This window comes from Rhinopithecus roxellana, chromosome 10, assembly GCF_007565055.1.
Source record: "Rhinopithecus roxellana isolate Shanxi Qingling chromosome 10, ASM756505v1, whole genome shotgun sequence".
NCBI lineage: Eukaryota > Metazoa > Chordata > Mammalia > Primates > Cercopithecidae > Rhinopithecus > Rhinopithecus roxellana.
The window spans coordinates 78,603,974-78,676,062 of NC_044558.1; the positions used below are offsets into that span (position 1 = coordinate 78,603,974).

Below are 72,089 nucleotides of genomic sequence, written 5' to 3' on the forward strand. Positions count from 1 at the left end.
AAGATTTCTTCCTCAAAGGTTGTTTATAAAAAGCAAATTTGCACATGTGAAACCTGTTACGAAAAAGCACACTGAGAGCGACAAAAAGTGACAGCATGCATCAGTAAGACTGGACATTAAAACACCAAGACAAAAACCCCAGACACGTGCTTGTCTGACAGCAGTATCTAAAGCAACAAACGGGATGAGTCAGGCAGCTTCCGAGGCCTCGCTGCATCCAAAGCTGGTACCCGACAAACAACCAATGCTCATGGTGATGATATTCAGTCAGATGCATAAACACACACACATGCACACACAGTGATACACACACACAGACACACACACACAGACACACAGTCACACATACAGACACAGAGTCCCACATACGAACACACACAGGTACGTACACACACAGACACACAGTGATGCACACACACACAGACTCAGATGCACACACATAGACACAGTCACACACACACACATGCACACACATAGACACAGTCATATACATAGTCACATGCGCATACACAGTCACACACAGAGACACAGTCACACACACAGACACACACATGCACACACATGCACACACACAGTCTCACACACACACACAGTCACATACCCACAAACATACACATAGACACATGCACACAGACACACAGGCACACATAGACATACAGACAGACACAAGACACACAGTCGCACACACAGACACATACACACGCAGAGTCATGCACACACAGACACCCACACACAGAGTCACACAAGCACTCAGATACATTATCATATATTCCTCATCTTCTGCTTAAAGGACAAGAAAGCACAAGACATTAAGGATACTCCAAAATATGGTTGTACTAAAGTTTTGCTGCTTTAAGAATATATATGTCAGAGGCGTTTGAAGCAATGCAACTCCCATGTTGAACAGGGGCGGGTCAAATAAGGCTGAGACCTACTGGGCCGCATTCCCAGAGGTGAAGGCGTTCTAAGTCACAGGATGAGATCACAGGTCGGCACAAGATACAGGTCACAAAGACCTTGGGGATAAAAGGATGCAGTAAAGAAGTCAACCAAATTCCACCAAAACCAAGATGGTGACAAGGGTGAGCTCTGGTGAGCCTCACTGCTCATTATATGCTAATTAGAATGCATTAGCATGCTAAAAGACACTCCCACCAGAGCTATGACAGTTCACAAATGCAATGGCAACATCAGGAAGTTACCCTATATGTTATAAAAAGGTGAGGAACTCTCAGTTCCAGGAATTGACTACTCCTTTCCCGGAAAATTCACGAATAATCCACCCCTTGTTTAGCATGTAATCAAGAAATAACCACTCAAAATGGGCAACCAGCAGCCCCTGGGGCTGCTCTGTCTCTGAAGTAGCCATTCTTTCATTTCTTTACTTTCCTAATAAACTTGCCTTCGCTTTACTCTGTGGACTCACCCCAAATTCTTTCTTGCGTGAGATCCAAGAACCTTCTCTTGAGGTCTGGATCAGGACCTTTCCAGTAACATGCATATTTGGTGCATATTAGAATCACATGTTGTTAACAACATCAGATACATGGGTTTTCCGAGCTGTGATCTGATATCTGTTTTGCCTTATTTGTTGCCAAGCATTACACATAAAAGTTACTCAGGCCAAGATGGTGAAACCCTGTCTCTACTAAAAATACAAAAATTAGCTGGGTGTGGTGGTGGGTACCTCTAATCCCAGCTACTCAGGAGGCTGAGGCAGGGAATTGCTTGAACCCGGGAGCTGGAGGTTGCAGTGAGCCAAGATCGCGCCGTTGCACTCCAGCCTGGGCAACAGAGTGAGACTCTCAAAAAAAAAAAAAAAAAAAAAAATTATTCAGGGCCAGTGTGTCTCACACCTGTATTCTCAGCACTTTGGAAGGCTGAGGTAGGAGGATCCCTTGAGCCCAGGAGTTCAAGCCCAGCCTGGACAACACAGGAAGACCCCATCTCCACCAAAAAATAAAATAAAAACGATAGCCAGGCATGGTGGTGTGTGCCTGCAGTCCCAGCTATTCAGGAGGCTGAGGCAGGAGGATTCCTTAAGCCAGGGAGGTGGAGGCTGAAGTGAATCATGATCACACCACTGCACTCCAGCCTGGGCAACAGAGCAAGACCCTGTTTCAACAACAACAAGTTGTTTGTTGTTTAACCCAGGATTTCTTTCTCCATCTGATGTGGTCAGTGACTCAGGTGTATGAAGATATTGAGCAGGAGTCACCAGTTCAGTAGGGGCTACTCAGTAAGTCAGAAATAAGATTCAGAGAGGGAGTGAGCAGAACTAACCCATGACCTCAAGTTCATTTGTAGGATAGATTTTAGGAGACACAACTGCAAGGATAAAAGCTACCACACCAAGAAGGGTTAACCCAGTCATCAGTTCTTGACACCCAAAGTCATTCCTGATGTTCCTGAAGCTCACCTGGGCCCAGCGGGCATGCATTTGGAAGGGTGGCACAAGGGTCTAATATCTTGTCAGAGCATACTTCAAAATGAAAAAACTGATTTTGATCACTGAAGGTCTCATTTACAGAAATAGATTTCCAATAAGGAGGCATTGGTAACTTTATTCAGAGCTGTGCGGAGAGATGCCTTCCAGAATTTGAAGTCGCTAAACAGCTTTCTAAAACCAGAACTATTAATGTACTATTTGGAAGCTTTGGAAGAAACTTTTCAGCCTGGTTCAGTTAAATACCAAAGTTGAAATTCAGAAAGGTGCTATTAAATTATAAACTTAATGCAGGTAAAGGGTAGAACAAGCTCCCCTTCACTCTACTGCAGATTGTAAAATACCACCTAATATTCTGTATCATTTTGTACGGCTCCAAAAATCTAGAAGAGTGAACAGGGCTGACAACTCTCTCCATGAGACTCTGAGCATCCACGTGGGGAGTGCATTTGTCAGAGACATTTGAACCTGAGCAACTCCATCTGAAACAGAAACTGGGTCAAATGAGGCTGAGACCTACTATTCTGCATTCCCAGGAGGTTAAGGCATTCTAAGTGACAGGATGAGATATGAGGTTGTCACAAGATACAGGTCACAAAGACCTTGCTGATGAAGCAAGTTGCAGTAAAGAAGCCATTGGAGGCCGGGCACAGTGGCTCACACCTGTAATCCCAGCACTTTGGGAGGTTGAGGCGGGCAGATCATGAGGTCAGGAGTTCGAGACCATCCTGGCTACAGTGAAACCCTGTCTCCACTACAAAAAAAAAAAAAAAATACAAAAAATTAGCCGGGCGTGGTGGCGGGCGCCTATAGTCCCAGTTACTCGGGAGGCTGAGGCAGGAGAATGGCGTGAACCTGGGAGGCAGAGCTGAGCGCAGATAACGCCACTGCACTCCAGCCTGGGTGACAGAGCGAGACTTGTCTCAAAAAAAAAAAAAAAAAAAAAGAAGCCAGCGGAAACCCAGCAAAACCAAGATGGCGATGAGCATGACCTTGGTCGTCCTCACTGCTACACTCCCACCAGCACCATGACAGTTCACAAATGCCATGGCAACATCAGGAAGTCACCCTATCTGGTCTAAAAAGGGGAGACGTGAATAATCCAACTCTTGTTTAGCATATCATCAAGAAATAACCATAAAAATGGGCATTTAGCAGCCCTCAGGGCTCCTCTGTCTGTGAAGTGGCCATTCTTTTGTTCCTTTTCTTTCCTAACGAAATTGTTTTCACTTTTCTCCATGGACTCTCCCTGAATTCTTTCCTGCGCGAGATCCAGGAACCCTCTCTGGGGGTCTGGATCAGAACCCTTTCCTGTAACACTGTGATCCTCCCCAGTGTCAGGACCTGTGCCAGTGCCCAGAGGCTGGAGTTCTCAAGAGGTTGCCTCCTCTGGTTTTTCTGAGAATTGCTAGGCCAACTCCTGCAGGAAGGTGGAATTCCTCTCCTTTGCAATTACATCAACGTCTCTTAATTCTTGTCATCAGAGAAGGAGAGAGTAATCATCTTAAAACTAAAGCTGTGAGTTCCCAGTAAATTATAAAAGGTGACTCTTAGTAAAGGAAAATAAAGCGTTAGGGGAAGGGAAAAGCAGATGGAGTGAAACAAAGTATGATTAGGAATGTCAAATACAGAATACAAAATGAAAATAGTGGCTGGTTTATAATATGCACGGGTGAATTAACTACAGATCACTGAACACATTTCCTCTCTGAGGACGTTTCTCTCCCTCTTTGTTCATAAAGGATATACTAATGTGTATGAAGGAAGGAAAAAAGGAAGGGAATGAGAACGAGGGAGGAAGAGAGGAAAGGAGAGACACAGAAAGAAAGGAAGATTTTCCCTATATACTCTTCAATGTTGTCAATAAAAAGCACATACTTCTTTAATCCTTTAATACGAATCTTGCTAATTGCAACAAACTGTTATTTCTTATAAGGGATGCATCATTTTCTGTGATACGAGTGACAGGTAACAGGATAAAAATAGTAATAAAGAGAAAAAATGTGATGAGAAGCAAGATGTACAGCAGTTATTTTAACTTTAAAAGTCAAATAATTCGCTCACTCATAGGGTTAACTAAATGTGGAAAGCACTCTCTTATTCCTCTGCTGGGTGGATGGTGTATAGAAAATGCAAACATCACTTATTTTTACAGAATCATTAATCATGGTGCAAGGTTAACATATGAAGACCTAGGGATTACGTCTAATTATTACTTGGCATAAAATCCATTCAAGAAATATGTTTTCATAAGAAAAAATGTACATTATGAAAATATTTTGACCTTTTGCCTCTGCTCCATAGGACTTTAGGGAGCGAAGTTATCTAAATGTCCTGGTTAAAATGGGTTTTTTTTTTGAGGGTCAAGACATCGAGGGTACAAAGAATCATGTATCCTAGGAGGTTAAGGCAAAAAAAAAAAAGGAAGTTAGCAGGTTTTTATGTTCTTGTTTTTCCCCCTTCATTTCCATAAAAGCTTGATTTACAAACAAACTATTCCTACCAGGGAAAAAACAAAGAAAGAAAAGGAGCTGATTTTGTCTTCTCGAACCCTTGGTGCTGAATTTTTGTCTGTTTTACTGGCAGTTAGAAGACACTAAAAGCTGAGAAAGCATCATAATGGAATAATCAAGAAATTGATAATCATATGGGATGAAATAAATTAAAAGCTTACATTTCATAGTCCATTACACTGTGGTCTACATAACATTAAATTATCCAAATGAAATTGTAAAAAAGATTGGTTAATCAGCATTTAGTAAAGATGTCAAATTGTACCCCCCCACACTCCTTCCCAAACACCACTAACATACAAATAATGATTCTGTTTGTAAGTCATAAACCCAACAGACAAAGGGAAAAGAAGAGGATGTAATAAAAAACAAACAAGAAACGGAAGTTGGCAAACAGTGAGGGCCCCAGCCAGTTAAATCCTATACCAATGGGGAGGGAGCGGGAGTCAAACAGCAATCACATTTATTCCACAGAGTTCGGCCCCCTCCCCAGTTCCATGCACCTGGATACTGTGGAGGAAAAGGTAAAAACTGAATTTGAACTCAGTTGAACGTGGACACAAACAATGGTCACCAAGGCCCGGAACAGGTTGTGTGAGCCCCTTGAGGTGTTCATCCAGCCTTGTTCCAGAGAAATCTCTATTTCAATCTATTCCTATACGTTAGTTATTCAAAACAATAGACAACAGCAAAAACGAGTTGACCTTTTTGTGTTCCTGGAGCCAAGTCGCGAAGGGCCCTCGTGACTGGGCCTCATGCCAAACCACTCGTTACAAAAAGAGCTCAGGTTCCAGACCACGCCAAAGCTTCATGAGACCTCTCCTCGGCTGGGCTCTGCAGGGACGAGTGGCCGACTCTGGAACCCAGGCTGTTGCTTCCCGGTCTGGTGGTGAATCCTCTAAAGGCTGGTGAGTGTAAATACGTACATCTTTTCCCTTCTCCCCTTCCCAGTGTAATTTATTATATCATTTGCTTATTCTATGATTTGCTTACTATATCTGTATTGCCGTATACTTGGGATAAAGGCTGTTTACCCTTAAAGGTATCGTGTGTGTGTCTTTTCTTCTCCCCTCGCACGCTTCCTGCACAGAACAGATACCTGCCTTCACTGATGTTGGATTCTTCTCTGCAGACTGCGAAAGAGGAAGTCTCCGGCATGGTTGGTAATGAGCGTCCATACCGAGCAGATGCCAGGGTGCGCTGAACACTGGGACGCACAGTCTTTCCTCAGCCGTGCTCCAGGGTGATGACGGCAGATCAACACCCTCCTCACAGGAGACCGGAACACCCTCCTCACAGGAGACCGGAACACCCTCCTCACAGGAGACCGGAACACCCTCCTCACAGGAGACCGGAACACCCTCCTCACAGGAGACCGGATGCTCCTTCTCTGAAGATATTGACCAAGGCAAGAAGAAATGCCTAAAGCAACCCGCATGAGGGCTTCGGGAGTGAAACAGCCTAGCAGACCGCCCCACAGGGATCCGCCCCCGCAACTAGCCACCGACTCCACTGCGCAGTTCCCACTTTCTGATGTGGACGAGCAACAAAGACCACCACACACGAGGACACCCTTCAACATAAATGACACCAAACAAAAAATAAAACAAGCAGACACACATTGGGAGTCCAAGGCAGGAGGACAGCTTTGAGCTCAGGAGTTTGAGACCAGCCTGGGCAACATAGCAAGACCTCATCTCTACTAAAAATAATAACAATAGAATAATCAGCTGGGCATAGTGGCATGCATCTATGCATTCTTAAGAAAATCACAGAAGTTTGTTTTCTCAGCCTCTCTAGCAGTCACAGGTAGCCATGTTGACCTTGCTTTTGGTGAATGAGATGTAAGATGTCTGCCAGAAGCTTCTGGGGGCGGGGGTTGGGGGGGGTGGGGAATTCCCTGATAAAAAGAAAGATGCGATGTGAAAATTTTGTCTTCACCCACCCCGCTCCTTTATGGTATGTGAGATGTGCTTCTGTTTGGAGCTGCAGCAGCCTCTTGTCCATGGGGAGAAAACCTGAAAATGCAGCCATAGACTGATAAAAATAAAATAAAAAGAAAGACCTTAAATGCCTAAGGACATAGCTGAGCAACTAAAAGTTCCAATAAATCCCCTTTCCCGACTTGTTCTCATGGACATCATTGGTATTGCTGTTTAATCCACTTCCTGTTATGTTTTCTGTCTCTCCAAGCTCAGTGCAAATATCTGAAAGAAATGCCTTTTCCCACAGGCTTCCCCTCCCTTCCCTGGCCACTCCTAGTCATCCATCCAGACTCAACTCATCCGTTCCTTTTTGGGAAGCTTTCCTCGATGTCACAGAGAAATTGCTCCCTCTGCCATTTTTGTAAATGATTTAGATTTTATTATTTATTTTTTTGAGATGGAGTTGTGCTCTGTCACCCAGGCTGGAGTGCAGTGGCGTGATCTCGGTTCCGTTCAACCTCTGCCTCCCAGGTTCAAGTGATTCTCCTGCCTCAGCCTCCCAAGTAGCTAGGATTATAGGCATGCACCACCACACCCTGCTAATGTTTGTATTTTTAGTAGAGGCAGGGTTTCACCATGTTGGCCAGGCTAGTCTCGAACTCATTACCTCAGGTGATCTGCCTGCCTTGGCCTTCCAAAGTGCTGGGATTACAGGCATGAGCCAGTGCTGCTGGCCAATAAATGATTTAGAATCTTTAATTGCAACATTTATGAGGTTGGTATTACAGTTATTCATTTACTATCTATATAGATAAAAGATGGGCTCCATACAAGTCAACATGCATTATGATTTTGACACCTCATCTCCCATCCTCCTTTGTAACCTCACAGCCCCTTGAATATGTTTAGATAAATCAGATGCCCACCCCAGTCTCAGGCCACATGCTCTGGAGGGTGACATCACCCCAGGCTTCATGTGGATCATGTGACTCAGGCCTAGCCAATCAGTGCACAGAATCCCTTTGAGGGTTTCCCTTATGTCTGGCCATAGAAATGTGTTCATGAATGCACATGTGATTGTGGACACCTCAGAGTAGAAGGTTGGTGGCCTGGGGAGAGTAACGCCCTGACATAAATCTCGGAGCATTGTCAGGGCCTCACACAATATACACATATTTCAGAAGATATCCAGGTATGTGTGTTTGGTGGGGGAAGTTTATTGACAATCTCATGTCCTCAGGGTTAATGAAGACGGGACTCTTTCTGTCCAGGATGAGGTCCTGTCAGTTATAAGCACATGCCAAGTGGAATTTACCAAGATTCTGATTTCCCCAACCTAAGCACCCGAACATACATGAAAACATAATTAATCACCTGACATATTTGCAACCACTGCCCTCAGCCAACCACTTTTCCTGGACCTCATGCCCAGCAACATCTCACCATACCACCTGTATCAGCCTGAGGACAATTACACATCAATAACCTATCAAAGTGCTCAGCTGATATGCAACTATGCACAATTCCTACTCTGGGGGCACAGGCCGTCATCTGAGGGCCTAAGGAATGTAGAGCCTGTTAGACCTGTCCAGGATCTGTTTGCAATTAGAGTGAATCCCAGTGTGGCAGGGTCCCCAGGACCACTACCAGGTTCAGTAATTGATAAGGATAATTCACAGGACTCAGCATAGAATCAACCCCGACTATGACTTATTATTGAAAAAGCAAAGCATAATTAGCAAAAGGAAAATGTGCATGAGATGAAGTCAGGAGGAAGCGAGGTACAAACTTTCAGAGTCCTCTTCCAGTGAAGCCGACGGGAAGCACTCAGTTCCTTCTGTAACGTGTCTCAGCATGTCTGAAATGTTGTCTTTCAGAGAAGCCCATCAGAGAAGCAGCACCTGGAGTGTCTATTGAGAGCTGGTCACATTGGCAGTCTCTGCCTGGCACATACCAAAATTCTAGACTTCGCCCCAAAACACAGGAGGTCACCATAAACCACATTGTTTGCATAAATAATCCTGATGCAGTGAGCCATTCTTATTAGGAAACGGTGGGAACTCTCTTGAAATCCAAGTTCCAAGATGGCAACCAAGTGCCAACCTTGTCAACAGGCCGTTCCAAGGGCAGCAGTCTTAGGGCAGTTACGTTCACTCTCTTCTGCCCACCCCAGATGTCTGGGACCTCTGGGGGTAATAATAACGTTCATTTTTGCTAGACTGAAAATTAGAGGAACTACAGGTGGCCCTTATTGCCTTCACAAAAGGAGTGTGACTTGGATTTGACACAAAAGAAGACTAAACTTAGAGATGAAAAAAGATAAACCATGTCCTTCTGAGCTCCTGAATACAGCCGCAACTGAAACTCAAATGTACCTTGGATGTTTGTGTTGTGAACCAATAAATTCCCTCTCTTCTATATGTAAATAATGTCATTTTTTTCACTTACTAAAGAAAGAGACCTAATTTTAAAATTTTATACAGTTAGAACCACGTATTGTTTACCATAGAACAATGTAGTTCTTAGGAAACACCATAAGCTATTGAAAAAAGGTTTGAAGAAAGTAAAGAAGGAAGGCAGGAGTAAAATAATGGCCAGGGTAAGAGGGAGAGTGAAATAGAAGTTTTGTTTGTTTTGTTTTGAGATGGAGCCTCACTCTGTTGCCCAGGGTGGAGTGCAGTGGCACAATCTCAGCCCACTGCAACCTTCACCTCCTGGGTTCACACAGTTCTCTTGCCTCAGCCTCCTGAGTAGCTGGGATTACATGCACGCGCCACCAATGCCCAGCTAATTTTTGAAATTTTAGTAGAGATGGGGTTTCACCATGCCTAGGCTGGTCTCGAACTCCTGAGCTCAAGCGATCCACCCACCTTGGCCTCCCAAAGTGCTGTGATTACAGGCATGAGCCATCTAGGCTGGCCAAATGTAGGTTTTAATTAAATAGCCAATCTGAGAAACCAGGAGAGCCTATATAAAGAGCCTGAAAATTTCCATAGAAATCTTATTCTTCTGCCCCCAAAGGATGCCACCCATGAAATAAAATACACTGTGGATTACACTGCTATCTCTGAACGGAAAACACAACCTTTAAAAGATCATTAGTGTGAAAAGAAAGTAATTGGATTGTTGAATGATACAAAGAAGTAGGTTTTGATAAGGAAAATTGTTCTAAGTTGACACCCTAGGGAAATCATTTCTAAAAACAGTTAATAATGAGATAGATTTCATGCTTCAAGAGAACCCTTAATAGAGGTTTCATTGGATGAGAGACAGAATATTTATAACCTTAATACAAATGATCCATTTGTTAGATACTGGCCCTGGATAGTTTTTTGTTGATTTGTTTGTTTTTTCTATCTTGGCACATGGGAGAAAAAGGAAAGAAGTGCTATAGGCCTGTATTTCAGTGAAACATCTCTTAGAAAAATAATTTGAACAGTGGAGCCACTCATTGCTTTTGAACAAGCCAGTGTTCAGATATGCAGACTTGCAAAAGAGATGAATAAAGAATGAAATCCATATTTCCTAAACTTGACAAATATGGACATCTTCTAAAAGGTACAATAATATTTTGATATACCAGTAATGTTTCTCGAGTTGCTAGTGTGGAAGGAAAATCCTGAATTGGTAGTTATTCACCATCAGTCTGTGGTGGATGTCACACAGTCGGAAGGGAATGAAGGTAACACCAGTGAGTGAGGGTGGCCTGGTGGAGCAGATGGGAAATTTAGTGTTTTAGAGACTACCTATTAATCTCCTTCAGTCCTTTCATAAGAGAGGAATATGAGCTCAACAGTGCCATTTTTTTTTTTTTTTACCAGAATACTGGAAGTCCAGATTTTTAATAAAATTTCTGGATTTTATAAATTTTGTAACTAATTTGAAATCTTTATCACATTGACAGATGAAAGAGAATTCTACTGAGGTTCAGCCTGGCTGCTGAGAGATTGCTTTAGGACATCTTCAACACTATTGGGATTCCGAATAAAAATGCCAATCTGGACACTGAAACCATGTAACATTACTCAGTCACAGAGGTCTGTATTATCTCATTGCCTTAAATCAAGAAGGTTTTGATTCTTGTTACATTATGGCTCAATAAGGGTGAATGGGAGTTTCTGCTCCATGCAGTCATGCAGGAATCCAGGCCTTTTCCATAATGTGACTACTTCATTTCTTGGGCTTCATCCTCTGTAATCAACTGATGGAAGAAAAAGGAGAAAGAATACGTACTGGATTCAACTTTAGCCTCTTAAAGGTGATAAAATTTGATGTCAAACCATTATTATAATTTCTATTTTGTCAATTACTGAGCTTAAATATTAAAAAATAACTGTATTGGACATTTGCAGTTCATCTTTTATCAATTGCTTACTCAGTGTACTTTGTAATTTGTATAAAATTTTTAATTTTAATGTGAAATTTATCTTTTTTTTTAACATGTAAAATCTACCAGATTGATTGCCTTCAAATTCTCACACACAACCACATGAATCGGACTGTTTTTACAGATGATGAAAGAGAAACTGAGATCTGTCATGCCAAGATGATGCCACTGAATGGGAAAGAGGGGGGACTTGAAACTAGGACCATAAATCCTATGATATTTTCTGTGTCTCCTTTTCCTTTCTCCCTCTGCAAGATCCATCACAGAAACTAGGTCAGCCTGTAGGAAAGAGAGAGGAAAAGACGTAAAACAAACCGTCCTTCTGCCCCTGAAGTGTGGGAGCTGGGAGAGTGTGTGAAAAGCCAGCATGGTGTATTGGGACTGTCTTTGATCAGGGATCGCATGGCTTTCATTCTTTGTTCTCTCTCTGGGACTGGGACTTCACACTTATAACCCCTCTGGGCCTCAGTTTCCTCATAATCAATACAGAGGTGATGGCACCTTCCCAGCCTGCTCTACTAGGATGCTATCAAATGGGGGACGTCACTGTAAAAATGCCGATAGTGCCAAATAAGGTGTTATGTTAACAGTTATAAGGACTAGTAGTTGAGGGACAAAAGGTCTACTATTACTGTTTTAGTAAATAATTGACATGAAGTTTTGATTATTTACAAGAAAACATTTTGTAAACTATATAGAGTTTAAAACAAGTTAATAAATTACATTTGAATGATTACTTGGACTAGAGTTTAAAACAAGTTAATAAATTATGTTTGAATGATTACTTGGACTAGAGTTTAAAACAAGTTAATAAATTATGTTTGAATGATTACTTGGACTGAATGATCATTCTAAGTGTTCAGTTTATTGTTTCAAGTGAATTTGCAAAGTATAGGGACACTTCAGAAACAACAGATTCATCTTTATAGGCAAAATACCTCCAAATAATTGAAGAGTATGTGATTTCTCAGCTCTAGAAGATCATCATCAAAAGAGTATCACTCCAACAAAACAAAACTCCCTCAGTTCCTAAGGCAGTGGCCCTCAGTGAGGGGGCAGCTTTCCTCCCAGGAGAATCGGGGATGGTCTGGAGTTGTTTTGGTTGTCATAACTGGGAAGGGAGTGCTTCTTACATCTAGTGGGTATTGGGCAGGGATAACTGTAAACATTTTACGATGCACAGAACCACCACCCACGAAAAAGAATTATGCCACCCAAAATGTCAACAGTGTTGAGACTGAAAAACTGTACTATATGCCAAATGGCAAGACCCAGAACCTGTGTACTTTGAAAGCTGATATATCTGAATTTCCTTTTTTTTTTCAAAAAACTTTACTACTTTTATTTTTGCTCTGAGTCGTACATTTTTTTGTTTTGTACTTTAAGTTCTGAGATACATATGCAGAACGTGCAGGTTTGTTCCGTAGGTATCCATTTGCCGTGATGGTTTGCTGCACCTATCAACTTGTCATCTAGGTTTTAAGTCCCACATGCATTAGGTATTTGTCCTAATGCTCTCCCTCCTCTTGCTCCCCACCCCCACCGGCCCTGATGTGTGATGTTTCCCTCCCTGTGTCCATGTGTTCTCATCGTTCAACTCCCATTTATGAGTGAGAACATGCAAACACATTCCCTTAACACCAGGAGATACCCCTTCTAAAGAGGAAAATGGGGCTCCTGTCACCTGGAACTTCTGTTACCCAGTGATCCCCCTACCCCATCCCCCAGTGGTTAAGATTGTTGAGACTCTATTTCAAAAGACAAGAGCATTCAATTACTATCAAGTCATTTCATGGAGCTCTATAAAATAGCCCACTGAAAATGACCAAAAGTGAAATGCACAAATCTGAATGCTGCTGATTCAGTTTCAGAAAGGAAAATGATGCATCTGTATTTCCAAACCACAGTCTCTCCTTGGGAAACCTATTTTGTCTTTAAGGCTCAGGAATCCCTGAATTGATACCCATTTCCATCAAGACATTATTGATTATCTCACAAGAAGAGCAAACACTCATGCCTGTATCAGATAATTGTTGGGAATAGGCCCCTAAAATCTGGCCATAAACTAGCCCCAAAACTGGCCATAAACAAAATCTCTGCAGCACTGTGACATGCTCATGATGGCCATAATGCCCACACTGGAAGGCTATGGGTTTATCAAATGAGGGCAAGGAACACCTGGCCCATCCAGGGCAGAAAACCGCTTAAAGGCGTTCTTAAACCACAAACAATAGCATAAGCGATCTGTGCCTTAAGGACATGCTCCTGCTGCAGTTAACTAGCCCAACCCATCCCTTTATTTTGGCCCATCCCATAAGGGATACTGTTAGTTAATCTAATATCTATAGAAACAATGCTAATGACTGGCTTGCTGTTAAAAAACACGTGGGTAAATCTCTGTTCGAGGCTCTCAGCTCTGAAGGGTGTGAGACCCTTGATTTTCCCCTTCACACCTCTATATTTCTGTGTGTCTTTAATTCCTCTAGTGCTGCTGGGTTAGGGTCTCCCCGACCGAGCTGGTCTTGGCAGATAATAAAACCTGACCAAAAGAAAATACCCTAGAAGTTGTTTTCTGTCTTTTACAAAGATTTAGTAAATCATAAGCATTCAGAAAATGTTGGCTGCATTAATGAGTGAAGATTTCCCTATATCTATTCTCAAATACATCAAATCTTTCCACTAACTAAAAAAATCAGATATCATAGTTTAGAGATAAAATCCTATAATTTGTAAATGTTAGCAGTAGTATATTGTGTGGTTTAAACAGAACTCTCTTGCTTGTCAAGGGAAGCCAGAGTGAAACCTCAGAATTAAAGATTGTATGTTTTTTTGTCTTTGTTTTTCTGTTTTTCCAAAACAAAGGGCTATCACATTCAGCATCTTTAACTTCAGGAAACAAGATCCACTCTTGTTAATTTTAGCAGGAAAGGGCATATTAAGAAATGCTAGGAAGCTCATGCATTGTCAAAGCAAGGGTAGCAGAGGTTTGCTTGCGATTCCAGAAACAACTCCAAGAGACACTTCAACAGCCAGCCAGCATGGTAAAGAGAAATTAAAAGTGGGAAGAAAAGGAAACCAGAGCAGCCACAGGATGGAAGGAGCCACGGAGCTGAGGGACTGTGGAATGGGAGGGGCCAGTAGTGGGAGGGGTCATGGATGGGAGGAGCCCTGAAGGACAGGGACTATGAAATGGGAGGGGACATGGATGGGAGGAGCCATTAATGGGAGGAGCCTTGAAGTAGGAGAAGTCATAATGGCTCTAACACTTGAGAAGATGCCACCACCACTTTTGATCCAGGAATCATGCTACCACATTTGTGACTGTCTTTCACAATATTGATGCCCTGTGTCACAGTTATTTCCTAATGTAGCTTCCATGTCAAAATCTCACGCAAAAGCGTCTAATTGGCAGAGCTCAAGTCTCATTCTTTCCCAACTGTGACAATGAGGTTAAAAAATACAGCTTTTGGTGTTTGTATTCTATGTTTGGAAGCTAGATTCACAATTAAAGAGGGCTATCAAAATATAATGAGTGTATGTTAGGGCTTGCTATATGTCCACAATCTCTGATTCCCTTTCTTCCTGGACATACAGGTAAATTTCCTGGCCTCTATTGCAGCGAGCAGAGTATGTGATTTGTGATTTGGTCCCTGCTAATGAACTATCTGGCACATTCCTATGTGGCAGTTTCAGGTGTGTCCCTAATATCCTCCCATGTAATCTTTCTAATAGTCTTTCTTCATCCGTTGGCCCAAGACACAAGGAAGCCAGACAATGCCTTTGAGATCTTAGGGGCTTCCACCGTCACTGGAAGGGAGAAGCCTGGATCCCTAAGTGACTATGGAGCAGAGCCTCTCATATTCCAGCAGCCAACTGGACTCTAAAGACACTTTAGCGGACTGACTGATAGTACAAGTTTATCTGTTACTATTGCTAGGTTTGCTTTAATTGATACAGAGTACAATGGTTAAAAATAGTAATACACAAAGCTATAACCTTCAAAGAAGAAGGACAAATTCTGACATCATTGAAAGGGTAATCTCAAGTTGAATTATTAAGGTTTCATGAAGCCTTTGGGGTTTATTTTCTGCCAACATACCCTGTAACATTTGTGATAATGTTATTACTGAAGTCGTGAGAATCATCAGAAACACAGATTACAAGATCTAATAGAACAAAATGTTAACCATTTTGAATAATCAGTCTGACTATGAAAGCTTTGGAAAACTTCCATCAAGAAAATGCAGCTAACTCCTTTTTATACATGCTCTGCTATGGATAATATTGTTTGCATATTTAAAATCTTATGATTGGAAAGTTACTTCTTTTCTTCTTTATGGGCCATTTACTCTACTGTATTATATCAAGAAGATGCAAAACAAATGTCTAAGATGCAATTTACTCTAATATGTTACTTAATGCAAGTATGTATGAACTGCAAATGGTTTTCTTATAAGTGCAGTAGGTGTGAACTCAAACATATTTTTGCCTTAAGGTCCAAAAAATGTTCTTAGAATATTTTGATAGCTGACCTTTTCCTGTGATTGGCATTTCTAGTTCAATTGTCCTATTGTTCTCTAGATAGCAATCACTCATCACTTTTTTTGCACTGAGGAAATGTCACAAGAGGTTGCAGAAAATATTAAATGTCACCCATGCAGATGATAATGATGTTTTCTAGAATGGGAGCCTCTACGGCCAGAAAGAAAGAAAGAAAGAAAAAACTGTGAATGCTGCTTGGCCCTTAATTTTGATTCCCTGACCCTTCTGTCTTTGTTGTAAGAGTGATAAAAGGTGACATTCTGGAATTATTTTAATTGATATCACAATTAACATATTCTTCGGGTAAAGAGCCAAGTTCTGGACATAGATGGCTTGGGTATGATTGGAAGCTTCAACTCTTGCTTATTTCATAAACATTGTCTGTAGGTAAATGAATCATAAACCTGGCCCACATGTGAGGAAATACAACTTAGATCTCATCTCTCCATGGAAGTTGTGGGGGAAAAAAAAAAGTAGTTGTCCTTAATCTAACACAGAGGGGGAGGGCTAAATGTCACCCCTGACTTACTCTCTCTCCATGGGGCCCTTATTCAGTGACCAACCTGAACAACTGCACAGAGCAGCCCCGCCCATAGGAGTCCCAAAAGAGAACATTTGATCTTCTTCTCAAAGTAGTTATTCTTTGCAAGTGATTTCTCCCTGACTGACCAGGAAAGAGAACTGCATATCTTCATTTTCTGATTCCAAGTGTAGCAAGGTTACAAGATATTTGTTAATATTATAGTTTCACATTCAAATAATTCTTCTGTGCTCTAGTAAATCATTTCAGAAAATGGCATCTAACGAAGCTAGTAAAAGTCTCCGGTTACTGGCCACTCCATTTTATCTTCCCCCACGAGTTAATGCCAATTTTGACTTTAAATCAGTCAGGTGAGATGAACAAGCAAAGCCTACTTAGATCAAACTATCCAATAGATACTATTTGATGGCTGTACTTAAGGGCAGGAGTATCAATCCAACACTAACAGATGCAGTGCCTGTAAGTGGTCTGGGTCTCTGCTCCCTCATTCTGAACTACTGGGAACTTTGTAGTTCTTAATATTCTTTCTTCACCTAAAATAGGAACCATGTCTTTTCACCAGTAAGTGACAAACACATTAGATTTCTGAGGAAGGTGCAGTGCAAAATCAGAATTGCCTTAGAATGAATTGCCTTTGGACGACAGTCACGGAAGGGGTGGAGCAAGTCCGTGTGTAAAGTTCCTGTAGCTGAACCTGATGTTTAGCCTGGAGGTCGTGGCTCGGAATATAAACATCCATTTGGGCATCACAGTGTCTCTGAGCTGTGTGAAATTCTCAAGCAAGCCTGGAATCTATTGCTTCAGGGAACGGATGACCCTCTCAAGGTTCTTTGTGGCATAAACATCCAATGTCACCTCCTTCACATACATATCCTTGGAAAGAAAACCTCGGGGCAGACAGCACAGAAGCTATCAGGCGTGAATGGGTAGAGCTGACCCCTGGTATCAAGTCTGAAGCTGAATCAACTATCATTCTCACCTAATGTCCACGACTGGTTAAGGTGATAATCCAAGACAACCAGCGCGTAGCATTGCATAACATCTCCCTAACCACAGAGACAAATTCAAGGGTGCAAATAACCTAAACTAAGTCCATCAGTGAAATCAAAACTTTCCCGTGCCAGGAGAGGGAATTTCAAGAGAGTGTGTTGGAAGGAGGACTGAAATTGCAGCAGCCATGAGGATCAAGGTGACATAAGGAGGAGAGAGCTCAGAGAATCAGCTAAGAGCATTACATTAAACCAGACTTCTGATCAACCATCATCTCTGCAATCCTCATTTTTCCTCATCTGAAAAATAGGTAGAATAATTGTGTCAGCCGAAATAGGAAAACTTGTACAACACGTAACCACGAAACTCAGTGGCTTAACACAAAGGAGGTTTATTTTTCAGTCACAGTCTAACATGGGTCAATGATGAGGTTCTTCTCCATGCAGTCACTCAAGGGCCCAGGATTCTCTCACTGTGGAGATTCTTCTTCTCCTGTGGGCTTCTCAGGGTCCTGCACTGGGTCATCTGTGGCCATCCAATGGAGGGAGTAAGGGAGAGAATAGGAAGAGCTGAGCAGGAAGTTTTGTAAACCCAAAATAGAGGTGACAACAACACTTTCACCCACTTCCCACCGACCAGAAATCAGTTTTATCAGTAGGAGATGTTGGCGAGGTGGAGGTTCAAGAAGAGAGAAAGAGTTTGGTGGACCTGATGCCTCTCCGTGCTACAATAACATCCCCTACCCCATGGGGTGGATGAGAAGATCAAAGGGGAGAATGCAAGGCCGGAGTCCTTAGCCACAGCACGACATTTAGGGCCAGCTAATTCTTTGTCAGGGAGAGCTGTGCTGTGCGTTGTAGCATGTTAACAGCATCCCTGGGCTCTACCCACTAGAGTCCAGTAGCGTCTCTCCCGTTGTGCCAACAAAAGTTGTCTTCAGACAATGCCAAATATCCTCTTAGGGTAGAAATGGACCTTCGGTGAGAACCACTGACATATGGCCTAATAAATATGTTTACTTTTTATTGTGTTATCTGTATTAAGTGTGAGAATTAGATTTGAACATTTTTGTAGTACTACTTGCCACCAAATTGATGCTTATCAATATTAGCTATTACCATGACAATGTTGTTTTTGCTGCTGACATCACCATAGTGGTTTCTACACCAGGCCATTTATTTAGAAACCTTTCTATAAGCCACTTATTGAAGTGTCAGGAAGGTATAAGTAACATGTACATATCTCTACATTGACTTCGTTATTTTGTAAATTCGGTAGTTTATTCACTTGGTGTTGATTCAAAGCTGTTTGATATTATTTTCTGCAGAGATTATTTAGCACAGATAATAAAATATCTCATGGCAATAAAGATTCTTCCTTTACAGTGATATCTGCTCTCTCATCGTGTAACAGAGTCCAGTGCTGTAATATTCTATTTTCCCCAAATCCCTAAATTATTCCTGTAGGGTTAATGTATAGATAGATAATAGGCAAATAGCAGATAGTTATATAAGAGACAAATAGATGTTTATTTTTAAGGGTAACTAACAGATCCGATACCTCAAAACAAAGAGGGTTCATTTCAAATACTGTAGAATATACATATTTTTATTAATTTTTGGCAGCACAACTCCCCTGTCTTCAACACTAGCTGATATTAGGATATAATCTTTGGAATTGTTTATGCAAGACTTGGACTTCGAAACCAAAGACCAGTATTCTAGCAGTTGCAATAGAAAAACACAGATGATCCCACCCAGCCTTTAAGGACCCCCTGTATATACCAATAGAAGCCAAATCAATCAAAGGTGAGCCAGCGCATCCCAAAGCCATCAAAAAACCTCCCCTGCTTCAGCACACTCTAGGAGAAAAATTCATCCCCAAAGGATACTCACCAATCCGGGACTGTCTTAAAACTTAAGACTCCTTTGATTCCATAAAACTCTTTTAAAACCCCTGGGAGTCTCTGCCAAAATGAAAAGCGTGCTAAGTCCCTTATTGGTAAGAGCTGAATAAACAACCTTTGATGATCTTTACAGGTGGTCCTCATTCTGTGGGTGGATTTTACAGAATAAAACATCACAAAAGCCAAAGAAAGGTTGGTGGGGTGGGCAGAGTAAGTAGGAAATTTTCTTCAGATCCCAAAGGAGAAAAAAAAAAAAAAAATGCCTAAATGTGCGGCGTTATTTTCAAAAGAGATTTTTGTTCTTAAAGAGTTTCAACTTATCAGCTTCGGCCCTAAAGCTTCAATATAACAAATGGTGTTTATTAGGTAAAGATGCCTCATGTATCTCTCCTGATAAAAGCAGCGACTCTTTCATTGCATTTCATCTAGCTGAGTTGCCTAGAGATTAAATGCCTTTTAATAATATCTGCTGAACTTTTTCTATACCCCTGTGCAGCCTTAGCCACAAAATCTATTTAGCCATTATTTGCTGCCAGACTAGAAAGAGGTTTCCCTGAGAAGAAGAAATTCTACCTGTGGGCCACAGCCTGGCAGAACCACAGGACCACAGCTCCTGGCTCTTAGAAGTTTCTTGCCTGTCCTTTCTGACAGCCTGCCCTACAGATTTCACATTTGCTTAGCTAGCCCCTAGCACGTGAGCCAATTCCTTGGAACCTTTCTCTCACTTTTTCTTTCTCTCTCTCTTTTCCCTACCCCGTGTCCTACTGCTTCTGTTTCTCTGAAGAACCTTGACTACCTACGGATAGGTCTGTTAGTTAGAGTCACGAGGCTCTGATCAAATTCTCATTCTGCTAAAATCTTCCTTCAAATTTATTAAGTCACCAATTCCTGCTTAGACAGGTATATGGGGAATAAAAAGGGTAGGTGCCTGCTGAGCAAGGTGTCAGATCTCCGGCAACAAAAAGTGGTTTACTCACGGGTAGTAAGAAGAATTTACCAACAACAGTATAGGTTTGAAAAGGAAAGTGTTTTTTAAAACTTTTGTTTTAAGTTCTGGGGTACAAGTGCAGGTTTGTTACACAGGTTCGTTAGTTTGCTAAGGATAATGGCCTCCAGCTCCATCCATGTCCCTGCAAAGTACATGCTATCTTTCTTTTTTATGGCTATATAGTATTCCATGGTGGCGATTCCTCAAAGACCTAAAGACAGAAATACCATTTGACTCAGCAATCCCATTACTGGGTATATACCCAAAGGAATATAAATAATTCAATTATAAACACATATGCGTGCATATGTTCATTGCAGTACTATTCACAATAGCAAAGACATGGAATCAACCTAAATGCCCATCAGTGATAGACTGAATGAAAAGGAAAGTTTTATTAGAAAGAAAGAATGGTGCAGAGGAGTTCAGCGGGAGCCTCAGCAAGAGAGAACTGAGCCCACCACAGTGGATGTTCCTTACGGGTGTGTATGGACCTTAAAGCAGGAGCTTAAGGGTAAGTTTGGACCATATTAACCATGTAGGTCATGATAGCTGATTACATTTGTAGACATTCTGGTGCCTTGATGTCATCAAGGGTTGCAAAATGAGGTTTGACACATATGCATTGTGGAACATGTAGAAATTCTAGTTACTTATACATTTTTGGGAAAGAAGGCTGGTACCAGATGCCTGCTTTGGATAATAGGGAAGTCTAATTACTTCTGAATTCCACAGGTAAGGAGCTTTGCCTCTGAGTGTCCTGCTTCATGAGTACCAGGTGATCTTTGTTCTCCTCAGTGTCTGCTCCTGGTCAAAACTCTCACTCTGAAACAAACAAGCAAACTAACTAATAAAATCCTGAAAACTGTGCCGCTAGAGCTTTTCCAAAGTTCGCCATTCGTTAAAATTCTTCCAACAAAATTACAAACCTCATGCATTGCGATAAAAATGTAATGTATATAAATGAATTATTGTGGGGTGATGTGTATGTGATAAAATTATAAATTCACTCTTCCTTCTCAAGCAATGTATTTCATTGATTAGAGGATGTTGTGTGTGTGTGTGTGTGTGTGTTTTCCCTCAGGAAAGATTAACCTACTATTGGAAGTACGAAAACTGATTTTAAAGATTCCCACTGCCCTTCATAATTCATCATTGTATATAGCAAGGTGAAATTTATGTTACCTAACTGGATTTGGTAGTGCAATTTGGCAGTTAATTATTGTAAAATTGTGTTTGTAACCAACAGTGACTGTAATCGGATGTCAAGTTTAATTGTGGCTTGAAACCTAAATGGCATGTCCTGGGAGACGCCACGTCCTAGACAAGGTGCCTCAACGTCAGCCAAATACCTCCTCATATGGGCTGTGTTTTTGTTCGCAAGATTGGGAAAACATATGCTATGGTTGATATCATCAATATATCATGAAAACATATGCTATGGTTGATACCATCAATATGTAATCAACACAAAACAAGGCAGCTCCCAAAAGAAAGGCGTGACCCGGCCAGACCATAACATTCCAACGTGGAAATGAAAGACATCATTTTTTTGCCTGCCATGAAAAGAAATTAGATCTACAGAAAGAGGGGGGAATGCAGGGGGCAGAGAAAAATAAATCTCAGAAAAATAAAGCCTCAGAGCTTTTTGGTTCCCTGTTATGGAGACCCGATTCCAACTTAACTTTTGTATTCCATGGGACATCTTGCTTCTCATAATAAATTGTCCTTTTAAGCTCTGCTGACTTGAGAAGATCTCTTTTACATATAGCTGTAGGATGCTAACTTAAGTAAGTATCTGGTGGGTACTAGACTGGTAGAATGGCTGAAACCAGACGAACCTAGTCAATTACAATAAAAACTCTAAAAAGTCATAAATGTGTCATACAGCAGTAGAATTTGTTATCTCTGAAAATTGAAAAGTTTATATGCATTTCTCCCATGGGTTCTTATTTTAACACACTTGTTACTTATAAAATGTTAGACATAGAAGGACTTTTTTAGATTATCTAGTTCTGTAAATCACACTATCCAGAATAACTGTTGCTTTGGGGGACATTTGACCCAGTTTGGAGGGGAAGACAGCCTCGCATCCAATCAACCTTTCGTTTGCTGGGTGGTCCCCACTATGTGACTCCTGATAAAGGCTGAGTTTTAGATCCCTTTGAAGATGTCAAATGAGACCACAAATCTTCTTCCTGCTTTCTGCCACCTCAGGCGCAGGAAGGAGAGCTAGACGTGACCCACTGAATTCCTGCCCTGACATTTGCATCCAGAAGCAGGGACAGGAGAACAGAACCAACGGCCGCCCCAGCGTCCAGTTCACAACTGTATTGCTCCTCCGCTACGTGGTCTGCCCAGCCTCCAGCAATTCCAGCTGGCTTCCTCTTTGCTGTTAGTGAATTTGGGGAACTACCCATTAATTTTCAATAAATTCATTTTCTGTTTAAGTTACATCAGTACTGTTACTGTTATTTGCAGCCAAGTTCCCTGGCTGATCCCATAACAGAGGATCATTCGGCTCCTCTCTGTCCTGCCGGAGACAGAGCTCATTTTCCAGGGTAATCCAGTTCACTTTTGGGTAGCTCTTGGTATGAAGTCTTTTCCCTAATGCTTCTACCCATTGATTATAGTTTCGACTTTTGCAAACATAAATCTATGCCTTCATTCTTTGGTTACAAGTAGCATAGGTTTCTTGGAGGTTACATAAATTAGGATATTTGTATGCATGAAAGAGAGAAGAAACAAGAAAAAAAGAGAAAGGGAGAAAGGACAAAGGAAAGAATATAGAAAGGTCATCTAAATGGTTCAAATGTGCTGTCCACACTGTGAGCAAATGACCCAGAACGAACCCAAAACACATGCAGTGATCCTGTTGTCCCCTCTGTCTTGGTCCCATGCTGGAAGTTTCTATAATACCTCAGGGGGCTCATGTGAGAATTATATTCATTCATGTATTCACAGATGTCTATTTAGAAACTCCTACGTTACAAACATTGCTTTACTTCTCAGAGATACAGTGGAGAATAAAATAGGAAGAACCTCTAACCTTGAAGTGCATAAATACATAAATAACAAGGGTGTTTCAGGCATTGAGAGGTGCTGTGTAGAAGACAAGTAGGGACCAGTTTAAATCCATGTGCATTTGTTAACTGTGGCCGTGATGGTATTGCAACCAACCACAGCACTGCAGAGCCCAAGCAGTCATCATTTGTGGCTCAGGCATTTGTGGATTACCTGGGGACTGGCTGATCTATGCCAGGCCTGGCTGGGGTACCTTGTCTTCAAAGGGTTGTGCTCTGCATGGCTGTCACTTTTGTCTTAGAACCGATCAGCCCAGCCGTGTTATTGCACAGGAATGGCAGAGGTTTGTGACAGACAGTGGAACATTCAAGGTCCTTCAAACCTACCTTAGCACAGGCAGTCTGCCCCTTGCACCTCATTCTATTGCAACCCAGGTGACATGACTGAACAGAAATCCAAGTGATGAATAAATACATTCCGCCGTTTTGTTGACAAGAATTTGAAGCTCACTCATCCCACAGGTCCTAAATTATATTTATATCAATAGAACTCTCCAAAGACAGCCTAGACATTTGTGCCCAGCTTCTTTTAGGTTCTCTAAGATGCAGCTCTAACTGTAAAGTCAATCTGACATCTCTGTTACCATCGCAACTCAGTGGAACATTGGAACACGGCAGGCATACAGAGATGGCTTAAGGAATTAGCACCAATGATGTGACTGATCCCAGAGGCCCTACTAAATAGTCATGCTCAGCAAAAGCCTGAATCGCTGGAAGAATCTGAGCTAGAAAATATCTGAGTTACAAACGTCCAGGTTGAGAAAAATCCTCCAGCCGAGGAACTAATTTAGGGAAAAGGTTAGACAGTAAATGGAATATAAAACGGCTGGCGAGTCCCAAGTGTCTTGAGGCAGGGAAAGGCCAGGGATTGGTGGCAGCTGGCTGGAGCCTGGGCTGGGGGTCCGGGGCCATGCTACTTTTGTGTGCTTAGAGGACATGTAAACCACAGACAGGGAACCTGGTCCCAAAAGGTTCATTTTTCCCTGCTGGCTCTACTGAAAATAATGACAGTGTATAAAATATCATGTGTATATTATATAGAGACCTCTTGAAAAGGTAATAAATTCTTGGGGTTTGGGGCACAAAGGTGGGAAGCAAATCTTATTTTATTGCTCAGTGATCCATCCTGCTCAGCCTGTCTCCCTTCTTAATTTCTGACAATCCACAGGATCTTCCCGAGTCTCTGGCTGGGGCTGTGTTTGGAAAAACAAGGTCACATGAAGCACTGGGTAAAAGTGAGGCAGGAATTTCTCAGCATCACTGACTCTGTCCTTAGTGGCAGGGAGATTCTCTTCCGCAGGGGTGTAGGGTCTTGGGTGCAAACAGGTTCCTACTCAGTGGCAGGGACTGCATCACTCTCTTGTATCGGTACAGATGCCCCTTGTGTGGGGCATTCTTAAGCATTCCAATTCCAACTGACGTAGTAGCTCAATTGTATCTATTAAGAATTTGCTTGAACGCTGTTCCATTGCTTGTCTAATGTTATAGCTGCCTCCTTTGCCTGCTGTGCTTTACCAAAAGCTGTGTGTCTCCCTCCTGTAAGAGGAACTTATCCCTGAAACTTACCTCACCTCTTTCCACAGAGATCTCAGTTTTCAAAGTTATTGTGCCTATGTTGATTAGACATTTTAATTCCTTATTGTTAACATGAGAGTAACATATGCATGCGGCTTTCATTTTTCTAAAGGAAAACCAAACTTCATAATTTTTTGAATGGAATTAATAAAAAACAGTTAATCACGGTTATGCCTACGGTGCTGTGTTCAACAACAGATGCTTCTCATAGTAATTAGGTTGGAATAATAACAGGAGAGGAAAAGCCTAGTCATTAGTACTGCCAAGAGTGCTAACAAGACTGTTTCATCAATAAAACCACTGGGAGAGGAGTTCTTAGCATCCAGGGCTGGCAGTGATTTACTGTGTGCCTTCAGTGGGGCCATTCCAACTTCCTGGGCCTCAGTTTCCTTAAAGAAACATAAAGAAATAACATAGTTCCTTTTTCTTTTCTTCTTTTTTTTTTTTTTTTTTTTTTTGAGATAGAGTTTTGCTCTTGTTGCCCAGGCTGAAGTGCAATGGCCTGATCTCGGCTCAACACAACCTCCACCTCCCAGGTTCAAGCGATTCTCCAGCCTCAGCCTCTGGAGTAGCTGGGATTACAGGCATGCACCACCATGCCTGGCTAATTTTGTGTTTTTAGTAGAGACAGGATTTCTCCATGTTGGTCAGGCTGGTCTTGGACTCCCTACCTCAGGTGATCCACCCACCTTGGTCTTCCAAAGTGCTGGGATTACAGGCGTGAGCCACCGCGCCGCCCATAGTTCCATTTTTAATTTGACCACAAAACAGCTATTTGGGGGAAATTGGTCTGCGAAAGGGTGGAGGCAATGTGACAGTTCCCTTGTAAATGGCCTGCATTTTCTTTATTTAACTGTTATCCTTTGGATTCTAGATATACAAATCTGTCCCCTGAGCAATTTTGGGTTATTCATACATATTTTGGTTGCTGTCTATAGTTAGTTCATTGAGCTTTTGCGTTTTCATCTTTTATCACATAGAGACAGTATAGCCAGATACAGAGATGATTTCAAATCCTTACTTCCTCACTGTCTCAATAAGAAAGGGTTATGCAGCTTTTTGCATTTAGCTGGCCCGTGTAGGGAGAGTCATGTAGCATTATGCTTGTAAAACACTTAGCAGACCATCTGATGCATTGTGCATGGGGGCACTCACCAAATAAGTTGATGTTACCGTCATTATTTTGAGGCTTCCTGGAGTGTGCAGGGGCACATAACTGTCTCACCAGATGCAAGAGACAGGCCCCAAATTCTCCTGCTGTTTTTGTTTGTTTGCTTTTATGTCTTTATATATAGTGTCAGGGTGTGTGAGCAGAGTTTAAACTCAAGCCCAAAGTAACAACCAGCATGAGAAACATCTGGGTCCATCAGACTGGTGAGAGGGAGCCTGTTTTGGGCCTGGGTCAGGGGGACTGGAGACTGGGGTGGGCTTACCTTCAGTACTGGGTGGAAGAAATTTCATCTCTTGCCATTCACAAGAAAGCCTTGTGCTTTGGAGGACTTACAAATGCTTCAGTGACCTTCCCATTCTGGCTGGTGGGGATTGTGAGCTCTGAGTGCTTTTCCCTCACTCCCATTGAGGTGGTTCTTCCTTGGCTAACCTCATGTGCATGTGTGGATCAGAATCCGGCTGAGGACTTCACCTGGGCTCTCTGTATAGCCCAAGAGTTTCTTCTAGGTGCAACTTTCCTCATCTTTGTTAACTCTGTTTGCAAATGTCAGCTGCCATTCTCTCCCCAGAATCCCTACTTCACGGCACCAGCTCAGGAGGCTCACCAGGGCTTCAGCTGGGTCCTCGCTCTGTGCAACGTACTCGAAAGTCTCTCTAGGCAATGGATGGGGGCAGCCATAGGATCCACCTTGATCATTTCCCATCTCTTAGGGAATCACTGTTCTACATTGTCTGATGCCTAATGTCTTGAAGACCATTATTTTGTATAATTTTGGTTTTTTTCCAGGTGAGATCATGAATCTAATCTTGATTACTTCATCTTGGTCAGAAGGAGAATTTCCATCTGTGTAGTTTGCTGAGGTGAAAATCCAGATTTTTGCAGTGGCATTGGGCCAGCACTGTGGCTCCATGTGATCCAGTTTCCATTCTGCCCAGTTCTCAGGACAGTTTTTGAGGCACCACACAGTCACCTCTGTCTAGTCTGTTTACCCACCCCCTCACCCGCCTGGTTTTTCGGCCTGTCCATCCTTGCTTCTCCTTTCTTCTAGTAACTGCATTCCATGTTGTTCTTTGAGGAGCTGTCATTTGACCACTCTCCTTTCGTGTGGAAATCCTTTAGAACTGGCTTAATCATCAGAATGTGTCCTGTCCCTTCCTATAATGATGGCCTCAGAAATGCATATGTGACTGAACACATGTAACGAAGAGTCCTCCAAGAGAAGAATGTGGTCCCTAATGGTTCCTGTGGAGGGAATTTTTATGGAGGGTTCTTATTGCAGGCATTCAATTACGTGCCTTTTTCTGAAGTGACCACTGTGGTTAGGAATAGGAAGCTCCACTTCACCTGTGTATGTGTGGGGTCTGAGTATGATCTGCTAAACTGGTAGAATAAAAGCATGGCACTGCACATTCGTTACCAAATGGAAAGAGAATACGGCCAATACAGGAGAGAGAGAGAGACAGAGAGAGAGAATATTTGGGAAAAGAAGGAAAATTCCTTAGGAGACTGTTTAGGACACTGAAGGCCTGGCTCAAAAATATACCAGCAGTCAATAATCTAATGAAATTTTCCAGGTAAATTTTATTTCCTTTTTTTTTTTTTGAGAAGGAGTTTCGCTCTTGTTGCCCAGGCTGGAGTGCAGTGGCACCATCTTGGCTCCCCACAACCTCTGCCTCCTGGGTTCAAGCGATTCTCCCGCCTCAGCCTCCTGAGTAGCTGGGATTACAAGCATCCACCACAACGCCCAGCTAATTTTATATTTTTAGTAGAGATGGGGTTTCACCATGTTGGTCAGGCCGGTTTCAAACTCCCGACCTCAGGTGATCCGCCGGCCTCGGCTTCCCAAAATGCTGGAATTACAGGCGTGAGCCATCGCACCCGGCCTTATTTCCATTTCTTATTGGAAACTTTGTATGTGTGTTTTTAAGCCAGAATGGTTGGGATTTAGTTCTTGGTATATAAAATAACCCTACTATGACATTCACCGTAAAGCCGTTCACACTGCCCTTTGTTAGTTAGCCCTGCTTGTACAGGCACAGTGTGGGTCGTGGATTACGCCAGCACACAGAAACCCCAGTCTAAAGGAGGAGTGAGGCCCCAGCCATCGCTGGAAGGGATGGCCTGTACAATTACTGGTTTTTTTCTAAGAGTTCTGAAGCATAGCATGGAGTGTTTGGAAGTTAGGTATGCCCTTTACCTCACAAATAACAGCAGTTAGATTGGCCCTGAACTGCCTCCTTGTTTTGATTTGTTGAAACTGGATGAATTCAGGGGTGAGAGTGAAGGGCTCCCAAATCCTTAGGTTATGCAGAATGTGTACACTAAGATCTACTCTTAAATATCTTTTTCCCTGCTTTCCTCTTGCTACAGAGAGAAAGCACAAAAGATTTTTATAAAAGGTGATACTGTTGGCATAGGAGATGGGGGGAAAAAAACAGTTTTCCAACTTAGTGATCATCTGTTGCTAGTTCTCTTCCTTCTCCCGGTTATCGGTGGATCACCATGTCCTCTGAAGGCTCTCCCAGAGCTGCACTGGGGATTGCAGGGATATGAGGACCACTTCATAAAAGCTCACTGCTTTTTTTTTTTTTTTTTTTGAGACGGAGTCTCTCTCACTCAGCCATCCCGGCTAGAGTGTACCGGCTCACTACAACCTCCGCCTCTCAGGTTCAAGAGATTGTTCCATCTCAGCCTCCCAAGTAGCTGGGATTACAGGCACCCGCCCTCATGCCCGGCTAATTTTCGTATTTTTTTTTTTTTTTTTTTTTTTTTTTAGTAGAGACAGGGTTTCACCACGTTGGCCAGGCTGGTCTTGAACTCCTGACCTCGGGTGATCCGCCCACCTCGGCCTCTCAGAGTGCTAGAATTACAGGCGTGAGCCACAGCGCCCGGCCAAAAGCTCACCTTTAATTCAGTTCCATCTAACTCATGTTTCTCCTGTGCATTTTCTTTTCTCAAGGCATTGAGCTTTCTGCAGTGGCCGGAGCTGCTAATGAGTTATCGCAAGCTTTTTTCCTTAGGGGAGATAAAATGGTTTTGATAAAATCAAAGTGCTTCTTTCTAATTCTGATTCCATTCCCTTGTTCTTTTTTCTTAGGTCCCCAGCTTAGAAGGGGACTGGCTGGTGCTTCCTTTGACTTCAGACTGTTTCTTCTCCAATGTTAAATGGTAAATCCATACCTGATGTATCTGTTATTGATAAAGTTCAGATGGTATTTCATTTTCTACAGAAGCTTTCTCACTTCCTGCGTGAACATGTTCTAAATGGAAAGATTCTTCCTTCCATAGGATATTTTCAATTTGAGTTCTAAGAAATGTATTTGTTAGATTTTTCTTTTTCTTTTTTTTTTTCTTTTTTAGTTTACTATCTGTCTTCTAGTGTTTTCCTCTAGGAGAAAGTGTTTAAAAGAACAAAAATGTTTCTCAAAAGGGACTTTGCCTAATGGACAATACGGTGTTCATTTTATAATTCACTCTTTATATTTAATTTCAGATTTCCACCTTCTACATTATTTTCTATTGGCTGGTAGATACGTGATAGTCAGAAACGTTTCCATCAGACACTTAAACAAAATCTATCATTTAGGATTTGTGTTTTGTATCCACTAGAGTTCCAATAATTTCCTTCTGTCTATTCAAGTCCTTCTCCCTTTCTTTCCAGCCTTCAATTTCTTGTAAAAGAAATTTTCAGTGTTTTTAAAGACCAGAAAGTGCTTTCTTAGGTTGTGAATTATTTTTCTGCCAGGCTCGTAAGCTGTTTTCACTCAGGTGACTTAGAATGGCCAGGCTTCATCTTACGGAAACCATATCTAACTTTGAAAGTGACCCATATATACACTTCACCATGGAGAGAGGGGGCTCACCTGTGGCTTATTTTCAACAAGGCCTCTTTTATCATTATACAAAGAGATAGACCTGTTCATATTAGTACTAACTGATGACAAGCCCAGTGTTTCTAACTCACTCAAAGAGCTGGCCTATCTTGAAGGAAGCGCAAGAATTTCCTGGGTTTTATAATCTAGTTAAATGTGTTAAGAATTTTACAACATTTTTCACTTTGCCAGATAGTCTTTTGATTACTTGCTTTGTCCATGTTAAACTATGTTTGGTTTTTTGTTTGTTTGTTTGTTTTTGAGACGGAGTCTCGCTCTGTTGCCCAGGCTGGAGTGCAGTGGCACGATCTGGGCTCACTGCAAGCTCCGCCTCCCGGGTTCCCGCCATTCTCCTGCCTCAGCCTCCCGAGTAGCTGGGACTACAGGTGCCCGCCACCAAGCCCAGCTAATTTTGGTATTTTTAGTAGAGATGGGGTTTCCCCTTGTTATCCAGGATGGTCTCGATCTCCTGACCTTGTGATCCGCCCACCTCAGCCTCCCAAAGTGCTAGGATCACAGGTGTGAGCCACCGCACCCGGCAAATTATGTATTTTTTAAAGACTATTAAGAAGGATTACTTACCGTCACCTCCCCAGGAACCAGGAGGACCTGTGTATCCCCTGAGCCTTCAGACACTCCCACTGCTAACGCAGAGCTGGAAGTAAAGGCTTGTGGCCATCAGCAGACCTACCACAGTAGCCAAGGCCCTGCATGCCTGCCTCTGGTGGCCAGACACCAGCGTAGACACAAGACCACACTGAACCCTTGAGAATGTGGAGTTTGGAATGCAAACAAGCACCCGGCAACCAGGACAGGCTACCAGGGACTAGAGATCCAGGAGGCTTCATTGGGTAACAAAGTTCTACCCAAGCATTCTCTTGCATTCCACCTGGGGAACAAGACAGCACCCTGTTTCACACTCGCAAGGCATGAGACTGTGTGCAGCCAGAACGACCAGCAGGGGGCGCAAAGGCCACTCCAGGCACCTGCTGGCCTCAGAGAAAACAGGAAATCAGGAAGCCCACTTCTGCTGTCCTTTCTCTGCCAGGAAATGTGCCAGGGGACTGCAGCCCAGAAAGTAGGCAGTAGAGGACTCGTGAAGGTCATTATCACTGCTTTTTCCTCCTCTTATTGAAACTCTTCCCTCTGCAGCCCTGGAAGCCTCATCCTACCTACAGGTGTCAGAGGAATCTCCCTCCCTCAGGGTCCCTGTCTAGTTTGTTTTTGATCCGGCCACAAATACTAGGCCAGAAAAATAATGGACAGTACAAAGGTCTTTACTGTCTTTTGTTGGTTGGTTTTTATTTATTTATTTATTTTTTTGAGGTGTTTTCCCATGATAATGAGTACAATGGAGGCATAATGAATTTCACTTTGTAAACCAAAAAGTATCTGAGACAAGACTCAATCAATTTAGAAGTTTATTTTGCCAAGGTTAAGGACATGCCGTGACACGGCCTCAGGAGGTCCTGAGAACAAGTGCCCATGGTGGTCAGGCCATGGCTTGGCTTTATACATTCCAGGGAGGCAGAAGACATCAATGGTCCAGAAAGGCGGGACAACTCTGAGTGGAAGCTTCCAGGTCATAGGTGGATTCAAAGATTGTCTGATTGGCAGTTGGTTGAAAGAGGTTGTCTAAAGACCAGATATCCATAGAAGGGAAGGTCTAGGCTCAGATAAAGGGTTGTGGAGACCAAGATTCTTATCATGCAGATGAAGCCTCCAGGTAGCCCGCTCAGAGAAGATAAATTGTAAATGTTTCTTATCAGACTGTAAAAGGTGTCAGACTCTTAAGTCAATTCTCTCCAGGATCAGGAAAAGAATTTTTAAAATTGTTTATAAGCTCAATTATTTTATTAATTTATTGTTAGCAACTTTGAGATCTGATTAAGAAATCTTTCCTAAACCCAAGATAGCAAAGAGTTTTATCTTCCGTTTTCTCTTAGAAGCTTTATTCTTTTAATTTTAACACTTGGGTCTATAGTGTCTCTCAAAATCAAGTAATGGGTCACTTCAGTTCCAAGCGTAACAATGAAAAGTGAAAGCTGTGAATTACCTCTTTCCCTATATTTTCACAGTATCTTTGTACAAAGAAAGCAGCAAAGAGAATTGCATCATATAAAGAGTGAATTAAACCATCTAAAGAAGCAAAAAGTCATCATCACATGGACAAGAAATTAAGACATAACATCCATCTCACTATTTGCAAAGTGGTTTATTCCTACAGACAATGCAGATATGTAAAAAGGTTTTTCTATAGTTTCATCCTTTGTAGAACCTAAGGAAATAAGCCCACATTTTGAAATAAAATTTTTAAAAATTATGTAAAAAAATGACCTACTATAGCAATGACATTTTGAAGACATCTCGTAGAAGATGAAGATCGCCCACTATTATGAATTGATAACGTGATTGCTTTCTTGGACTGGGAAGATAATTTCCCTAATGGACATTAAAGCGTTTGGATCGTTATTTTCCGTCTGGAAAGTGATAGTGTCCTGATTGTCTCAAGTAAGGGCACCCCATGAAACATAGGCCGAGGCCATGTCCTTCTCCAAATTTTCCTCCATTAAAAAAATCTAAAAAATAAACACAGCAAACATGGCACCATAACTTATCTAAATTTTACAAATTCATGAAGAGATCATTGATGCATACTAACGATGTGAATTTAAAAAATCTGATATGTAGTGTTTGCACTTTGCAAACAAAAGTCAAAATAAAGGTGTGCTTTTTTTCATGAATGCCATTTTTCATTTTCAAATTCCACTTTTTCTTCTTTTATTGAACCACATTTACTACATGGCATACATGCATAGTGCGATCTGGAGAGAAAATGCTGGGATCTGTGTCTCAGGCTTTCTATATTCTAGGGGGAACAAGTTTCCCCTAAATTACCTAAATTATATTTACATAAATAATTATGTAAATTTAGATTGTTTGTTTTTTGGAGTACTGTGGCGTGATCTCGGCTCACTGCAACCTCTGCTTCCGGGGTTCAAGAGATCTTCGTGCCTCAGCCTCTCAAGTACCTGGGACTACAGGTGTGTGCCACCACACCTGCTAATTTTTGTATTTATTTATTTATTTTTTTAGTAGAGCTCGTATTTCACCATGCTAGCCAGGCTAGTCTCGAACTCCTGACCTCAAGTGATCTGCCCACTTTGGCCTCCCAAAGTACTGAGATTACAGACATGAGCCACCATGCCCAGCCATAAATTTATATATATTTAATTAAATATATATATAAATATATATATCTATTTGAGACAGAGCTTCATTCTGTTACCCAGGCAGGAGTGCAGTGGTGTAATCTCAGCTCACTGCAACCTCCGCCTCCTAGGTTCAAGTGATTCTCCTGCCTCAGCCTCCTGAGTACCTGGGATTACAGGGGCCTGTCACCACACCGGGCTAATTTTTGTATTTTTAGAAGAGACAGGGTTTCATCATATTGGCCAGGCTGGCCTCGAACTCCTGACCTCGTGGTCTGCCCACCTCGGCCTCCCAAAGTGCTGGGATTACAGGAGTGAGCCACCATGCCTAGCCTTTCAGGATCATTTTCTGCCAGCTTTTTAGATTCATAAAAGCATGCAGCTTCACAGATTAGTTTCACAAAGACAATTTTTAAGTTTTATGTCTATTATTTTACGATGCCTGTGACGTTTGGAAAAAAGGGAGCCATTGATCATTAAGACACATCCAACTGAGACTCCCCTTTCCATACCAATGACAAAGGATGGCATTTGCCAAAATGGCAAAGGTGAGGCTGACAGTTTCATGAAGTGCCTGGGTAGCCAACAGGATGGCTTGTAAAAAAATTTAGTAAATAACGCACCCCCTAATCCTGAAACATCTGCAGCAATCTTCAGGGATCCAAGAAACTCCTCAGTTGTCTTGAGTCTTTCTTATGTCTCCAGAACTCTGCATGTCTGGGCCAGTAGCATCTTTCACTCTTGGCCGCATACAAAACTCTTGCCCCTACACATATACATAATCAAGCTATTAATGCAAAAGAGCAAAATGGGAGCCATGGCCTCAGCCACTAAAATGCTAAGTTTTTAGGTAGTTTGCTCTGCTGATTAGAAAGCAGGAAATATTTGTCCTGTTTCTCTTATCATCAAATGGGGACATCTGGAAAAAAACTTTTATTCAGGTTCGTAGGAAAAAGGAAAGTTAATATTTTAGAGATTCAACTTCTTTATGCCTTTTCAGATTAAACTTTTTTTTTTTTTTTTGAGACAGAGTCTTGGTCTGTTGGAGCTGTAGTGCATTGGCACGATCTCAGCTCACTGTAACCTCCCCCTCCCAGGTTCAAGCGATTCTCCTGCTTCAGCTTCCCGAGTAGCCGGGATTACCAGGGCGTGCCACCACGCCCAGATAATTTTTGCATTTGTAGTAGAGATGGGGTTTCACCATGCTGGCCAGGCTGGTCTCGAACTCCCAGCCTCAGGCAATCGGCCCTCCTCAGCCTCCCAAAGTGCTGGGATTACAGGTGTGAGCCACTGCACCCGGCCGATTAAACACCTTATAAAATTGCTTACGTTACTTTCAATTTCTGCAAAAAGAGCATTAAGTGTGTGGAAAAAAGTTAATGCATGTTTATAAATCTAAATGTCAAATTACACAGATATTTACTTTTTCTTGTTTTCAGCAGCTGGAAATCTAGGAGCAGAAGCCCAGCATAATGATGTCTGAAAGCCTGGATGCATGGATTCCTCTCTTCCTTCCCAAAACCGTGGGGTAGAAATGTGAGTATCAGCATGCTGCACAGACTTCTACAGATGTCCAGGGAACTGAATTTCTAGAAGTTATAATCTGTGTTCTTTCTCAACCCCCGCTTCAGTTTACATATCGCAGGCCTGTTTGTTGAAAAGCAATCAGCTAGAAAATAAGAGTGGTTATAACCTGTGCTGCCCAGTGATCAGGGAAAGAGAGCGGATGAAACTTCGATGACTTTCTGTTAGTCTGATTAATATCCATGCCAAATGTAAGATTAATTGAAGCCCTTATCACTTCCCACCAAAATGTTCCTCCACTTGCTGGATACTACTTTGACATGTAAAATTATGGGTTTGTTTAACAGTTTAATTTATCAGGGGGCATTCAACTCTTCTATTTGTGTTTTTACTTTGAGCTTAGTAGGAGCAGACAAATAGAGGTGACCTCTGTTTTCTTCCTGAAGCTATTTTCAGGGCAGAGTGCCTTAACCACTTCATTGAGAAACCACCTTTGCATGCAGTACCCTGAGTTGGCTTCAGCACGCCAAGCTCCACAACGTGGGAAATACCATGCTTTCCATGTTGCTTTAATCCCAGTGCTCATGAGTCAGGACCTGTCCTGTCCATTGTCCATGAAAACACTCCCACAAAACGAAGTCACACCCAGTATCTGTTAACGGAGATACCGAGTGGGTGGAGGGGACTCATTCCCTGATGCAATTCAGGTCACACAAAGGAAAAAAGAAAACAAAAATCCTTTTCTGTTGAGGATACAGATGGAAAGAAAATGGAAAATGCCTTTCAAAATGCACAAGCCTAGTTTTCTAATTCTGCTGCGGTGAACGTGCCGGTGAACTTACCTGTGCGGCTTGGTATTGCGGTGGCTTTTCAGCTACTTCTCCACCAAATCCTTTGAAAAGCAGCAGTGGCAGAAACAAATAACCCAATTAAAAACAATAATAGCAACCATAGAAAAAGAAAAGATAAAGAAGAAAGCAGTGGTTTTCTTTGGCTAGCTGAGGAACTTTCTACTAGGCTTTAGCAATCGCTTTGCAAACTTTTTTTTTTAATAGCAAATGCTTCATTCTCTAGACAAATTTCAAGAATTTTCAAGCATCAGCAGACTCAATTATTCACCCCCATTTTAACAATTAAAGAATCAGCGGTGACAGACTGGATTAAGAAAATGTGGCACATATACACCATGGAATACTATGCAGCCATAAAAAAGGATGAGTTTGCGTCCTTTGTAGGGACATGGATGCAGTTGGAAACCATCATTCTTAGCAAACTATCACAAGAAGAGAAAACCAAACACCGCATGTTCTCACTCATAGGTGGGAACTGAACAATGAGATCACTTGGACTCGGGAAGGGGAACATCACGCACTGGGGCCTATCATGGGGAGGGGGGAGGGGGGAGGGGAGAGGAGGGAGGGATTGCATTGGGGAGTTATACATGATATAAATGATGAATTGATGGGTGCTGACGAGTTGATGGGTGCAGCACAACAACATGGCATAAGTATACATATGTAACAAACCTGCACGTTATGCACATGTACCCTAGAACTTAAAGTATAATAAAAAAAAAAAAAAAAAAAAAAAAAAGAATCAGCGGAATGCCTGTGTTTAAGAGTCAAGCCCATTAAACCTGTGATTTGTACGTTGCTCACACTCTCTATTCCTATTAGCAAGAGATGCTAGGAGAACTTCTTGGTCATCAATTTGATGAGTTCCGAGGGGAATGTGGGTTTAGGTTGTGGTGTTCATATACATAGACATCTGGCTGAACACATGTACCTAAGAGTCCTCTATTTTTCCTTGCTTGCTCTACTGAAAATAAAGACAGAGTGTGTAAAATATACTGTATATATTATACAAAGACCTCTTGAAAAGGTAATACATTCTGGTGATTTGGGGCACAAAGGTGAGAAGCAAATCTCATTTTGTTGCTCAGTGATCCATCCTGCACAGGCTGTCTCCCTTCTTAATTTCTGACAATCCAGGGGATCTTCCCAAATCTCTGCCTGGGGCTGTGTTTGGAAAAACAAGGTCACATGAACCATTGGGTAAAAGCGAGGCAGGGATTCTTTAGCATCATTGAGGATGGATGATTCCTATTCAACATAGTATTGGAAGTCCGGGCCAGAGCAATCAGGCAAGAGAAAGAAATAAAGGCATCCAAATAAGAAGGGAGGAAGTCAAACAATCCTTGTTTGCAGATGACATGATCCTATATCTCGAAAACCCTATAGTCGAGACCCAAAAGCTCAATAAGCTGATGAACAACTTCCGCTGTCTCATTTGTAAGTGGGAGCTAAATGCTGAGAACACACTGACCCATAGAAGGGAACAATTACACTGGGTCATATCGGAGGCTGGAGGGTGGGAGGAGGGAGAGGATTAGGAAAAATAACTAATGGGTTACAGCAGGTTTAATACCTGAGTGACAAAATAATCTGCACAACGAACTCCCATGACACAAGGTTACCTAGTAACAAACCTGCACATGTACCCCTGAACTTGAAATAAAAGTTATATTTTAAAAATAACAATATAATAGATGACCTGAACATTTCTGTTTTGAATAGCTCAATCATCAGCCCTTTGTGGTCATGAAAATGTCCAAGGTAATTCCTCTATGTCCTTCCAGGTCTATTTATTAAATATGCCAATGGCTCGATAGAGCCCACACTAAGGTCTTACTAGCCCAATATCTGCTCTTTTAGCCATCCCATCTTAATAAATTAAAATACTGTCTCATTTTCTTATTCTAAAAATCTTGATTTGCTTAGTATTGTATTTGCTTAATATCAACAATATAATACTATTATTTCAACAATAATTTCTATTTTAAAAGCTATTTGAGATTTGAGTAATTTCGTTTTTGACAATTATTTTTCCAGTCCCTGTGTTCTTGACAACTGCCTCTTGAGCTTCAGAGCTCGTTCATATTTTTCCTGATCCACTCATTTTCATGACTTTATTGAGCATACTTGTTGATTTTCAGTCTCAGTACACATCCCATGAAAGTTTCAACTTTGCTAGGATTATGGATGTGAATGCTTTTCTAGTCACTGAAAAGATGGATTTTCTCACTGCTAAGTTGAAACAGAATTTTGCTCATTTCTTATTTTTATTTTTATTTTTTTAAATGGCAGTTTTAATCTGCAGCTGTTTCCTAGGGGATTTTCTTTCTGTAGTTATTAATGCTGGTTTTATATTTGAGCCTGGGTGGCAAAATATGTTTTTCAGAAAATACTCGTATGAATACAGGTGTTTTCTTTGAGACTTTTTGTTTTCATACTTTTCCAACGAATGTTCAGCCACCAGATAACAAAATACAAGAATTGCATGTGATTCACAGATATTCCCCCACCTTTGCAAAATTTGTGTTGAAAATTGGCCCTTTCTCACTGGTTGTTAATATTGTTAAGTAAGATCTCCATACACTGCCAACATAAGATGTCAATGAGAAACGGAAGGAAACAGAGAGTGAGGATAAGTTGATTAGTTTCTATGAATAGGCAGCACAGTATGGAAAAGTAGAGAAAACCTGAAATTCAATATGGATTCCATTAATTAAAATACAATGGCTAATCTCTTGGAGCTAGAGACTATTATTCTTAGCAAACTAAGGCAGGAACAGAAAACCAAATATCACATGTGCTCACTTATAAGTGGGAGCTAAATCATAAGAACTTATGAACACAAAGAAGGAAATAACAGACACTGGGGTCTACTTCAGGGACAATAATGGGAGGAGGGAGAGGAGCAGAAAAGGTGAATATTGGGGCCAGCACCCTGGCTGAGGCCTGTAATCCCACACTTTGGGAGGCTAAGGTGGGTGGATCACCTGAGTTCAGAAGTTCAAGACCAGCCTGGCCAACATGGTGAAACCTCGTTTCTACTAAAAATACAAAAAAAATAGCTGGGTGTGGTGGCACACACCTGTAATCCCAGTTATTCAGGAGCCTGAGGCAGGAGAAGCTTGAACTCGGGAGACGAAAATTGCAATGAACTGAGATGTGCCACTATAGTCCAACCTGTGCAACACAGTGAGACTCTGTCTGAAGAAAAAATAAAAGAAAAGATAACTATTTGGGTACTGGGCTTAATACCTGGGTGATGAAATAATATGTACAACAAACCCCATGACATATGTTTAGCTATGGAAAAAACCTTCACAAGTATCCCAGAACCTAAGACAAAAGTTAAACAAAAATAAAAGTAAAATTTTAAAATTTAAAAAATAAGTAAAAATTAAAATTAAAAAAGCAATGGCTAATCTCAATGAATTAAACTTCTATGTAAACAAAGCATGTCTCAAATAAAACATAATATTTTTACATGTTTTAAAAAGACCTCTAGAAGTCAAAAACAACACAAAAAACCACAAGAACAAAAAACAAAAAAGCAAACAACAATAAAACCAACAGCAAGCAGATGTTGTTATAAATGTCTGTAAAAACAATGAGCAGTGTTTATTACAAATAAGGCAGCTACATCCTTATTTCCTTCCACGGGAGACTGGGGGTTGTGCTATTTGTGGTACTTTCCTCTTGGCCAACAGGTGCGCCATGTTGGAATCATTCCTGAACCACTCTCTCCTGGTTTCCTTAATGCTCTGTAGGATCACGGAGATGGTCTTTATAGTCTCAGTTTATTCTTTCAATATAAGGGCATCAATTTCACACAAGCCTAGTCTCACACCAAGGGCAATAACTGTTCACTGTACCTTACCAGTATCAAAGAATTAAACATCCGTCAAATTCTTTCTCATTGCAAACAGCTATTTGTCATGAGATGGGTATCAAGGCCTTCGGCTGAATTTATTTCTATGAATTAGCACTGAGCCAGTACCAGGCCGTATATCAAACCGTTCCTAATACTACAGCAACGCCTATGTGGGCTGTGTTAAAAGCACACCCTGGCTTATTACATATTTGCATTTGATTTTCAGGCCTCTGACACCAGAGATCTAATTAATAATCCCCTGACAAATTAGTCTGTGCTAAATTACCCTCTATTGCTGACCAAACTCACAGCTCCAACTCTCTGAAAAACAGAAAGCGTGTAGTAGAATTCAAACATAAGAAAGTTTTGTTTGTTTGTTTGGTTTTGAGACAGGGTCTCGCTCTGTCACCCAGGCTGGAGTGCACTGGTGTGATCATAACTCACTGCAATTTCTGCTTCTCAGGCTCAAGCAATTCTCCCGTCTTAACCTCCTGAGTAGCTGGGAATGCAGGTTTAGACCACCACACCTGACTTGGTGATTCAAAAAATTAAAAAATTGTTTAAGTTTTTTGTAGAAATGGAGTCTTACTATATTACCCAGGCTGGTCTCAAACTCCTGGGCTCAAAGGATCCTCCCACCTCGGTCTCCCAAAGTGTTGGGATTACAGGCATGAACCACCATACCAGGCCCATATGAAAACATTTTAAATCTGCAAGTACCCCAGCCCCATATCTTCGCAGACGCACTTGACGTTATCGCTGTCAAACAGGATGGAATTTGTGTATGGGCTGCTGTCCTCTGGCAGGATGGTGGTGTAGGAAGTGAACTTGACTCTCTTCCTCTTTGGGCCTGAAGAATTCACAGGTTCATTTTTAATTTCTTTCTCATAGACGTAGTCAGAAAGTCTAAATAGTTGGCTTTGAAAAGTCTTCTGGGAACTGCCATTCAGAAGGAAATTCCTCTCCTCGAACTGCAGGCCCCTGTCTATCATGGTTGTGCACTCCTCCGACGGGAGTGCAATGTCAACAGGGTTCTCCAAAAGTCCCACTTCATTCCCAAGCCAGATCCAGTCGTGGGAATGGAGGACGTTGCCCTGCTGACTCACAGCAAACCTTTTGTGTCTGTGTTTCCAGGAAAACGCCATGCAGTTGATCAAGAAGACCAGAATGGCCAAGAAGGAGACGCAGAGCAGGGCATACATACCTATCTCGAACTCCGTTAGCCCCCTTGAGGTCACTAGGATTACTGGGCTCCAGTGACTTTTCTTGAGTGGGGAAGCTTGTGAAGCTGTCTGGACCACCATTTTTGAGTCATTTATTATTTTCTTCCATGGGAGACTGGGGGCTTATGCTTTTGTTGGTACTTTCCTCTTTCAACATGACCAACAGGTGACCGTGTTGAAATCATTCCCGAACCGCTCTCTCCTGGTTTCCTTCACAAGCTATAGAATTACTGAAGTGGTCTTCACAGTATCAATTTACGCCCTCGATGTCACTGCTGTGTCTTTGGTATTCATTGCTACTTGGTTCAAATTTGACCCTGGCATTTCCTTTACTCATGGCAAGGACACTCTTCCTCTTGGTCTTCAAACAAGGTCACTAATCATCATGTTTAACTTAATCAAAAGCCCTTGGCTTTCACCCTCCACAACCACAAAGCATTATCTGAACTCAAGACAGACCAACCACTTCATGTAAAGCATCATCTGAACTCAAGACAGACCCACCACTTCATGTAATAATGAGACAGTAACCATCTCATTGAACCTTAAAGGTGACGTTGAAACATCACCATACAAAAATTCAAAAAGAAACCAAAACTTTGTGTTATGATAAATATATTTCATACTTGAAAAATTTATTCACATAAATGTTGATGCCAAAAATTATTTCAGTATACAGAATTAGAAAAATAATCTCTAGTGCTCTGTAAACTTAAACAGTTCTTGACATGCATTGGATGGTCATTAGTGATGGTCTCTATCCCACTGATGTGAAGAACAATACATATTAATAAGTACATGGAATTAGGAAGTACACATTGACTTATTTCACATTCTATGACTGAATTTTATTTTGTCCCTTATTAGAACATTTTGAAGATTAGGAAATACATCCAAATTATTTTAAAGTGCAACTGATTAGACCACCACTCATGATAATATTATTTATACCAGAACAGATAGAAAAAATGCAGGTAAGGCAATACACTCCTAGCCTGAGGTATTTGGCAAAAGGATGCATTATAATTCCATTCTGCTTCAAAGACATAATGCTCCTGATACTCTTTTTAAATGATCTGCTAAAACTCTAAAGATGTGGGAGCATTTTAGAACTGGCAACAATTATAGTGGATGGGTAGCAATTTGGTACTTACTTATAGTACCTGAAATGGAATTTCTAAGTGTCAAAAACTGCCTGCTTTGGTAAAAGTGGAAAAACAGAATCCTTTTGCCATGGTTTAACAGTAGACTGTCAACTGCACAGATAAACTTGCTGAAAGGAAATGGCATTTGGACCTGTGATGGGCATATAAAAAACATCTGAGAGGAAACTTTTTCCATGTCATGGAGCATTGCTGTAAAGGACAGGACAGACTGAACAAAAAGCAGAGAGAAGCTTCAGGAATTTCCATCTCAGCTGCAAGTACTTGATGCTGATCTTCCTTGCGGGATATGAAAACTGAGAGGGACAAGTTATGCTCTGATATGGTTTGACTGTGTCCCCACCCAAATCTCATCTTGAACTGTAGCTCCCATAATTCCCATGTGTTGTGGGAGGGAGCTGGTGGGAGATAATTGAATCATGTGGGTGGTTTCCCCCACACTGTTCTCCTGGTAGTGAATAAGTCTCACGAGATCTGATGGTTTTATAACGGGTAACTCCTTTTGCTTAGTTCTTATTCTCTCTTGTCTGCTGCCATGTAAGAAGTGCCTTTTGCCTTTGACCATGATTGTGAGGCCTCCCCAGACACATGGAACTGTGAATCCATTAAACCTCTTTTTCTTTATAAATTACCCAGTCTTGGCTGGGTGCGGTGGCTCACGCCTGTAATCCCAGCACTTTGGGGGGGCCGAGGTGGGCGGATCACAAGGTTAGGAGTTTCAGACCAGCCTGGCCAATATGGTAAAACCCTGTCTCTACTAAAAATACAAAAATTAGCCAGGCATGGTGGCGGGCGCCTGCAGTCCCAGCTATTCGGGAGGCTAAGGCAGGAGAATCCCTTGAACTCGGGAGGCAGAGGCTGCAGTGAGCTGAGATTGTGCCACTGCACTCCGGCCTGGCTGACAGAGTGAGACTCCGTCTCAAAAAGAAAAAAAAAATTACACAGTCTTGAGTATGTCTTTATCGGTAGTAGCATGAAATCGGACTAACACACCCTCACCAACCTAAATCTCAAGAGTTTCTGGGAGTCACTCATCTTTAGGAACTTGAAGGATATCCTAGGAAACCACTCTCTTGTATCTTTAGATAAGTCGGCCAAGAGCCACACGCCCAGCTCTGTGTTGAGGACCAGTCACCCAGGAAAATCCCCGTCCCTTATCCAAGAGGGAGCTAAGAGAGGGAAAGAGGATATTCAAAAATAAAAGTGAAAACTTATGTCTCTGCTCCATACGGTCTGACCAAACAAAAACTACCAACTTTGAAATATGTATAGGAAATACGTATATATGTATACACATATATATGTATATGTGTACTGTATAGGAAAACATCATTATAATGACAAGGATGTTTTATTTTTAATCACAACTTTATAACAAAACACCTAAAACGTTGTAATTGATGTTTATACCAAAATATGTTCCTAATTTACTGCCAAAAGTATGCATTTGCTGAAATGGTTTATTAAAGCATTTCATAATTGTTTGATTTCACCTGCCAATAGAAAGATTTCTAAAGAGAACAGCTTACTGCATTTTATTTCTTTGATTCAAACTGTAATAATTTCATACATTTATAAAAGGGAATGAATTAGCTTATTAGTAATAATTTAAAATTTCAATAAGAATGCACATCTTGTTGCTGAATATTCAAAGTGCATGAATCATCACATTAAAAAATTAATATGTATGCTGATAAAATGGAGTAAGTGTAAGCCGGGTGTGGTGGCTCATTCCTGTAATACCAGCACTTTAGGAGGCCAAGGCAGGTCGATCACCTGAGATCAGATCGAGACTAGCCTGGACAACATGGTGAAACCCCATCTCTACTAAAAATACAAAAATTAGCCAGAAGTGGTGGCAGGCTCCTGTCATCCCAGCTACTTGGGGGGTTGAGGCAGGAGAATTGCTTGAACCTGGGAGGCGGAGGCTGCAGTGAGCCAAGATCGCACCTGGGCGACAGAGTGAGATTCTGTCTCAAAAGAAAAAAAAAAAAAAAAAAGGAATGGAACAAGTGTCATAAAACAGTTTAAATGATAGTGCTTAGCTGTCCCTCCCTGCTTCATTACCTTCGAGTTTGACATAGATATTTATGGAATGATAACGAGTAGACTCTGAAAACTTTCCTAGGTACCCCAGGAAAGCACAATGGAAAAAGGAATTTTAAAATTTTAATGGCCTAAAGGCATTAGTCTAACCAATTCAATATTCACTTGAAATTTAGTTCTAGAGAGGAACGTACCATCATTAAAGCAGCTATGGAGAAAATGAATGTTAGGCAACTAACTTGTTGGACTAACACTTTATATTAACAATTTAGTTTCATTAAGAGTATCTATTGATCAATCTCCAAAATATTACTCTATATACATTAGCTAGAAAATATTTTCCATAGTTGTATAAGAAATAACAGAACACAAGACTCTAGTAATTTTACATGTTGTGCCAAAAATGGAATTTTAAATATTTGTAAATGTTTTTATTCACTGCCCAACACCAAGTACAGCCAATGGTTCAACTCCAAAATTAGACAATAAGGTTCCTTGTCTTCCATGGGTAATACACAGAAAGTGAGGGTTATGTTTGAAGAAAAATATTGTTTTTAGTTATGTTTTCACTGAGCTTTTCCTGTCAACTTAGGTCACATTGATGACGTTTGTTTTTGTTCACTACAATCCTGTGATGTGAAACTGGCTTGTATGTTTACTCTAATTTCACTGATAATTAAAGGCTCAGAGAATTTAGAAGGTTTGCCTACTCACCCATCTCACAGATGACCTTGGAAAAACCTGATTCCCAAAAATCTCTTGGGCCCAAGCCTTAAGTCTGCAGAGGTATCACATGGCCGTGATACGAATTTTGCTCCTTAGAGCTGCCTTCTTCAACAAGGCCACTAGATTCCTTGAAGTCAGACATGCGTGAACTGTGAATGTGTCTACATGTCCCAGTCCACACTTTATGAGTAGCCAAGTGCACCCAATATCTTATTACACAGATAGCTGCACTGCCTGGGCTCAAGGGATCCTCCCACCTCAGCCCCCTGAGTAGCTGCTCTTCACTGTTAAACACCCTTTGGCCACATCAGGTCAGGTCAGCCCGGAATCCAGGATAATCTCCCAATTTTAAAGTCAACTGATTAGCAACATTAATCCCATCTTCAACCTTAATATCTCTTTGCCATGTAATGTAACACATTCACAAGTTTTGGGTATTGGGATATATACGTCTTTAGGGGAGTCGGTTCTTATTTTGTTTACCACAGGAGATAACTAAAACTTTCTGTTAGTCATTTCATTTTGCTGCTTGGCAGTGGAGCACGCCTCATTTGATTCAGGGCCACTCCTGTGCTCTGCCCCTCAGTGACAAGCCCTGTGCATTGACCAGTCTCAGGCCCAAGGCAGGGGGGTCATGCAGCCATCCTCCTAGCTGCAGTGTTTGTGGAAGGATGAACACATAGTCTAAGCAGAGGTTCCTGAATTCTTCCTTGGGATTTTCCAATCTGGAGCTGATAGGAATGACCCCTTCTTCCTCCCTGATAGACTGTACTGCTACAGTATAAGTTCAGGACTTCCTGTACTCACCTTTCATCTGGCTTAGAAAGAACATGTCTGTAGTGCAGAGAGTGGAATCAAATTATAGAAACAAAGAGAGAAGAAAGATCAGGAGAAATAAGAAGAATGCTGTCTGGTGATGTTGAAGTCCCAGAATCCAAGCGAGTCTGTTCTCTTGGCAGATCAATTTGTGCGTAGCATGGCTTCATGACAAAATAAATTGCCCAGCATGGCTTAAACTAGATTAGAGTGAGCTTTCCTGATTTTCAACCACAGTCCTGAGAAATCCAAACAGAACATCAAGTTTATTTGTTGGGGAACATCAGAGTTGCCAGGAAAAGCTAGAGAAATACTGTTCTGGGGCATGATGGGGAAAAAAAAAAGAACAATCTCAAGGGAGGATTTCAATGTCTTCTAAGACTAGAGAGGCAGGGATTAAATCCTCACTCAAACTCTTGAGAAATAGTTTAGATAAAATAATCAAATGCTTATTTTCTACCTTGGTTTTGGAAATCAATGTCACAGGCAAAGCATTGGCATTAGAACTAGACCTTGGCTGGGTGCAGTGACTTTTGCCTATAATCCCAGCATTTTGGGAGGCAGAGGCAGGTGGATCACTTGAGGCCAGGAGTTTGAGACCAGCCTGACCAACATGGCAAAACCCCATCTCTACTAAAAATTTAAAAACTTGCCAGGTGTGGTGGTGCACACCTGTGGTCCTAGCTACTCAGGAGGCTGAGGCACAAGAGTCCCTTGAAACCAGGAGGCAGAGGTTGCAGTGAGCTGAGATTGTGCCACTGCATTCCAGCCTGAGCGACCAAGCAAGACTCCGTCTCAAAAAACAAAACAAAACAAAAAAACACCTAGATCTAGCAGGGAACACAAGACAATGCAAGTTCATGAGCTCAGAAATAAGTCTCTGCTCTGCTGGAAGATATTTACTGAGGCAGAGAAATGAAAATGCTTACAGTATGAGAACTGGGCCACAGGAGGTGGGTTTGAGTCCCAACCACTCCCATCATCACTGTATGATATAAACTGTGCACCTAAACTCTTAGTTCACTCATTTCCACACCTGCAAAAATGATGATAATGTCAAAAAATAATTTACAAAATCATTGGGGAGCAATGAGAGTTAATTCCCCCAAAATATTGCTTAGAACAATCATCTTAGAGTTAAGCATATTTTGGGCACTCCGTAATGCATTGGTTTTCAATCATCACTATTATTATCTATACAATCCCAATTTTTACTAGATTGATTCCCAAGCATGACTCTGCTCTCTTCTACCCTTGTTATTATTGTTACTATTTTTCATTTGACAAGCTACCCAATCAGGTAGATGAGTAGAGCAGCCATCAGCCACAAGCCAGGTGTTCTGAGAATCCAACATCCACATCAGAAGCTAAAGACTTTAGCTTTTTTTTGACATAAGCTCCTTAGCCTCTCATTCATTCTCTCTTTACACAACCGGATAGACAGGCACATGCCTTTGTTTGAGCTTTTATTCTGCCTTGGAAATCAGATACTCAGTCCCCGGCTGTCATCGTTTTTCATTTCTCTCATTACACCTGCATGCTGGGGAATCCATTGACTTAAAACCTTCCATTTCTTGAGCCAATAATTATCAGTAATGCCAAGGGGAAAAAAACACTGATCGCTTTTTTCTTTATGGTGTTTAGGGAAATTTTATTTTTATTTTTTCTTCTCTACTGTGTTTACAGTATACCTGTTTTTAATAGTCTCTCTGAAATAATAGTTATGGAAATACTATTATAAAAAAGTAAACTGCTGTTGCTGAAAAGAATTTTATGACAAAGTTAGAAGGCAAGAAGTTGCATATGCACTTCCCAAATGGCCTTCAGAGCAACAAGCAAACCCTGCTCTATAGGCAGCTGTGCTGTGTTGAAGTTTAATCTGTAGTGATATGGTTTGGCTCTGTGTCCACACCCATATTTCACATCGAATTGCAATCCTCAGTGTTGGAGGAGGGTCCTGGTAGGAGGTGATTGAATCATGGAGGCGATTTCTAATCATTTAGCACCATTCCCCTAGTGCTGTCCGTGATACAGTTCTCAGAAGATCTGGTGGGAAAAAAGTTTGTGGCAGCTGGGCGCGGTGGCTCACATCTGTAATCCCAGCACTTTGAGAGGCTGAGGCGGGCAGATCACGAGGACAAAGGGATTGAGACTATCCTGGCTAACATGGTGAAACTCCGTCTCTACTAAAAAATACAAAAAAAAAAAAAATAGCTGGGCCTGGTGGTGGGCTCTCGTAGTCCCAGCTACTTGGGAGGCTGAGGCAGGAGAATGGTGTGAACCCAGGAGGTGGAGCTTGCAGTGAACCGAGATCGCGCCACTGCACTCCAGCCTCAGTGACAGAGCGAGACTCTGCCTCAAAAAAAAAAAAAAAAAAAAAAAAAAAGTGTGTGGCACCTTCCCCTTCTGCCTCTCTTTCTTTTCTATCGGTCATGTGAAAACATGCCTGCTTCTGCTTTGCATTCCACTGTGATTGTAAGTTTCCTGAGGCCTCCCCAGAAGCAGAGGCCTGAGTAGTCCACAAAACTGTGAGCTAATTAAACTTCTTTTCTTTATAAATTACCCAGTCTTAAGTATGTCTTGATAACAGTGTGAGAAGCAACTAATATATGTAGCCATGGGAGGTTATGTACCATTCCAGCCTTCCCATCAAAGCAGCATTAGAAATCATTCATGGGCAGGTTTCTGGCTCCTCTTTTCATGGCAGGTGAATTTTGCTTTACATAAAAGAAGATTAAAAGCTTGGCATGTGTTGTGTGTCTGTTACTCGCAGCATCTCATTACTATCTGCCCCTATGCAAGTCTTGAAGACTGGATTATCTATTCCAGGTACCTACTCTAGTGTCCCACATTCAAACCTTGTTACTTGAACCATCAAGTAGGGTGGTGATGGGGATCTCTCAGGTGTCCTGCTCTGCATCCAATCTTTTGCAAAGCACTAGATGGAGACCAGCAAGAAGGAGATGGTCAGTATACACAAACTTCCCTTGCGTCTGTGGTGCTTAGGGATTCTTTCCTATCACGCAATTCTACACTTGACCATCAAGGATCATTAAGATAGCTGCCATTTTCTACTAACAAGTTTCTCTGTCAGCTTTCCCTCGGTACTCCGACTGACTGTGGAATATGGAAGGATGGCATCCCATTGTCTCATACAACAGGAAGTCCAGAGACTTCCTGGTTCAGTAGCTCAGTGATGTCACTTCCTGTCTTTGTATTCTGCCATATTAAGAATTTTTCCTTTGTGATGTTGAACTTGTTGCCTCGTGGCTACAGGATACTGATCTAAGCAGATGGATAAAGGACTCTTTGCTACCAAGGCACATGTTATCCAGAAATAAAATATTGCCCAGAAGCCCCCACAAGCTTTCCCTTGCATCTCGTTTGCTGGAACTGGGTGACCTGCCAGTCTCTTAACCAATTAGAAAGATATAATCATGACCAGTTTAAATTTGAGGATTGAACAAAGGAGGGAGGCTTACTTCCTTGAGGACAAGAGTTTAGTGCCTACAAAATACAAAATCAGAATTTGATGAGCCAGAATGAAAAGGGGTGAGAGAACATAAAAGCAGGTCTACGTATAGCCTATCAAGGTAAAGAAACAATGTCACAGATACATGAAAGACTCTTGCATGCCACTTCTTAACCTCATTACTTTCCTTATCTTTTCAGCAGCAAATGGTTATTCCCTAAAGTGAATAACATTGCAGAATTTACCAAAAATTTAGGGCAGTATTTGAGTTAAGTGTAGTAATGAGGTTTTTTTCCTAGGGTTTCAGAATCACCAAAGCTGTTGTTGGTCCATTTGTTGATTATGAAGATCTTTCAAGTACGGTTTTTTTTTTTTTTTTAAAGAATGCTTCTTCAACGTGACCACTGCCCTGAATGTAGCAATATTATTCCCCTTTTTAGGACTTTTCAGCGTGGGATGAATTGTTAATCTAATATTGTTGATTTTATTCTCTTCTTCTTTATTTTTCACAGCTATTTTTTTTCTTTGTGCTTCATTTGAGATACTTCTTATTGCTATGTCCTCAAGTTTACTAATCTTTGATTTTGTAACAGCTATTGTGCTGTTAAGCCCAGCCGATGTCATTTTCTTCTTAGTCATTGTAATGTTCTTCTCTAAAGGTTTGTTTTGTGTCTTTTAAAAATTCCTTTCGTGTATCTACTGAACCATTACCTTCTCAAACATATGAGCCCTATTAATGATAACTGTTTTAGTACCTTTGCCTGCTTGTTCCATCATTGGTGTCATTCTTTCTGCCAGACCGTGTAAAGGTCACATTGATGTTGTGGGATTTTCTTATTGCATAAATATTCATGCACTTTGCTATGAGACAATTTGTCCTTTTTAATACTTGCTTTTAAGCTTTGTTAGTAAGGACCCAGGCTTACTTTAGCTTAGTGTCAATTTGGCCCCACTACGAATGCACTGTCCTTCTTAATACTCAACCTGATGCCCCATGTAGTATTCAGTTTCTCCATTTTCATGGTGGAAACACAAACCATTTCTGACACTGTGTGAGAATAATATTTTCTCCTGCATCTCTCTCGTTTTTAATATACTAGTCACCGTTATTTTATTTAAGTTCTTATACCAACTCTGTAAGATATGAACTGTCATTCCCAGTTTTCAATTGATACATAATAGCTGAGCATATTTGGGGGATACATGTGATATTTTGATATATGCGTACAATGTGTAATGATCCAGTCAGGATAATCAGGATGTCTATTACCTCTAACAATGTCTTTCCTTACTTTGGGAATATTCCAATTTTTCTAGCTATTTTGAACTACACAAGAAATTATTGTAAACTATAGTCACTGTACTGTACTAAATACCAAATCATATTATTTCTAATTGTATTTTTGTACTCATTGACCAACCTCTTCTTCATCCACTCTTTCCCTCTCATGCTTCCATCCTTCCCACAGCTCGGACCATTTCTCTGTATTCATACATTGATTAGCACTTAGCTGAAGACTTGAAAAGAGCTCTCTGTGGGAATGAGAAATGTCTCTTCTCTCCCTGTAAAACAAAAACAGAAGCAAACAAACAAAAACCACCTCTTTTGTCTACGGTACCCTATGAGCTCCAGCTGCCTTGGTCTCTTTGGATTTCCATGTCTATCTTCTCAAATCTGAAAACTACTGAGCTCTGCTTGGATTCCCCTCTCTGTGTTGTGCCTTGGTAATGTTCTCCAGGAAGTAAGCTGGAATAATGTTAGGACTCAATTAATTTGCTTTCCTTATCATAGGGATTAATAGACTGCACCATCTAATGCCCAACGACTAAAAGCAGTTGTTTTATTTTATTTTAGCCTTTTTTTTAGTTATTTCAAGTAAATGGTTACATTTAGTCCATGTTATTCCATCTTGACCAGCTACTGACACATCTCATGAGCTCCTTTATTTTTTATCATTTTGTCCCTGACTTCTGGAGATTAAAAGACGTCATCAGCACATGTTAGCTTAGAAAATGATCCAGACACTCCTAATTCATTAAGTGGTTGCCACAAAAGGGATCAAGACGTGTTTGCCTTCGTAAAGCCTGACATATGGTGCCAATGTGCTTCTTGCATCCTTTGGATCCTTTGGATCACTGCTAACACAGAGCCTGCTGCTCATAGGAGCATTTTTAATTATGTGCCATTGACACAAACACTGAAATAACAAGCTTAAGTGTTCAGGGTTTGCACAGGAAATTCTTCAAAGGAAAAAGAGAAAGAAAAGGTCTATAGGATTCAGTTTCCAAAGTTTTGTTGAAGAATATTTATTTAAAGAACTACATTGAAAACACTTGGCAGAAGCATGCTGATGCTGCCCACAGCCAAGAAAAGTTGAATTTTAAAACTTACACTCTTCTCCAAAGAGAAGCCAAGCAATTGATCATCGAGCCAGGCTCACATGGTTCATGGAGGCAAGCTGGTGCAGAGTAATCCCTTAAATATTATAGGATGATTCAACAGAATCCACTCCTTTATTGGACTTTGAATTCATTCTACCATGGGGAAAGCTATTTGGAATCCATGGACATAAAAGTCTTTGTCCTGAACAACCTGGGATGTTGAGCTCCCAACTCTCACCAGTGTTGTGAAGACATTATAGTTACTCCATACTCTAAACAACACTTATATATAAAATCTAGATTCACACTAGTGATAAATTACAATAATGCTATTCATTACATGTAAATACATTTAATTAACAATTACGCGATAGGCTTAATTTTCAAGACCCATTATATACACAGAGAACCTTATGAGGTGCTAGTGAAAATAAATAAGCAGTAGTTAAAAGCAAAAATCTCTGCAGGGACAGGCCAGGTAACATCAATCAGATAAGCAGATCTGATGTTATTTAATTGGCAATGTAGGGTGTGCGCCTAGCTGGGATTAGAATGTCCATTCCTAGGGACAGCCAGCACTCACTGCAGGATGTGGCACCAGTGTGTGTGTGTGTGTGTGTGTGTGCGCGCATTTTAAATTGTGGTAAGAACATTTGACATAAGATGTATCTTCTTAATTTTTTTTTTTTTTTTTTTTTTTTTTTTTTTTTTTTTTTGGTTGGCAGAGCTAGCTGAGGTTTTATTTTGGACCAAAAAAAGAAGCAATTGAATTGTTTTATAGCTGGAGGCATGGGCAAGGGGGGGGTCCCCACGTAGTAAACTCCCCTGTGGGTGGGCTGAGGGCCCTCAGGTGGTCTCCTGTTCCCAGTGGTACCCTACATAGTGGTCTCCCTCCCAGGCTCTGGGGCAGCACAGGAGGGGCAGGCTGGGAGGGGGTGCCGCAGCTGTTCACTTGGGCAGGACGTCAGAGGACTCGGACACCAGCTTCCCATCGCGTGTCTCGATCTTCTTCACAACCACGGCCCTGGAGGAGCTGGTGCGGCTGAAGGAGCTGGAGCCCGCGCCAGAGCCAAAGCTGGAGCCCAGGCCGTAGCTGAGGCCGGGGCTTGTGAGGCCCCCATAGGCCGAGGTCAGACCACCTGCATAGCCGCTGGTGGTCTTCGTATGAATACTCATGTTCTGCATCCCGGACTCCAGCCGGCTCTCCTCGCCCTCCAGCAGCTTCCTGTAGGTGGCGATCTCAATGTCCAGGGCCAGCTTGACGTTCATCAGCTCCTGGTACTCACGCAGCTGCCGCGCCATGTCTTGCTTGGCCCGCTGCAGGGCGGCCTCCAGCTCGGACAACTTGGCGTTGGCATCCTTAATGGCCAGCTCTCCACGCTGCTCGGCATCTGCAATGGCGGCCTCCAGGGAAGCCCTCTGGCCTTTGAGGCTCTCAATCTCAGCCTGAAGCCGGCTGATGTTCCGGTTCATCTCGGAGATCTCAGTCTTGGTGCGCCACAGGTCATCCCCGTGCTTCCCAGCCAGGCTCTGCAGCTCCTCATACTTGATCTGGTACATGCTCTCAGCCTCAGCCCGGCTGCGGTTGGCAATCTCCTCGTACTGTGCCTTGACCTCAGCGATGACGCTGTCCATGTCCAGGGAGCGGCTGTTGTCCATGGACAGCACCACAGATGTGTCCGAGATCTGGGACTGCAGCTCCCGGATCTCCTCTTCGTACAGTTGCCTGAGGAAGTTGATCTCATCAGTCAGCCCTTCCAGGCGAGACTCCAGCTCTACCTTGTTCATGTAAGCTTCATCCACGTCCTTCTTGATGAGGACAAATTCATTCTCCATCTCTGTACGTTTATTGATCTCATCCTCATACTTATTCTTGAAGTCCTCCACCAGCCCCTGCATGTTGCCAAGCTCTGCCTCCAGCTTCAGCTTCTCCTGGCCCAGAGTCTCCAGCTGCCGCCTAAGGTTGTTGATGTAACTCTCGAACATGTTGTCCATGTTGCTCCGAACCGTCTTCTGCTGCTGCAGGAGGCTCCACTTGGTCTCCAGCATCTTGTTCTGCTGCTCCAGGAACCGTACCTTGTCTATGAAGGAGGCAAACTTGTTGTTGAGGGTCTTGATCTGCTCCTTCTCCTGGGTGCGCACGGCCTGGATGTTGGGGTCCACCTCCAGGTTAAGGGGGCTCAGCAGGCTCTGGTTGACCGTGACTGCGGTGATGCCTCCCATGCCGCTGGCCCCACCATAGCCGCCGCCCAGGCCACCCCGAAAGCTGCTGCTTCCCACTCGGGAGTAGCTCGAGGAGCTGATGCGGGCACCAGGCCCACTCGTGTAGGAGCGGCTGCTGAAGGCCCGGGGGCCAGAGGTGGACACCTTGTAGGACTTCTGGGTCACCCTGATGGACATGGTGGAGGCAGGAGTGGAGGCAGATGGGCCGAACCAGGAGGAGATCCTAGAAGGAGCGGAGATGTATCTTCTTAATTTTTAAAGATATACCTACAGGCACAATGTTGTATAGCAGATCTCTAGAGCTCATTCATCTGGCATAACTACAAGTCTGCACCCATTGAATAGCAGCTCCACATTTTCTCCTCTCCCCAGCCCCTGGCAACCACCATTCTGCTCACCACTTCTGTGAGTTTGACTATTTTCGATATTCCTTGAATATAAGTGGAATCTATGCAGTATCTGTTGTTCTATGGCTTATTTCACTTAGCATTATAGAGCTTCTAATTTTTCAAGACAAGTTGGAAATAGAGCCTTTCACTGAAATCTGCAAACTTTTCAATTTCAGCCAGCAATTATGAATGAATTATTGATGCATATGTCAATGCTTTACTGACCAAAACAAGCCATTCTCATAAGCTGCTGCTTAGAACCTAAAGAAACTTCTGACAATATGACTCCAGATGCCAGTGGAAAGAAAAAGATATGGATTTGTTTGCTTGTTTAATAAATTAACTGGTACAAATCTAGGCCTCATTGTCATCATGGTGCAAACATTATTGAAAGTGCTTGTTGACTTCCCAGAAATAGAAAGTTGGTTCATCTACCTCAAATATATTTACAGTTACTTTAATTCCTTTTATATGTTTCTTTTCTGTGTGTGCAGTTAAGAGTGCTTAAACTCGGGCCAGGCGCGGTGGCTCAAGCCTGTAATCCCAGCACTTTGGGAGGCCGAGACGGGTGGATCACGAGGTCAGGATATCGAGACCATCCTGGCTAACACGGTGAAACCCCGTCTCTACTAAAAAATACAAAAAACTAGCCAGGTGAGTTGGCAGGCGCCTGTAGTCCCAGCTACTCGGGAGGCTGAGGCAGGAGAATGGCGTGAACCTGGCAGGCGGAGCTTGCAGTGAGCTGAGATCCGGCCACTGCACTCCAGCCTGGGCGACAGAGCAAGACTCCGTCTCAAAAAAAGAAAAAAAAAAAAGAGTGCTTAAACTCTGTTAGCAAATTTCCAACATAGAATACAATTATGAACTGTGTTTCTTATGTTGTACTTTGGACTTCTAGACTACATTTTTAGCCTTTTGTTACTATCGAATATTTGATGATTTCATTGTGAATTAATTTATTCATTTTTCTCTTTGTCATCTCCAAACTATTGATTTTCTAGTGACGTTCTTGCACAACAGACATCCTTTTATGTGGCAGTTTAAACCGGCAAGCCTCCCAGTTTTCCTCCTCTCTTATTAAATACTGTCATGGGCTTTTCTCTTCCCTCTTCTGGCCAAACCCCATGTCAGCTCATCTCCACCCTTGCCTCACTCACTTGGGTATGCACAATATGCCCAGGTTTTCATCTCCATTCATCTTTTGTGTCTGCTTTACATTTATTAGGATCACCATTGGGCTACATCTTTTCTGATGATAGCCCTGGCAGTCTTGGGTTTGCCTCCTCTCAGGTTAGAAAGCCTAGCTTTAATAAAGCACCCCATTTCCCAAGAATTTTAGCATAATCCTAGCAAAGTCTTTGCATGGAGTTCTCCAAAGATCACCAGGATAGCTAAGTAGTAGAAACGAGAGTTTTATTGGTGGTATCAGTTTGCAAATCAGGAAGAAATATCTCTGGCATGTGCTAAAGGTGCTCTCTCTCAGAAGAGGGAAAGAGTAGGTTGGCTTTTATACCTCACACAATGGAGTCATATATATACAGAATGTTTCCAGGAAAAGCTACACATATTTATGCAGGGAACTGAGTGCATGCACAATGGGCAAGCATATATATACATATATCCCATGTTTACTTTGGAGAGGGGTTTTAGCATTCAAATGATGTGGAATTTGGCTTCTTACATCAGAAGGTGAATTATAGGACTTGATGACAGTTTATGTGCAGCCTCTATAAACCAGCTTAAAGTCTACAGTTGCTTACCAGAAGATAATGTTTGTAAGGCCAGTCCTCTGTCCAATCAGAGTTGTAGAGGTCTTGGTTATAAATCAGAGTTAAGTACAACACTGATTGAATTTGCCTGACAGCTCCTACAGTTAGGGAGTTTAGTGATAGTGTGGTCTTTTTTGGAGCCCTAGGAATTTAGGAAGTTGCCAGGCCAGCCAAGCCCTGAACTGTGGAACCATAGGTAACTTTTGTTTCATTAATATTATGGTGATCTTAGTTGATAAAGGGGTATCTAGGTTAGTCTCTCGGATCACAGTGGTAAAACTTGGTTATGTCCATTTCCGAACTACTCACTTTGGCCAGGAAGATGGAGTGCTGGCTGGCGATGTTTCATCTATGGCCACCCTGGAATCCAGCCCTTCAGAAGTCATGGGGTATTGGAGGAGTTGTTCGCCAAGAGAAACAGGAGGAAATGTATATAAGGAGAGAATATTAAATGCTTACTTCACCATGCCCAATCTCTGTAAAGAGGTCATATTATGCAGGATAAAAGATGCTGGGGAATAAGAAGATTTCATATTTATATTGCATACAGGCATAGTTCTAGGTACCATGCATATATTAGCTCATTAATCCCCTTAACAGTGAGATGGGTGACATTATTATCCTCAGATTATACATGAGGACACTGAAAAATGGAAGGGCTAAACACTTTGCCTAAGATCACACAGGTAACATATGGTAGACCTGGGGTTTGCACTCAGGAGATCTGGCTCTAGGGCCCATGCTCTTAACCACCACTGTCTCTAATACAGGGACCATGGTTACTGTTCTGAACACTAACTCTGGGACCTCCAGCAAGTCAACCACTCCAAATGGCAAAGCCCTCTTACGAAAGCATGAGAGTAATTGCTCAGCCAACTTCATGAGATTATTATAAGAATATAATTCAACAGTCACACTCAGTCAATAAATAAATATTGATGTCACCAAGCAATGTCTGACACTAGATGTCCAGGTGAATATCACCTTGTTCATTTGTAAAGTGTAAAACAGAATAAAAATGTGAGACAGTATGCTTTCTTTCCCCTTTGCTCTTGACAAGCATTCCTTTGGCTCCTTGGATATCCGTCCACAAGGATCAGTTAACTAAACTGGGACAGTATTTCCAGAGTGAATTAAGACATAAAGAAGCATCCTTTCCCCTTCAGTGCTCACTAGGGGTCATGATTGAGCAGGGTTCAGCCATAACTGGACTTCTTTTACTAGACTTTATAAGGTGCTATTAGTCACATCTATGGAGGCTGTCAAATTCTCTCGACATCTTGACAATTGCACTGATATGTAATATAGCACATGGACATTCTGAAGCAAGGCTGACCAGTAGTCATCTGATCAGTGGATTAAATATGGCCACAGAAATGGCAGAGAAGACAGGCCAGCCTTCCAGGGTAGCTGTTTGTAAGTGCTGGTGATTCCCACTGTTTTGGTCCCATCTTAGAACGCTGTTCTTTCTAGTAAAGAGGTTGTTTTTACAATGAAGACAGCAAGGGTTGCAGGAAACTAAGTTTTTCCTAACTCAAGAATGGACACTAGCTGACATTTGACAAAGCCTTGACCTATTCTTTGAAAAGTGTGTATGTGAGCTCCCTGCAAGGTGTTGGCAATTAGCCTGGAAGCCCAGGTGGACATATTTGTACTCTCTCCAATGCCGGAGATACCTGACTCCTCCTTCATTCTGCATGCTCATCTGGAATCATAGAAGCTCTCAGTTGTTCTCTGCTTGTGACATGCAAAGTAATACCACCCCCACCCCATCCCAAATATTTCCATGTCCTAATCTCCATAGCCTATGAATTTGTTAGTTTGCATGGAGAAAGTAAGGATGCAGATTGAATTAAGGTTGCTAATCAGCAGACATGGACGATATGGTTTGGCTGTGTCCCCACCCAAATCTCATCTTGAGTTGTAACTCCCACAATTCCCACATGCTGTGGGAGGAATGTAGTGGGAGGTAACTGAATCCCTGACGATTCAATTACCCCTGGGTAACTGCCTCCCAGGGAAAGAGCACAGGGTCTTTCCCGTGCTCTCTTCACATGCTGGAGATCTGACGGTTTAAGAACAAACAGGAGTTGCCCTATGCATGTGCTCTTTTTTCCTGCTGCCATCCACATAAGATATGACTTGCTCCTCCTCGCCATGATAGTGAGGCTTCCCCAACCACGTGGAACTGTGAGATGTCCATTAAACTTCTTTCCTTTGTAAATTGCCCAGTCTTGGGTATGTCTTTATCAGCAGCATGAAAATGGACTAATACAATGGAGATGCAGAAATTATCCTGCATTACTCAGATGGGTCGAATGTAATCACAGAAGTGCTGATAAGTGGACACAGGAGGCAGAGCCAGAGAGATGACAGCATGAGAAAGACTCTCGCTGACTTTGCTGACTTTGAAGACAGAGAAGGGGTCCGTAGGCCAAGGAATCTGTGCAGCCTCTAGAAGCATGGACAGGAAAGGAAAGAGATTCTTCCATACAGCCTCCAAGGGAACTTGGCTTCAGACTGCTTTATTTTAGTCCAATGGGGCTGACTTCAGACTTCTGACCTCCAGAACATTTTGAGTGACTTTATTTTAGTAATCTCTCTGATCTGTGAAACGAGGATCATGTTAGAGTCTGACCCATAGAATGATTTGAAAGGTCAAGTGAGATGTGTGGAGGAAGCGCTGAGCACAGTGATTGGCACAAGGTAAAAATTAATATCAATAACTATAGTCATCATCGCCATCAACATCATTATAAGGAATGAGATGCCCATAACTAATTTAGACCAAGTGCATTATTTCACTTTTTGGAATGTTGGGAGGTGGTTTTAAAGGTCAAATTCTTTCTTCCATTGAGAGTATGGCCAATTTTGTTACGAGCTTAACTCTAGAGGGAATAAAAAACTTACACTGGTACATTTTTTAATTCTGAAGAGTTGACAGATTGGGAGCTACATGTATTCTGGGACCACTTTATAATTGTTTTTAAGTGCTGAGTTTTAAGTTTTATTTGTTTTTGAGTTTCTTCTTCCAGGAATATAAATAATCATTCTATTATTTACTTGTTTTTTAATCTCCAAAGATGAGCAGGATGAGTTGCAACATAAGAACTAAGCTAGGTGGTTTTAAAGTATTGGCCTGTTACCCCCATGTCTTAAAAATTCACTCGAAGTCTTGAGCAGAGTGGGGTGGATGGAAAGCCTTCCAGTTTTAGGTGCTTATGGATTTATGAACTGAAATGAACCTCCAAGATCCAGACTGGAAGATGGGCTTCTGAGATGCTGGAGCTGGGGCAGAGCAGCTGATCAGGGACCACTATGCCTGATGTCCCCTGATCTTGGTCCAAGAAGCAAGAGCCCCTGATGTTTCTAAACATTTGCTTAAAGGGAAGCACATAGGTTAGTGATACAGATGCTTTTAGAAAGGTAAATAAACCTTTCCTACAACAGGATTTCTTCCAGCACTACAGGGAATCAAGATTCCATGCCCAGCAACTTCCTCCCCTCGCCATCAGAGTCCTGATTCTGTCACTTCTGCTGAACTCTCCTAATTCTAAATGTCAGATCAATGTGTGTTTCTTTTCTTCTTGTGATGCCACCAAGAAGTCTGTGAGGATGGAATGTGACCTAGCTTTGCATTTATTTGTCTTCTTATTTGTGCCATAAATGAATGACATTTGCATGTGAGTTGAAGCTAACTCTTAAATATTTTTAGTTGCATGAAAATAACAACCACAGAAATTGTCTGACATTACATTGGAGAGACAGCTGGACCCTCTGAGAGATTCAGGTCTCATCGATCTCTTTAGCTTCACTACCTCTCATGGTGTCTGTCCTGTGAGCTATATGTTTTCAGCAAATGTCAACTGAAAGGATGAATGGATGACATCCTCATGGCCAAAGTAAAAGTGCTGCAGGAACTCAGTGAGCATCAGTCTTCTGTCACACCCTACCTCTTTCCATTCAATCCTATCCCACATGAATTTGTGGAGCAAATATTATTTGCAAGGCATTGCTGTTTTTGATGCTGGCTGGGTGTGTTATAACCTATTCATTCGTTGGCCTGTTGGCCTGTCCTTATTCTCAAGATGGTATGTCCAGGAGAGCATGGACCTTGACAATCTTGTGTATCATCATCACTCACCACCTTGCCTGGCACTTAGAAGATATTTTATAAATATCCAATAAGTATTATTGAAATGAAAAGCATGTGTTCCCTGCCCTTAAGGAGCCCATGTGATCTATCAGTAGAGAATATCAGTGCCAGAAGACGATGCCTACCATGGTGGATCAACAGGGATCTTGGAGTCAAGTGTAATTGGGTTCCAATTCTGGCTCTGCCACTGCTCCCTGGGGGATCTTTGCAAATTCTACCATTTAAGGCAACCTTGGTATCAGACCTCTTCTTTATGTAGCTGTTGCATATTAACCCAGGAAATTCACTGCTATTTAAAAGCCAGTGATTTTCTCCAGAGGTGACATCAGATTCTATTTCTAAGAAAGGAGCTCCCTGCATATTTCCAGGCAAGCAGCAGGTAACTTTAAATTTCTTCTGAGAGCACATCTGTCAGAAGACACTCAGCCTCGTCTTACTTATCACAGACTAAGTTTGGAAACAAGATGTTTCCTTGGGTGTAGGGAAGGTTTTCAAATGTGAAATCTCTTTTATGATTCTTTAGCATCTCATTAGTGCCTAGTGCAGCTGAAACTGAAAGCTGAAAAACTGAATTCTTGCAGAGAGAAGTTGGCAGGCACTACCGTCAAGGTGACCATAATTGTACTTTTCTTAGTCTTATGGAAGGAAGAGTATATCCCCTGCTGATAACTTATGATAAGCTTCTGGGACTCTAAGAAGCCACAAATTATTGATAAACAATACAATCACTAACACATAAATGTATTAGCCCACCACTTATCCACTTATCCAGAACTGTATATGTTTATATATTCACATTATAGCCACGCTATGTAAGTCATAGCTGTGTTCTTCCTTCCTGTGAAGACATTCACAAAAACTTGGCAAGGAGAAGAGGTCATGCTTTCCAGGTGATATAGCTGGAAGGAGAAAGGCATTTTGCAAGTTTAGGACTGGCGCATCATCAGCTAACTAGTTCCTTTGTGGAGAAATAGAGGAGGGGTATTCATTACTATTTCATAAGGGCAACCCCCAGGCCCTATCGCCCTACATGATCATGCTGAGTGGCACTTCATTAATGGCCAGTGGTGAGTAGAGTTGGCTCTGGAGCTAGAAAGCATAGTGGGACCCCTGGCTTCACCATGCTCAAACCGTGTGGCCTTAGGTGAGTTACTTAACCTCTCTGTGACTCTGTGTTTCTCATCTATAAGTGGTGTCATAAGTAGCATTACCTAATTCGAAAGCTTGTGTGGATGAAATGAGCCAATACCTCTAGTGTGCTTAGCATCTGGCACTTAAGTGCTCACTAAATGCTAGCCATTGAAAATCATTAGTTTGACTGCAATATCCTAAAGAAGAACCACATACATTTCATGATAGTAACTGTCTTGGTACATTGCCCTACACAAAGAAGGTAATCAATATATATACATATATATTTGGAACAAAAACATCTCATGAAATCTGAAGAAGACTTGGATCCTAATCCCTAAAGTATCAAGACAGGTCTTCATCCAGTAAAACCTTTTCAACAAAGATGTTCTGAGGACGTACACTAATTACTAACATAAAAGATCATGTTAGGATTTTTCACACATACTCACATGTTATTATTAAGCTACATCTGCCACATTATCATGATGCAAAGTAATTGTTGGGCTTAATTACAGAACTTTACATTCATCCATGCTGATTTCACTCCACTAGGCACAAGGTTCTAGATTGCCGATGATTTTTTTTTCCAAATTCTGGATTCTAATACATTTCTTTCTCTATTAGCCAAAAGGCGTACAGTCCTGGGACACACAAAATATAGTATATTTTCATATTACCATAATTTATATTATCACTTCAATTGATAATATAGGCAAAGGCCTTTAGCTAATGCACAGTCTCTACTACATAAAATAATTTTTTAGACCTGATTTGTAAGGATCTTTAATAGTCCTTTTAAGATCTTCCCTGGAGGCTAGGTGCGGTGGCTCACACCTGTAATCCCAGCACTTTGGGAGGCTGAGGCAGGCGGATCAACCCTGACCAACATGGAGTAACTCCATCTCTACTAAAAATACAAAATTTGCCAGGCATGGTGGCACATGCCTGTAATCCCAGCTACTTGGGAGGCTGAGGCAGGAGAATCTCTTGAACCCAGGAGGTGTAGGTTGCAGTGAGCCGAGATCACGCCTTTGCACTCCAGCCTAGGCAATAAGAGCAAAACTCCATCTCAAAAAAAACAAAAACAAAACAAAAAAAAACACCTTCCCTGGAAATCACACCAAATTTCCTGCACTGTTGAAGAGTGATGACACCATGAACAAGGATCTTATACAGGATGCTAATAAGTGCTTCACACTTTTAGAGGTGACTCATGATGATTTCAAAGTAATGCAAAGAAGAAAACACTGTTTGGAATTCTCGATTCATTGTGGAGTCACAGTATAATGTATTATTAATGTACACATTAAAATTATAACAAGCACATTGCAGTTAATTAATTAGATCCCCTCAATTTACATAGGTCCCAGGATAAGCAACAGAATTGGGCCTCTCCCAGCAAAGTATTAACATTGCTCAGAATATGGTGGCCTGCAGACCACAGGGGTTTCCCCTGGACCACAGGCTAAACTGTAACCTCCTGTCACGGTGTGCTGAGAAGAAACCCCCATCTTCATGCAGTAGCAGAAGTGACAGTTGAGCCAAGGGCTACTGTCTTCCAAAGTGATATATTTAGCAGGCTAGGTAGGGGATAATGTAAATAAAGTCATACAGATGAAATTTGTATTAACTAGGATTCTTCAGCAAAAGATCAAATAGGAGATCAGATAGATATAGATAGATGATAGATAGATAGATAGATAGATAGATAGATAGATAGATAGATAGATAGGAGATTAGATAGATATAGATAGATGATAGATAGATAGATAGATAGATAGATAGATAGATAGATAGGAGACAGATAGATAGATAATTGTAAGGAACTGTCTTTCATGACTATGGGCAATCTGCAAGCTGTAGATCTAGGAAAGCTAGTGCTGCAAATTCCAATCCAAAGTCAAAGGCCTGAGTCCCAGCCCAAGGGTAAGAGAAGCCCAATGTCTCAGCTCAGACAGTCAGGCTGAGAGAACCAGTTCAGCCTTCCTCAACCATTTTCTTTTATTCAGACCCTCAAAGGATTGAATGACACCCACCCAGTCACATTTAAGAAGGCTATCTGCAGTAGGCCAAGTCAAATGCTAATCTCATCCAAAAATACCCTCACAGACACATTCAGCATTCAGACACAAACCGCATTCAGAAATGCTATTTACTAAGCTATCTGAGCACCCCATGACCTAGTCAAGTTGACATGAAATTAACCGTCAGTGAACTCAACCAAGAAGACTGCAAGAATGGGACAAAGCCCACCATGGGCTGAATCACCTCTCTGAGGTTATGACAGTAAGGGTACCAGCTCATGGGGCTCTAGTTTAGGTTCTCTGTAGGAAAGAGAAAAGACCCAGGGAATTTCCAGGGCAATTCTTTTTCAGGGTACACACACGAGGACACCAACGGCAGATGCAATGATTCATGTCTCCCTTCTGCCATGACGAGTGTAGGAAAAGCAAATAATGTGCAGAGTCAAAGGCAACCAAGGGTAACAACTGATTCACATTTTGATGTATTCATATTCCTCCATTAACATTTTAAATGCATTCATATTCCTCTGCAGAGAAGAGGGATATGAACGCATCAAAATGTGGATAAGTTGCTGCAGTTCTTTTCAAACCCTGGTTTGTTGCCAATGCCCTTCCACTTGTTTAGTTTCTGTAAGGCTCACATCATACACAGATTGCATCGACATTCCAGGCAGCTATTTAGCTAATTCATCTTGAAAAAGTGGTCTCCACAACCAAGAAATATGTCATGCCTAATTGCAACTTCCAAATTAAAAAACATAAGTATTTATCATGCAAGATCATTTGTTTCATATCAACACTATCGATAACTTTAGGGACAGTCTCCTTCAAAAGTTCCCAGGTCGGATTTTAGACTATGAGAAGAAATTAACTGCTCTTACAACTTTTACACTGGAGGAGAAAACTTGAAGGCTCTTCTGTCTACCTTGAAGTTCTTACGATAGAGGCAAACTTAAATTCAACCTCTGACTAGGAGAAAATGAAACGTGAGGAAACACAAACTCAGCATCGTTAAGGTTTTCAAAAATGAACGAATAGATGGAGACTGAGGGGCTCCTTTTAACAAGTTAAAGAAGGTAGGCTATTTCTGAGGACCCAGCTCTGTTTCCTAAGAAGTAACCTTTGAGGTCTCTGCTGCAAAAGGAAAAGTCCGACCAATGTATTTTTTTAAAAAAATAGACGGAAACACAAAAAACTGTGATTCAAACAGACCCTTGGAAAGAAATTGAGAGAACCATGAACTGGATCCTACTAGAATTTATAGATATAAAGCTGGCCAACTAGAATAAGAAACAGGAGACACGTTCTTAGGGCAGAATTAAAATGTGTTGATGTTCAGAATAATGTCAGCGGGTACATGGATAAACATTTCATTTTAATAGTTAATTATTTTTATGTGTATTAAAGATACCAAAGAGCATGATACTATGTGATAGTGTTTATGATTTTGAATTAAGCTAGCATTTGTTGTTGTTATAAAGTTGGTTTACTCAAAGAAAACTATCAGGAAGGTAAATGCAAGAGGTCCACGGAATTGGCAATCATTATAGTGATGGCATGTGAATATGGTTTAGGAAATATTCTTTTAATAGGAAGGGCTCAAAAGAGTTACTTCTTCTTGAGATTAAGATCCAGGGGTCCCCCATTCTGGGCAGAGGAAAGTTAATCCCAGGAGAATTTCTGCTGTAGGTTTTCACTCCTTAGTGTGGGCTTCTAGCTTCCAGCCACTCAGAGATTGGGTGCTCAGTCAGAACAGATTTGGGAAGGGGCACAATGACACATGGGATAGTTAGGAGATGTGTGGACATGGCCTGAATTACAGAGTGTGATGGTGAGGCCAGAACTATCTTCTCCAACTGCCATAACATTGAGAGGAACCAAAGAAGCTTTTCCAGTGACAATGGCTGTGAACAAAACTTTTATGACTTAAAAAGAATATAGCAGGACAGCAGACATGAAAATTGTAGGAGGGGCAGGAGAGTGACTAACTCAGCTACCACACTGACTTTTTTCCTATGCAATGTAAAAGTGTTGTTACACTCACAGCAAAGAGACTATTATGAGCCATTGGATGGCATTCTGTCCTAAACCGAGATGACCAAGCAGGCTTGCTAGGCTAAGAGTCTCAGTCAGCCACCAGCACAGCAAGGCTGGTTACGACAAGCTCAAGATTTCCTGCTTTACTCAGCCTCACCACCCATAGAATCTTGCAAATACTCACAGACACATCTAACACAGCACAATCAGAGCGTGTTTTTGTTAACTGTTTCCTTCCTTCCTTCCTTCCTTCCTTCCTTCCTTCCTTCCTTCCTTCCTTCCTTCCTTCCCTCCCTCCTTCCTTCCTTCCTTCCTTCCCTCCCTCCTTCCTTCCTTTCTTCCTCCCTCCCTCCCTCCCTCCTTCCGTCCCTCCCTCCCTCCCTTTCTCTCCCTCTCTTTCTCCCAGGCTGAAGTGCAGTGACCCAATGGCTACTTACTGCAGCCTCGACCTCCCAGGCTCAAGTGATCCTCCCACCTCAGCCTCTCGTGTGGCTGAGACTAAAGGCATGTGCCACCATGTGAGGCTAAATTTTTTATTTTTTATTTTTTGTAGGGACAGGGTTTTGTCATGTTGCCTAGGCTGGTCTTGAACTCCTGTACACAAGCGATCCTCCTGCCTTGGTCTCCCAAATTGCTGGGATTACAGGTGTGAACCACAGTGCCCCGTCTTATTTAATATTTTTTCAAAATGTCCATTGAACATTTGTTTTGGAAATGGCCATCTTCTTGTCTAAACTGAATATTAAGTGAAATGAAGTTCTTGTTTCTGCTCAGATTTAAAAGGACAACAGCACACATAAGGAAAGAAAGGCTGACCACTGAATAGAAACAACTCCACACCAGAATTTGCCACCAGCAATGTCCCACCACCTCCGCTTCCAGACGCCCATGGAATCTTGCCTCCAAAACTCTCACATCAGAGAAATCTTAAAAGGTAACAAACGTCAGCTTATCTTTTCATCGTGAGTGGCCCTAAGTCATTCTCTCTCAAAGCACTCAGTCTTTCTCCGCATAGTTTTGCCACAATTTGTAATTATAAATATAGGTTTGCTTTATAAGTTTGAACTTTGAAAAACATTAGGCTACAAGTATTATGAGGCTATGCACCATGTACTTTCTGATCTCCATCCAACCCCAGGGCATGGAATAGTGTTGGACACTTGAGAGGAATGTCAGAATGAAGGATAAGTGCATGGGTTCTGCAACCAGACTGTCTGGCTTGGAATCCAGGCTCAGCCAACTTGTTTCATTGATTATTATATTTAACTACACTGACAGAAAACCTGATGGAGTGAGTTAAACCAATAAAGGTCCTGTTTTATCCCCACTAAATAGAAGTCTGGAGCAATGGAAGTGCAGGCTTTGGCTCCATAACCCAATGAGATCAGGTGGCATCTTTGCAACTAACTTGGACATGCCCTAATGGTAACAAGATGGCGGTCACTATGGCAGGCAATGTGTTCCTGTTCAAAGCAGGCAGAATTGGAGAGCAGATGGGAGATTGAGCATGCTGGTCCCTATTAAGTGAAAAAGTAAAAGCTTCCCCTGAAGCATGCTTGTCACACTGAACACTATGCTTATCTGGCCATATCTGGATCCCATAGCCACCCCTGCCTGCAAGGAAGTCTGGGAGAGTAAATTCCTCTAGGGGAGGCAGCAAGAGAGTAGGGATGGTTTGTTCACTGTAGATCAACAGCTTCCATGTGAGCCACTATTTCCAGTGTAACCTTGGGCAATGCACTTTACAAAGAGGTGCTTCAATTCCCTCATCTTAAAAATGAGGATGATAATAGCACTTGTCATATAGGGTTGAGGTGGAGATTAAAACAGTTAAAACAGTTAATCTATGTAAAGTGCTTCTAATTGTGTTGGTACATAGTTAAGTACTCAATGATTGTAGCTATTATCATAATAGGCACTCAACAATATTAACTCAAGAAATGAATTAAAGAATGATTAAATATTCAAAATTCATGATTAAAGGTTCAAGAAGGGATTTCTGTAGATGTACCTATTTTTATGTGTTTCTGAAGGGAAAGAACAACAGCCAGATACAACAGGCAACAGACCTCACAAATGGCAGTACATGAAACACTTGATAATCTGCTCTCACCAGATTTTACAAAACAGATGGATATCGTAGTGCTTTTCTCATTTGTAGTCCTAGCCTTACCTCAGTGGCTAAGTAGGTTCCACATACCACTTTGCAAATCAGGCTCTTATTATTCCATTTCAAATCCTAAAAAAGATGAAATTGAAGGTATCAGAATTACAGATATTTATATTAGCTAAAATATGTGAAATGCTATGTGTTAGGTGCTGATCTAAATACTTTACACATGATTGCCTATTTGGCATTCTTATCATTCTCAAATTTGAAGATAATTTGTTTGTTATTGATTTTGAACATGCAATCAATAGCTCCTTATGAAAAGCAAATAACAATTTTAGAATCAATATTTGAAAACAATGGCAATCAAGCTAAGAAAGGAAAGGCATTGACATTGACATTTAGCATATGCATAAGAATCACTTTCATTCATTCATTTATACAATAAATGCTCCTTTAATATATATTATTTGCCCAGAGTCATTCTCAGCATGTAGAGGACAAATCTAAATAAAGTACAAGACAGGCCTTTACATTTTAATAGTCCAGGCTTCCCAGGAAGATTATATACACACGTGAATATTAGTGGAGAATGGGATCAGGAGAATGTATCAAATGGTTCACAAAGGTATGAATGTAGGAACAAAAATACTGTGTATAATTAACTGAGGAGGCTCTGATGGTCTCACAAGGATTGACTCAAATCAGTACCTAGTGATAGTGATTTCTTTTGTCTATGCAGTCTCACTCATCATATCTTAACAACACCACTGTGGTTTTCTTTCAGATACTATTTTTTTCCATTATCAGCACATGTATCCTGAATGAGACTGGGTTCATTTCATCTACCCAGGTTTTAAATTGGACATGTGATGCAAGCCTGGTAAGTAATAATATCAGAATATGCCATATATCCACAATGATTGATTCAGGTATAATCAGGCAACCCAAGACATATTAATGAGATTAAATCCCAAAACATCGTCCAGAACTATTTTGAAGACAAATAAATATATAATTTATCTTTCCCCTGGGCTTTCTAAACTATATGGATACAGGTTGGGAGGTGCTAGGAGCCTTTTAAGATAAAGGGATTTCTGGGAGTAAATTCCAAATCAAGAAACACAGGGTCAAGAGGTAGAAAGAGTCACATTCTTGTGAATCAATACCTGAGATGCTGGGTCACACTGAATCTGAAGCCTGTTACCCCTGTGATGTGGGAACCAATTTGTTTAAGTCATTGTGAATTGAACTTTCTATCATTTGCAACTAATAGCATCTTGACTAAAGATTCTACTCAAAAGCATCAAACTAGGCATTAGGAAACAGAAAAAAATACAAATACTAGACTTTTTTCAATGTGAGTTTTTAACCAAAAGAGAGAAACTTCCTTAATTATCACAAACTAAGATTCAAGCTCATGGTTCATTTGGTAGAATGCTCAGAAGATTCTTACCTCAGTGGTGGGAAGTAATTAGCCTTAGAATAAAAGCTGCCCCAGTTTTACCTGCCAAATTATAAAAACCATGTCAAAAATGGTTAAATAACTTTATTGCAAAATAGATTGTAAAAATGCTTATAAGAATGCAAAAATATCCAACACTCAACAAGGTAAAATCACAATGTCTTGCATTCAATAAAAAATTACCAGACATGTTTTAAAAAAAAAGGAAAATGGTATCCAAAAAGAAGAAAAATCACAATAGAAATCAACCCAGAGACTTTCTCCAAGATGGCTAGCTAGATGCAACTGGGGAGTGCTGCTCCCACAGAGAGAGACCATGATTTTGACTACACTAACATAATTTGTACAGAGTTTCAGAGAGAAAATGCCACATGAGAATGGAGAAAAGACTCGGTCACTGAGGCTGAACAGGGTAAAACTGGGAACCCTGTGTGAGATTCCTGAATGCTATGTCTAGTTCCTGGCCTCAAGCAATACCTGAAGAAGGGTGGATGAAGGGACTGGGGAACTGCTCACTCTTAGCACAGACCTCTGGGATCCTAGCTGCTGTAAGGCATCCCACACCCCTACACATGCATGAGCTGGCAGGGACATCTCCCCAGAGATTAGATGGAGTTGGAGTTGCAGCAGGCACACAGCCAGGGACCTTCAAGTGTGAATCAGCTCTGGTGGAGCCCAGCTATAAGCACCCACCCCAAGGGCTGCCAGTCTCCCTCTGAGTGGCCCTGGCATCAACTAACTGCCAGAAACTAACTGTTTCTGTGTGGGGCTGAGGCATATCTGTCCTGCAGATATGCTTTCCCACCAGCCCCTCCCAGGGACCCTCCCTGGCTACGCTGTAAGGGCATGTTCATGATACAGCCTCCACCGCCCAGCCTGGGTAAATTTGCTCCACCTGAGTGCCTTCCAGCAGCCTTGAGCCCTTCAGATCTCCAACTGCACCTGGAAAGCAACTCAGAACATCTAAAGGAGGGAATTGTGAGCAGGTCCTGGTGCCGCATGACTGCAGCCTGCCGCTGAAGAGTGCTGAGCCGGGACTTCAATCAGGGAGGAGCCCACACTCTCAGAAAACTGAAAGGTGTGAGTCACACAGGTTTGTGGGCTGCTTTGGGACCAAGGCATGCCTCCCTACACAGGGCTGGTGTGGTAAAGGCGTGGCCTATTTCCCTATCAGACCTCTCACCAAGAGAGCCCCATGGCATGAAAAACCTGACACAAACAACAAAATTGTAGGCACAATGCCAGTTATCAGAGGTGACTCCTCCAAGACTCATAAGCAGATGTGGTGTGAGAGGGTAACCTCTCTCCCCTTTGCACCTGAGAACACAGTTGCAAATGCAAGGATACACAAAGGAACTAAGTTTCGGAAGTGAAGGACAAATAAAATCCTCCTCTGACAAGTAAATGCTGAGGGAATATATTTCAAGTAGACCAACCTTACAAGAAGTCTTTAATGGAGTGCTGAACATGGGTTTGAAACAATGACACCTGCTACCACAAAAGCATGCTTAAGCACATAGCCCACAAGCACAATAAAGCAACTGTATGATCAAGTCTATATAACAACCAACTAACAACACAATGACAGGATTAAAATTACACATATCTATACTAAACTTCAATGTCAAAGGGCTGAACACCCCCACTTAAAAGACAGAGCATCAGGCAGGATAAAGAGACAAGACCCAACCATCTTCAAGAGACCCATCTCACATATAATGGCACCAACAGGATCAAAGTAAAAGGGTGGTGTAAGATCTATTATGCAAACAGAAAACAGAAAAGAGCAGAAGTCACTATTGTTATAGTAGATAAAACAGATTTTAAGCCAATAAAAATTAAGCAGGACAATGAAGGGAATTACATAATGATAGAGTATAATCCAACAAGAAGCCTTAACCATCCTAAATATACATATATATACACACATACATACAATATATACATATACAGATATGTATATATAGTATATATATGTGTGTATACACACATATACATATATATACATATATATGCCACCATTGCCACCAACTAACCAAACAATGACAGGATTAAAATTACACATATCAATACTGAACTTCAATGTAAAAGGGCTATAACACCCCTACTTAAAAGACATAGAGCATCAGGCAGGATAAAGAAACAAGACCCAACCATCTTCAAGAGAGCACCCAGATTCATAAAACAACTTCTTGGCTTTTGAATAACTTAGGCAACCAGACAATAATAGTGGGAGTCTTTAACACACCACTGACAGCATTAGACATATCACTGAGGCAAAAAATTAACAAAGAAACTCTGGACTTAAACTTGACATTTGAACAATAGGACCTAATAGACATCGACAGAACATTCCACCCAACAACCATAGAATACATATTCTCATCTGCAAAAAGGAGCATAGTCTAAGATAAACTGCATGATTAGTCTTAAAGCAAGCCTCAATAAATTCAAATAAATTGAAAGAATATCAAGCACACAGTTGAATCACACTGCAATAAAAACAGAAAATACCAAGAAGATCTCTCAAAACACACAACTACATGAAAACAAAATAACTTATGAATAATTCCTGGATGAAGATTTAAGTTAAGACAGGAGTAATGTTATTTGAAATTAACAAAAATAAGGACACAACTTACCAAAATCTCTGGGATGCAGCCAAAGCAGTGTTAAGAGGAAACTTCATAGCCCTAAATGCCTTCATCAAGAAGTTAGAAAGTTATCAAATTAACAATCTAACTTTGTGCCTAAAGGAACTATAAAAAAAGAACAAACCAACACCAGAGTTGTTCGAATAAAAGAAATTACTAAAATTAGAGAACCTAATGGAATTGAAATGCAAAACATCCATACAAAGATGAATAAAACTAAGAGTTGGTTATTTGAAAAAATAAATAAGATTGATAGGCCTCTAGCTAGATTATCAAATAAAAAGAAAGAAAAGATTCAAATAAGCACAATTGGAAACAACAAAGGCCATATTACAAGTGATTTTACAGAAATAAAAAAGATTCTTAGTGCCAAGACCAGCTTGGTCATGGAGACCCTAACCCAGTGGCGCTAGAGGAATTAAAGACACACACACAGAAATACAGAGTGTGGAGTGGGAAATCAGGGGTCTCACAGCCTTCAGAGCTGAGAGCCTTGAACAGAGATTTACCCACATATTTATTGACAGCAAGTCGGTCATAAGATTTACTGAAAGTATTCTTTACAGGAAATAAAGGGATGGGCCAAAATAAAGGGATGGGCTCTGGCTAGCTGCCTGCAGCATGAACATGTCCTTAAGGCACAGATCACTCATGCTATTGTTTGTGGTTTAAGAATGCCTTAAGCGGTTTTCCGCCCTGGGTGGGCCAGGTGTTCCTTGCCCTCATTCTGGTAAATCGACAACCTTCCAGTGTGGGCATCAAGGCCATCATGAGTATGTCACAGTGCTGCAGAGATTTTGTTTATGGCCAGTTTTGGGGCCAGTTTATGACCAGATTTTGGGTCCTGTTCCCAACAGTTAGAGATTACTATGAATAACTGTGCACACAAATGAGAAAGTCTAG

General features: G+C 41.5%; 1 long non-coding RNA gene and 2 pseudogenes across 2 annotated transcripts; 1 reads left to right on the forward strand and 2 right to left on the reverse strand.

Moving 5' to 3' along the window:
- Positions 1-19,261: 19,261 nt before the first annotated feature.
- On the reverse strand, positions 19,262-41,055 carry LOC104666369 (annotated as a pseudogene).
- On the forward strand, positions 30,812-35,642 carry LOC104666349. Its single transcript, XR_748543.1, has 3 exons — positions 30,812-31,041; positions 32,018-32,187; positions 34,591-35,642. It is a non-coding gene; the product is annotated as an uncharacterized LOC104666349 (long non-coding RNA).
- A 10,847-nt stretch (positions 41,056-51,902) lies between the features above and the next one.
- Positions 51,903-53,697, reverse strand: LOC104666348 (annotated as a pseudogene). Its single transcript, XR_748542.2, has one exon. The product of XR_748542.2 is annotated as a keratin, type II cytoskeletal 8 pseudogene (transcript).
- Positions 53,698-72,089: the final 18,392 nt, after the last annotated feature.